The 70,871-nt window shown below is 38.1% G+C and overlaps 4 protein-coding genes and 3 pseudogenes across 7 annotated transcripts; 4 read left to right on the forward strand and 3 right to left on the reverse strand.

The window, feature by feature from the left end:
• Positions 1-5,804: 5,804 nt before the first annotated feature.
• Positions 5,805-6,863, reverse strand: LOC144664160 (uncharacterized; annotated as a pseudogene).
• Positions 6,864-7,451: 588 nt separating this feature from the next.
• LOC144663888 (acid-sensing ion channel 1-like) lies at positions 7,452-14,114 on the forward strand (annotated as a pseudogene). The gene is made up of 6 exons (XR_013572685.1): positions 7,452-7,916; positions 8,567-8,790; positions 9,699-9,857; positions 11,072-11,143; positions 11,912-12,101; positions 12,699-14,114. The product of XR_013572685.1 is annotated as an acid-sensing ion channel 1-like (transcript).
• Positions 14,115-16,094: 1,980 nt separating this feature from the next.
• On the forward strand, positions 16,095-25,842 carry LOC144663871 (acid-sensing ion channel 2-like; annotated as a pseudogene). The gene is made up of 7 exons (XR_013572682.1): positions 16,095-16,669; positions 18,604-18,824; positions 20,727-20,883; positions 21,860-21,931; positions 22,782-22,977; positions 23,326-23,417; positions 24,959-25,842. The product of XR_013572682.1 is annotated as an acid-sensing ion channel 2-like (transcript).
• A 1,536-nt stretch (positions 25,843-27,378) lies between these two features.
• LOC144663884 (acid-sensing ion channel 1-like) lies at positions 27,379-38,293 on the reverse strand. Of its 2 annotated transcripts, none has more exons than XM_078524971.1 (7): positions 37,626-38,293; positions 33,457-33,677; positions 32,679-32,835; positions 32,209-32,271; positions 30,862-31,042; positions 30,253-30,341; positions 27,379-28,347 (listed from the first exon to the last, which is right to left on the reverse strand). In XM_078524971.1, the coding sequence occupies exons 1-7, from the start codon at positions 37,729-37,731 to the stop codon at positions 28,235-28,237; spliced, it is 930 nt and encodes a 309-aa protein (XP_078381097.1). In that variant the 5' UTR covers positions 37,732-38,293; the 3' UTR covers positions 27,379-28,234. The 2 variants fall into 2 exon arrangements, with proteins under 2 accessions (XP_078381097.1, XP_078381096.1); XM_078524970.1 differs by having other exon boundaries at positions 30,253-30,344.
• Positions 38,294-39,811: 1,518 nt separating this feature from the next.
• On the forward strand, positions 39,812-46,582 carry LOC144664161 (acid-sensing ion channel 2-like). Its single transcript, XM_078525273.1, has 7 exons — positions 39,812-40,466; positions 41,852-42,072; positions 43,150-43,306; positions 44,280-44,342; positions 45,062-45,287; positions 45,561-45,649; positions 46,470-46,582. Exons 1-7 carry the CDS (start codon positions 39,881-39,883, stop codon positions 46,580-46,582), a joined length of 1,455 nt encoding a protein of 484 aa, XP_078381399.1. The 5' UTR covers positions 39,812-39,880.
• Positions 46,583-52,208: 5,626 nt separating this feature from the next.
• Positions 52,209-55,427, forward strand: LOC144662467 (alpha-1,6-mannosyl-glycoprotein 4-beta-N-acetylglucosaminyltransferase-like). The gene is made up of 3 exons (XM_078523279.1): positions 52,209-52,886; positions 53,538-53,621; positions 54,192-55,427. Exons 1-3 carry the CDS (start codon positions 52,649-52,651, stop codon positions 55,367-55,369), a joined length of 1,500 nt encoding a protein of 499 aa, XP_078379405.1. The 5' UTR covers positions 52,209-52,648; the 3' UTR covers positions 55,370-55,427.
• A 4,342-nt stretch (positions 55,428-59,769) lies between these two features.
• Positions 59,770-69,012, reverse strand: LOC144664162 (acid-sensing ion channel 2-like). Its single transcript, XM_078525274.1, has 7 exons — positions 68,366-69,012; positions 67,445-67,661; positions 66,598-66,754; positions 64,457-64,516; positions 63,406-63,604; positions 61,110-61,201; positions 59,770-59,894 (listed from the first exon to the last, which is right to left on the reverse strand). Exons 1-7 carry the CDS (start codon positions 69,010-69,012, stop codon positions 59,785-59,787), a joined length of 1,482 nt encoding a protein of 493 aa, XP_078381400.1. The 3' UTR covers positions 59,770-59,784.
• Positions 69,013-70,871: the final 1,859 nt, after the last annotated feature.

The following is a 70,871-nucleotide window of genomic DNA, read 5'->3' on the forward strand; positions in this document are numbered from 1 at the left end:
TATGAAATTTTCATCAGTTGTTGTTCTTGTATTAAAGATTTATGTAATCGATATTTTAGGGCAATCGATATTTCCATTTCGGCGCTGTCAAAGTTTTGTTGATTTTCTTTTTGGCGATTCAGAGAATATTCATGTTTTTTCTTACGATTACTACCGAAACAATTTAACAGTAATTTTCCATTTTGAGCGTTTTATCGAAAATCTTAAAAACTGCTCGATAGATTTTGTTGAAACTTTTGCCACGCATGTTTAATAATGCACAGAATGTAACCCCAAAGTTTTATTAAAGTTGATTCACTGGAACAGGTCTCAATTTCACGATGAAGGAGGTTGAGCGACAGAAAAAATTTCGTTACAAAGGCGCTGTCAACAGGATATACAAATTATTGTATATGACGTTCCTCCTGTGAAAAATACATTTCTCGGACAAAAGAAGCAAATGGCGAAATTTGCATGAGAGTAGCTATAAAAATGCGTTTGAATGTTTTGGCATAATTTTGCAAAGCGTGAATAGCCCAATTTCGAGATATTCAAACCCAGCCTAATACAATAGATCTCAGGACGAGGCTCCGTGGACCAAACTATAGAGTTTGTGTGGTTTATTCCCCAGAGCCTCGTAGTGATGTCTATTGTTTTAGGCTGAATTTTATATCGAAATTAGGTTATTGTAACACAACTTTTTCTTCCGTTCGAACGCCTCTTTTATCGCTCATTTGAAAAGGTTCCAGTGAACCAATGGAAATACAACTTTGGAATTGAATCGTTTTCATTATCGAGCACATGTGGTTATCTTAAGATGTTTCAAAAAGATCTTAAAATAGAAAACTACCCAAAAATTATAACAAGAGTGGTCGTACGGCGCCGAAAGAAAAGTTAAATATACATTTTGGCGTTATTTGAAGTTACTTCATCATTGTTGTGTTTGTGTCTTGGTCCATTTATTATCATTATGCAAAAAGTACAGTTTTAATTTTTTTGCGATTTATTCGAAAGCAAACATACAGAATTTTTTTTATACACCATAGTTTAAGATGTTGGTATTGGTTTTCAAACGGGATTTCTGATTCGCGTAAAATTCAGGTTTTGCTGATTTGGCGGTTCTCTGCCAAATTTTTTGTACCTTAAAAATACATTGGATCAAATTTCGATCTAAAACCAATATGTGGTGTAATTGTCATACCGATCCAAGTGAGGGAAGGCTGCTAAAAGGCCAGCTGCAAATTGTAGGTATGGCCCAGAAAAAACTGTATCTGGACACCTAATAAAACGCTTAGCGTGTTGTCCGATATCTTATCATACGGTCTTCTTCGTTCCGCCCAGTGTGAATTTGCATAAAGTATCATGAAAACTTTGATACAACAACACACTACAGGAGTACGATAATTAAAAAGAAAATCAACGCACGTGGTGCAGCCATCGTGGCTTTGGCGCGAAATTTTCACTTGCTCTTCATCAACGCCTACCAAGTTTCAGTACGCGCGTAAAAATAAGTTTACGTCAGCAACACACCCGGAACTATCCAATGCGTAAGTTCGTACGTAACCAAAGTTTTTAGCCCAATATGTTGCTGCCCAGCACGGCAAAATATTGAGCAGGAGCAGCACGTGACATTAAATGCAAGCATTTGATTGGATGATTATTTGTAAAGGTATAATAATACAATAAAAATAAAAATCTCATAAAAATGAACTGTACCGTTAAATTTTCGAGTTTAGTTGCTTCCCTTCTTAGTGAACAAAGGAAGGATTGCTTACTTGTTAACACGTTCTGAAACTATGGAATATCCTAAAATGACGAGTTTTTGGCAATAATAAGCTACGTCAAGGTAAATTTTACCAATTCTTGTCAAAAAGGAAAGGAAACATTTCTCAAAAATGTGTAAAATTGTACCACTTCTCCACATAATTTGGAAACACATTTCTTTATTGTTGAAATATATTTTCTTAAATTTATTTCTTAGCAATTTGAGCGAATTTTGGTTGATATATCCTGCCGCAAATTATATCAGAGTAAGGAAGAAGACTGACCGAGTTCAAGAGTTTAACTTGCTTAAAAATTTTGTCCGATTAATTCGCACAAAAACATCTTCTGCTTACATTATACCTCGACGTCCTCACAGTAGGATGGCATAAAAATCTTCAATTCGAAATTGCATACAAACTCTTATTTTTTTGAAATGTCACTAATATGCCATTATTATGCTTCAAGTTCTTGTGAAATTATTATACATGTTAAATAAATTTCAGCTCCTCTAGAAACACTTCTTTAAATCTATCTTATTGCTAATTACCATCAAAGTGAACATTTTATTATACATCACGTAATGACGATGGAGGTCTTCACTGTCGTCATTTGGATATGACGTGCCCAAAGCACACTGTTCTTTTTATACAGCATAGTGTTTCACATGTTCCATTTTAACGTTTTTTAAATAAACAAAAAAAAGTAAAGAATTGTTAACTTCTGGTCTGAATGATATAAACGACATCTGTCAAATGTTTCCACCCTTAAGTGACAAATTTACTCTGTGCTTTTGCATATCTATACTTTCGGCAAACATTCACGTCAACCGAAAAGCAATAGACAGTTTTGTTTTATCCCCTTTAGGCATGTTGACGAAAATAGACAACATTAAACAAAATATGGCGCCGTTTTTATTCCCACTCCTTCTTATTTTTACATAAAAAAACTGATATAAAAGTAAAAGTTGGAAAAACGAATTCAGTACCAGCCGGTACATTTGGCTTTCCAATCCAGTGCTTATTAACATTTCCAGCATCTCATTTGTTTACACCATGAAAACTATTCAATTAGGGAAGCGACTTACAGTGTTACGTGCATAGCGGCACGTAATACTGAAAGCGGGTGCGAGCTTCCTCAAAAGGCCATTTCCGAGCTACTCCTTTGCCTCTGTTTTAAAGCGAGTCTATGTGCGAAACCATTCAAATGAAAGTGAGTCTGATTTGCATGAAAATAGACCTGTATGTAAAACTTATTTTCATATGAATTGTATCGCTCGTCAGTAGACTCGTTTTGAAACAGAGGCAGAGGGTAACTCGGAAATGGCCTATTAGATGTGTATAGATAACAAACGACCAAGACTTCCGCGCAACTTTTAAAAGGAGACTGAATAAACAAGTGTTACCGAAAATCGATATGGATAAGGAGGCTTCCGAGGAAAGCTATCTGCCGAAACAAGTGACCGTCAAGTCCGCGGCTATAAAAAAAATGGAGACACTTTATCGACAACTCAACTCTTCATGGCATGCAGTACGTGTTCAACGGCGAAACGAAGGTTCGAACTATCATATGGACAGTATTCCTCTTAGCGGGTACGGCGTACTTTACGTATCAATCCTCGGTGCTTCTGAAAAGATATATATGTTATTTGCCGGCCGGGAGGTCCGTATTGGGAAAAACTGTGCCCGAGGTCTTGAGTACGGCCCGAGGCCGCAGGCCGAGGGCCGTGCTCAAGACCGAGGGTACAGTTTTTCCCAATACGGACCGACCTAGGCCGGCAAATAACGTTTTTATTTTTTTCCTACTTTAATTTGTTTGTAAAAGAAACCGAGAAAAAAATGCGTCGCAAAATCTTTGTTTGTATACGCGCGGATATGACTTCAATGTTGAGTCCGACTCGATCGGCGAGCAAGAGTGAAGAATTCTGTTTGCTATTTATTTCGGAATAAAATAGCATCGTTTAAACTGAACCATATACTCAAGAACGGTTCAGCATATTTAATTTACACTGCAAAGAATCAAGAAAAGCAAAAAAATCATAAATATAGCACACATAAGCCACAAACCTTAACACATTTAAATCGATTACGGCTTCCCTAACAATTCTCGATAAATGGTTTGAAAAGTCTTGAAAGAAACTTTGCTCGTAGGGTGTTAATTCTATTTCTCTTGACTCAAAAATACTCTTTGACTGAAAAGCAGTTTTACAAGCTATTCACACTTGTATTGAACAAATTAATAACCTCTGCAATGATTCCTAGCAGAATTTTATTCTGATAAACAGTGCCAAACTGAATGAAATGCGTAGGGTCTACGTACGGCACAATATTGTGATAACTAATTTGTCCGTTTTTAATCAAAGAATCTCAGTTCCTTGAATGATGGCAAATAGTGCTCTGTTTTTAGCGAAAAATGACGGATAAACAAGGCAGTTTAACTCTTAGAGGAAGTCTAAAAACCGGTGAAGTTTACCGCAATGGCGTGAAAATCATTGCGAAATGCATGCACAAACAACGGCAAACTACGAACCGCAAACTACAACTAAATTTTGTTGAGAAATAAATAAATACTCGCCTTTTGAAGAACTTTGGGTCCGGACGCACTGGACTGACAAAATTTGTTTGGCTCTACCAAAAATCTCGACAAAATTTGTCTCCGCCAATTTTTCAATTTGTCAAGCGTAGGCGCACTGAGACACAGCAAAATATTTGTTAACCACAAGTGTCAATCACGCGGAAATTTAACACCATCGATGGCGCTCTTTTCCCGGGAAAGGTTACATGTGACCACAGGAGTCATGGGCTCATGTTGATCTTTAAACCCTTGAATCGAATATGTTGCCTCGGCATATTATTGCGTGTATTCTTGTTTTTCTCTTCCTTGAATTCGTTCAACTGCAACAGAGGCAGTTGCTATTTTTATTATGCCAGTGGAGGCTTCACCTTGTTCGACTTCAACTGGTTTTGGAGCACCACAACCGATTTGTCCGTAGAAAGCGGCGAAGGCCTCATCCTTGTTATTGGAACCTACCAAGGCCTTGCGATTCTTGGTTTGAAATTCATTTTCATAGGCGTAATATCCCCGAAGAATTCTTTTATCGCCAGATGAGAATGTCACGCGACACGTTTGACACTCTGTTGGCTACTCTTCGTCATAAGCTACAAAGGGAAGACACGCGGTTGAGGAACTGCATCCCACCAGAAAAGGTCTTGGCCATTGGTCTATATCGCTTAGCACATGGCGGGTCATTCGAAAATACAGGCATTGCAATGAATGTTGGTAAAGCAACAGCTCGTGAAGCATTCACCGATGTCGTCAATGCTCTCTACGATTTTAGAAACGACTTTATTAAATTTCCAACTAACGAGGCAGAGACAAGAGCTTCCATCGCAACGTTTGAAGAATTATCGGACCTACCAAACATTGCAGGTGCCATCGATGGGACACATATAAAAATAAAGGCTCCAAAAGAAAGCGCTGTCGACTACTTCAGCCGATATCAACAGCACGACGTGGCGGTGCAAGGCATCGTCGACGGAAGAAAAATATTTACGGATATCGCGGCGGGCTTTCCCGGCAGCTTACATGATGCGCGAGTTCTTCGCAACTCGTCGATTTACGACCGAGCAGAACAGGGAGACGTTCTCCAAGCACCAATTCATGTAATTGGCGGTCACGAAATTCGGCCCTATTTGGTGGGGGATAGTGCTTACCCGCTTTCAAGCTGGCTCCAAAAACCCTACCCTGAGGGAACAAGAGATCCCAGCGAGATTCAGTTTAACAAGCAGTTGTCTGCCGCGAGAGTAAAGGTGGAGTGCGCATTTGGAGTATTAAAAGGCCGATGGCGTATATTGAGTTTCATCGAAGAAGTAAGTGTAGCAAGAATTTCCAAGATTATTGTCGCATGGGCTGTGCTTCATAATTTTTGCATTTTACACCGAGACGAATGGGACTTGGATGCTGGAGATGATGGGGACGACGGGCAAAACCCTAATGGCGATGTGATTGGCGATGGGGACACAATCAGAGAAATTCTAAAGGATAATCTGTAGATGTCAGACACTGAACTCAAATTCTTGAACATGTTGTTTTATTCTATATGAAACTCTGCCACAAACGTTCTCAAACGCGTTGCGTTACACACTGATAATGACTCAAAATGTAAACATCAATATTTTTCCTCTGAATGGTAACCTCGCGAACTCTAACAAACTATAAACTGTTATTACAAAACTCCGGATGATTCAGAACGCGAATAATTGTTGTTTAAATCCATTTAAATATCAAAAAAAAAATCACAAATTGAAGAGTTCACTGATTCAAAACAAATAATCATTGGCTAAAAATTCAAACGTTGCGTTACACATGTGCAATCATTTGTTTTCGGTTCTGTTCAAAGTCAGAAAGTGCTCCTGTATTCATATCAATTGTTTTTGTTTAAAATTTCAAGCATGGCCCCCATAAATTTGGTCATCATGTCCATTTGTTTTGTCTGAGCCTCTTGCATTTGTTCCATTACGTTGGCAATTCTCTCTCCCTGGTCTGTCACAGTCTTCATAACTTTTCCGGTTTCGTTTTCCTCTTCTGGGGCCTGTGGGTTCTTCCTCTTCTTTCTGACGCGCCTCTTCTCCTTTTCACTGTCTGCTGAGCTGCTTGAAGCGTCGGCAGGAACAGGAGAAGGAGTGCCTGATGAAGGAGTGCCTGATGAGGATTCTTCTTGCCGTTCTTGGCTTGTTGTGTTTGGCGGGCTAGAGCTCTCTGAACCGGCTGCCGCTACATTAGTAAACGTGACGACGTCACGCACTCCGAGAATTTCATCTATTTCGTCGTAGTGCGGAGACTTCCAAAGTGAACCACCGCTCTGTTTTCGATTCCAATCTTTGCGCTCCTTGTATTTGTCCACTAAATACTTCATTCTCCTTTTGCATTTTTCCACGTTTCGGTTGTGGTTATACTTGGCGTTCAACTCGTCGACGATCTTTGACCAGTAAAAATAAATTCACCAAATACCGCTCTTCTTCTGGATCAAACGATTCGTACCTTGCTGCTTGTTTTTTGGGACCTTTTCCCCGTTTGCTGCCTTCGCCTGCTCTTGAATCTTCAACTTGGCTGCTTTCAGTCATGTAACTTGTAGATGGACTCGGCTGACTCGAGTGGGTTGCATACAAATATTGATTTGGCTGGTTTGTATAGGGATGTACAAATTGTACAGTACTTGGCCCTGGTGATGCAGCTGGATTGTTAACTTGTGAACCGTAGTATTGTATTCCGAGTAAGGATCTTCATTTAACATCCCGAGGTACGAATCTTCCATGTTCAACGTTGGATTGCCGCGCGATTATGAAATTATTTTGGCGGGCTTCGGACTGAAATACTCCGACTAAAAGAGATCAAATTTGTTTGATTGACATTTTCCTTCAAATCATGGCGTGTAAATTGACAAAACTGACAGTTTTCACGCCTGACAAAAATTTGTCCTGCTCGGAGGCAGGCCGACGGCGTCTTTGAAGTTTGGTAAGGCTTGACAAAATTTTGTAGATCTCAACAACGCCGGGCGCACTTGTCGACCGGAACTGGTGACAGATTTTTTCGCAAAATAAACAAAAATTTGCCCAGTGCGTCCGGGCCCTTTGAGGCCTTTAATTCCACTGCTTTTTAGTCATTTCAAATTTACAACGGTTGGTGAACAGCTATTTCGATTTTGGAGAGCAAAACTTGCATGTGTTTGTTCGACTCGCGCTGCAAACTGATTTCGCGCGGGGATGCATCCCGTTCCGTTGACCGCGGTCAAGATCGGAAAATTCCGCCCGTTCCCGGAACCAATCAGATTGCAGGATTCGGTTCATCTTGCCCGCTCGCGCGCTGAGAAAAAAATAAACTATAGTTATCCAATTACTAAGAAAATAACACTGAAATACGAAAAGACCTTTGTGGACGAACATAATGCTGAAGAGGTATTAAACTACGCTTTGAGGGATGTCCTGGGAACCAAAGTAAACAGTAGCACAATAGATTGGACTGGCTTACGGAACTTCAGTATGGAGGACATTCTCAAAATCGGAGGCCATCAAATCAAGGAAATGATGAAAGCATGTTTATGGAGAGTGAAAAATGCGACGATAGAAATTTTACAGAAATTTTAACACCCATGGGTCTTTGCCACACTTTTAACTCGGGTAAGTTCGTTAAAAATGCTTCTTTACATTAAATATTAAATATGTTTTAAAAATATTTTTCAGGAGGTTGCCCCATACGGAGATACCAATCATTTATTTAATATGACGTTGTAGATCACGTAAACATCTGGAATCAATATTGTTTGGCTTCGAAATTTAAGGTAGCTTAGTACTGTTTTGAGGGGGTAAATGTAACCAATTTTTAATTATTTTGTAAAATTCATGGTTAGAGATGTTTTATCTTACTCATATTTCCCTTTGTTACAGCGTAAAACCATCACATGCGACATTTGAACCGTAAAAATGCTAAAAACAGCCTTCCTGAACGACCAAGTGCTAGCAAAATGTAATCATAGACTTCCTTCATTATGGTATTTTTAAGCTAGTAGCGAGCGGCTATCTTCCCATGGCGGATTTGTTTTGCATTGTTTGAAAGAAAATTTTGACATGCGGGTGGCAACGATGTATTTCACCACCTGTGTCTGCTTGTTTAATTTATAGTTTTTGATGTTCTCAGCAAATTTTAAAAGTCGCCCCCTTCACTGCCAATAGCGCAACATGGCAGTAGTAATAAAGGCAGTGCACAATGTCAAATGCAAATCGTTAATTTTTTCGTTTTTCATTGGTCATCGTTTAATTAAAATCACCAGACGAGGAAGGTCGAGAGACCTTAAGAGTAAAGAATGCAGGCTCCAAGTTTGGACTTAACCTTGTTTTAGACGTGCAGCAGGATAAGTATACTACTAGTTTGCTGGCGGACCAAGCGGGCTTTATGGTCCTTATACATGACCAAGATACGCCGCCTATGGTTGAAGAACTCGGTTTGTCGATTGGTCCTGGTACGACTACTTTTGCCGCGTTTACTAAACAAAAGGTAATATGTATAAGATATTTTCATTGATAAATAAGAAAATAGCTAATTTTAATTTTGGTGATACGATAGTATGTTTAGTTTGTCACGGGCTTGAGGCAAAATAAACCTCTCATTACCCGCAGGAGTCCACCCATCAAAGGTGCGTGGTTGTTGCTCTCTGTAGCTCCCATGTCGAACTCTCCGTTCCGCGCAACGGACAAACGTGAGGACATAGGTTAGGCCCACGTTGGGGACGAACTGACTCACCGGCGGGAGATCCGTATAGAAAAATAAAAAAAAAACACTGCCAGATCCGTCTGGAGAGCCGTCTCAAAATCGCAGTGATAGATATTTATCTCGGAATGGATGATGATGTTGTCGCCTGAGAAGTAAAGGAGTCAGACGATTTGTTGGCATTTGAAATCAATACACCTAATATGTCTTTATATCGACAGTTTTTCCCAGTGATTTGGAATACTTTCCATGTCGGCATGTGTTTTTTAAAAAAGCCACGGATCACCATCCTAGGAGACTCAGGGGCTTGTCGTCATCCCGACTTCTATCCACTGGGTCTCCGAGGAGGACGGATCACACGTGTTTAAAGTAAAGTGATTGTCTAATTCCTACTGGAAAAAAGTTCTACCTGAACAGTGGGTGACTCTGGCAGGCTCAAGATAGCGCAAAAAATATATTGTTTACTGAAATGTTCAGCAGAGAAAAACCAACACATTTCGACCTCTACTTGAATACGAAACGTCTTCTGTTCCACAATTTTTATGTGGCCTGCAAGGATATCAGCTTACAGAAAAAGGCGAGGCGGACGGCAAAGCTCATTTTATTCCTTTCGGTTTGTCACTCCCTTTTTTCAGTAACGTTTTATGCGAAATATATAATCCCTTACTTACTTAAACTCCTGACGTCATTTTCAGGTTGTCAACCTCGAGGCGCCGTATGAAACAAATTGCTCTGCATCTGCCATCAGCAATATTCCTGGCTACTCTAAGTACACGACTTCCTCTTGTATGCTGACGTGTCAGTCAAAATATATATAGTGGAACGGTGTGGCTGCAGGGAAGTCACATTGCCTGGTAAGGAACGGACGTTATAGTTAACTACGTCCTAAACAAAGTTAGTCTTGCAATGTAGAGTCGAAGCTTTCCTTGCCATCACTCTCGTTAGCCACCAGCTCTATTTGCGACGACCTTGAAACTCCTTTTTAATTGTCACTCAAACGTTCTAAGAGAAAGCTCTCGTAAACGATCGCAACCTTTTTTTGGGAAATACCAACTGGTCTTTTCTTTCTTAAGCCATCTCTTAAACACTATGAAAGTATACAGCACTTAATCACATTTACAGGCTTACTGTTTTGCACTAATGATTAACCCTAAAAAGTACCAGAATGCATGCGGGAAGGGTTGGAAGACCCTCTCTCAACTTCATTTTGCCCCAACAAGGTACCAAAGTAGACTCAGTTATTGCACAATGATTTAGAAATGATACTGCCCAGCCAAAGCCGCATCCTAAGAAGAAAGAGATTTTCTAACATCAATTATATTAGACAGTTGTTCACACAAGCAGGATATTATCTGGCTCGATAATCGGTATTGCGTAAGAGGAAGTAGGAAAGGTAAATGTGAAGTCTGCATACGAGCCTAGTAGCCATTCAGGCCGGAGCTTGTCCCGGTGTCAGCGACATGAAGCGACTAGGGCTATTTCTACTCCCCCATGGATGGTTTTTCTAGCCCATCGCAGGGTTACCTCCAGCATTCGCCGGAACCCATTTATACACCCTGGTGGAGAGAGGCACTGTGAAAGCAAAGTATCTTGCCAAAGAACACAACAGAAATACCCGGGCCAGGGCTCGAACCGGGACCGCTCGATCCGAGTCCAGCGCACCAACCTTTATGCCACTGCGCCTTCCAAATTGCGTAAGAGGAGAGTAGAGTAGTGACGCAAGAGACCCAAATCTAATCAGAAGAAAGGGAAAATCGACACTTCTTGTTCCATTCACCTTCTTTTGATTTTGAAATTAATTTTGAGAAGGATGTAAATTCAGATCAATGAATCCCAGACGGAAATTGCATTCATAACCTTCCGCCCTCTGAACCGATGCTCTAACCACCTGAGCAGTAGAGAGACCAGTGGCGAGCTAGGCCATTTTCACTACATTTTTATGTGACAATTGTCCTGCGGACTGTTAGTATCAGCAATTTAAAAGCTTCCTATGTGGAGATAGGGAAAAAAATGGCATATGTGTAAGCTTACTAAACGACAGGCTTGTTAACTTGTTATTTTCTTCAAGCTCTGACAGATGATGCCGAGATTCAAGTATGTGATTTGAATGATACAGCGACGTGCGTTTTTCGTGAAATGGGTAAGTGACTGCATTGAAATGGGCATAATATGCATTCACATCAGTTTCAAACGTCTGACCGTTTATTCCATTTTCCTAAAAGGTCTATAGAGGCAAAACATATTACAAAATAAATTAAAACATTTGATAAAAACATCGTAATGTGTGGATGGCAGAAAATAAAAAAATGAGATGAAAGTGAATTAAAAAGTCTTATCAGTAATGATTATTTAATCAAATGATCGATTAACAAAATTAAGCTTTTCAGTTTATCATTGTGGTTACAAAACTACATAGTGATTTTCCTTCTCCCCCCCCCCCCCCCCCCAACACCACCTACATCTATACTAGTTATATGCATCGCTTTCGAGTGGCATACTATGAAATATCCCACGAGTCACTTGTATTTTTTCGGTATACAAACGAGCCTTTAGGCGAGTGTATATACCAAGAAAATACAAGTGACAAGTGGGATATTCCATAGTATACCACGAGAAAGTGTTGTGTAACTATTTAATACCATGCCATAGAAAATACACTTACTAAATTTCGTCGAGAATACGATAGCAGCGCACGATGGGAAGGTTGGATTGAATGCCGTCAAATATACAACGGCTTTCCTGTATTCTGATTGGCTGCATTTTCTATGGCATGGTATAAAGTAAAGTATCGATGTGAGTAGTACTGTCTACAGTATTACATTGCATTGTACTTTGTCTGGGTTTCCGTCGCTAATCTGGGATATCTCAATTTTTTTTTTCAAAAAATCAGCCGCCTTTTTTTTTCCAGAAAACTTTTACAAGCTCGAAGACGATGACTGCGATTGTGAAGTGCCCTGTGAAACAATTTCTTATAAACCCAGCCTGTCCTACGGTGCTTTTCCCAGTTATAGCTTCGCGTTTGACGAGGCAAAACGTCGAGCTTCACCAAATAGTTCAGGACTCAATAAAACAGCTGATGATCTACACGAAAAGTTCAGGTCTGTATCCCGAGCAACTGTACACGTGTCTTTCGTCATGCGCTTATATCAAATCCCCACGAGATTCGAGGAGCGAAATTCCATCATGATTGAAATTTAGACAAGAGAAAATATATTTTGGTTTTGCAATGTAGCATCTCGAACAGTGGCTTTATGATCTTTATTCCCCACTTTCCAACAAGCGCCTGCTAGCCCAATTGCATTATTCTTTTCCGATTATTTATTCTAAGCCAATTATCATCGAGGCATTGCCAAACAAAACCCAGTCAAATCAATCGTAATAAAAAACTCTTCTAATATTTGTTTGTCTTTCGTATGATCTACGTTCCAATATTTTATAGGCAAATTTTGATTCAACACCAAAATTGAGAAAAATAAGCCTTTATTTTATCAATTTTCAAATCAATGATGTAATTTACGTCTTTTTAACTAATTTTTGGGTCTGAAAGAATTGTTAATTTACATGGTTTAATTGTTAACAGTCAATTAATCAACTACTGACAAATGGCCTAAAATTTAACTGACAGCTAACATTTGCCCCCCCCCCCCCCCCCCCAAATCCATACCCTCTCACGACAGTCTCTTCACTGATTACAGACACGGCTGTCTTGCCAGCACCCGTATAACTCTGACTATCCACGCTATAGCAACAGGCAGTCAAGAGAATGTTGCCCAGCTGATGAAAAAGTACAAAGCAACATATCCCGTTGGATTAACTCCCGGACGTACAAGGGCGGTGGATGTCCCCCTACCACCACGAGGATTCTGGTATTTTTGAATAGGGAACTTACTCTATGATGCTGAAACTTTTAGTAGTTGTTCATTATTCCCTTGCAAAAATTTTGCTGTGTAAAAAATGTGTCCGTGATTTTTGTTTGACGTTGGAATTACAACGTCATAATTACAAGCAGCTTTGGCATATACTTTATTTTTCCAGTTTTTTAAACGGAATTGTGCAACTTGTTTAATTTTACATTCTGTTAGCATTCTGGTTTGTTATTGTATCAATTTCCGTTATTTTCTTACTTTTTAAGAAAATAGAAGCATCCTTGATGGCGGATCCAAGTTGGTGGCTCAAATGACGTCATTTCCCGCGATATGACGTCACAGCCACCAAAGATTATATATCTTGTAGAATAAGCTAAGGGCTTTCCACCTAGTGCAAATAATTTCGCTGCGCATTAGTAGAACGGAAACCTTAGTGGGGGGAGGAGGAGGTGTTCGATCAACCACAACCCCCCCCCCCCCCCCCTTACCACTGTGGGGGTATGAATTTGCATGTACATCTGAGGGTTAAACAAAAATAGATCGACACTTAGAAGAAAGAAAGAAGGTGAAAAAAGGAAGAAGCCCTATAAAAATGTTATAATATTGTTATTTCACTAAGAGAAATGGCAATAGATGGTGAATGTGACCCTGAGATGTACCGTGTTCACCAAATTAAGAAAAAGCTAATTTAGAAACACTTTTCATTTTTACTTTGCTAACCGATAAAGCCTGGTTGGGAGACTTTTTAAAGTGCAGCGGCTTCCGCGGAGCAGCTGAGATAGCGGTGCAGGAGCTTTTATACAAACCGGCCTGTCAAGAAGGCAGAAAATGGACAGGAACGATGAAAGAAGATAATTTAAGAATCATCTGCAATGCCCTCAGTTTTATTCTCCATACATTTTATACAAAAGGAAAATAAACGTGATATTAGTTGAAAATTAGATATCACCACCTCCTTCTTTCAGTTGAATAATATAGACATCGCCCTCCCTATCGATGTATTACTTTACATTCTGCCCCGGCCCCTCTTGTTTTAACACCACCATCCTGACCAAAGCAAACACTTTATTCTAATAATAGTAATCAAAACAATCGTAACAAAATATTTGTAACGCTTTCTTTATTTACAGAATGGTTTCCACAACAAAACGAATTCAAAACAGAATTCAAAAGCATGGAACTAAGAACAAATGTTTATCAAAGTTTTACGTCTCCGTCAGAAGAAAAGACGGAAGTTTCTGCAAGAAAACAACTTTGTTGTCATTGCGAGCGGCTCTGGACCGTCATTTAAAGTCACCGCCACACAACAAAAAAAAAAAATCCATTTGCGATAACTACTTTGAGTTCTTACCTTAAGCAACTCGTCTCCGAGGGAAAAATAGCTGGCACAGTTCACAAAAATCTACTAACTGGAGAAACCATCGAGAAATTGTACGAAGAAGGAGAGTTAACTGATGCCGACACTTGCGATCCTCGCGCTTTACTTCAATCTGCCTGGTTCTTCGTCTCCATCTACTTTGGTAAAAGAGGAAGAGAGAACCAGCATTTACTGAAGAAGTCGATGTTTCGCGTCGAAAAACGGCTGATGGAGAAGAGTTCTTTGAATTAATCAAGAGCGAGCCAGGAGCTGTGTTGACCAGCAAAAACCATACAGGAGGCCTCGACGGGTCGGAAGATCACTCTGACGGCAAAATCTTTCCTCTGGCCACTTCAAGGAGATGTCCAGTTGAAGTCCTGAAGCTGTATGCGAGCTATCTAAATCCAAAATCAGAAGAGCTGTTCCAAAGGCCAAAAGATCTCAACTCCGCGAAGTTCAATCCCATAACCGACAACATCTGGTACGAACAGCGACCACTCGGGCAAAATACCTTGGAAAATATGCTGCGAAAGATGACAGAAAGAGCTGGAATCGTCCCTTATCTGACAAACCACTCCTTGAGAGCGACAACAGTCACAGTCTTGTCCGCAAACAACATCGAAACGCGAAAAATCAAGGCCATCACTGGGCATAAAATTGACACAAGTATTGACTCAGTTACTGTGAGCGACCAACCCTCAAGCAGTTCAAAGAAATGTCGTCAGCCCTTGGCCTTAGCTCCTTCATCAACGGCGAAGAAAGTTCCAAAACATCCCTCGCAGTTCCATCCACATCCACGGCTTCAGTTCCTGTACAACACTCATGATCATCAAGCGATCAAAGATTGCCTTTGGGACGACACGAGGAGAATTTTCTGTTGTCGTCGACAGGTTTGAATCCTTGCGCAATTGTCCCTTCTGGCAATTTCCATAATTGCTCATTTACATTTAATATCAATGTCAACAAAGGCGTTTAGTTTACGGATTGAACTGGCCGGAATTGGCTTCTTTGTTAAAAATTTTAAGCCTTTCTTTTTTTTTTGATATTTTAAGACACTTTGCAAACGAACGCTGAACTTCATTCAGTTTTTGCATGTCATGTGCAGTTGACAAATTGACCATGTGATCTACGCGCCCGACCCCTTGTCTCTGTGAAATGAAATAAAATTTTTCGTTTTTGAAGTTTTTGCTCTGATAATCACCTGAACAATTATACTAAAACAGTTATTCGCCTCAGGCGAACTGATTATTGTTGAATAATCACTTCGGATCAAGCGAATAATTGTTAAATAAATGATACTTGTGCGCAATTTAATTTTTGCAGAAATCTTCCTTACAGTTTTCCATATTTGAAATCCGAACGTTTTAATTCACTCTCAGAACCACTTACTTGGCAAAAATTTGCTCCAATCCCTTTTTATGTACAGTTGACACTGCATCTCTAGAACCTCTATTTTCGTTCGCCCGTTGTTAACACAACCTCCATTGTTATTCAGAGCCTAGGGGTATTGTTATGATCTGTTATCTATATTTTTAAGAACCAGTGAAATTACTGGTTCCGAGAGGAAGTGGGCGCCCTTTTTACGCATAAACAAAGCGTCATTTAAATTTACCCGGGATGAAATGACACAAACACGGTAACTTTTTCCCTATTAACCTCACTAAATGTTCTCTTCCGAGCTTCCTTACTCAGAAATAGTGGGTTTTAATTATTTACAAGTTGACAGTTGATGTGGACCTCCTCTGGTAAACAATTGCGTCATTTTTTTCCTAATATAATTTCCACCTGTCGTAGGAGCCGATATATCGGCTTCTGGTAAGATATAAGTTAAAAGGAGACTGAATAAACAAGTGTCTTCGAAAATCGACATGGATAAGGAGGCTCCTGGGGAGAGCTATCTGCCGAAGCAAGTGTCCACCAAGTCCGCTGCTATGAAGAAAAAATGGAGACACTTTATCGACAACTCAACTCTTCACGGCATGCAGTACGTGTTCAACGGCGAAACGAAGATTCGAACTATTATATGGACAGTATTTCTCCTAATGGGAACGGGATACTTTATTTATCAATCATCAGTGCTTTTGAAAAGATATTACAGTTATCCAATTTCTACGAAGATGACGTTGAAATACGAAGAAACGGCTGAATTTCCTGCGGTCACTATCTGTCATTTTAACAAGCTTAGAAAGACCTTTGTGGATAAACATAACGCTGAAAACGTATTAAAGTACGCTTTGAGGGATGCCCTAGGAACCGAAATAAACAATAGCACAATAGATTGGACTGGCTTACGGAACTTCAGCATGGAGGGCATTCTCAAAATCGGAGGCCATCAAATCAAGGAAATGATGAAAACATGTTTATGGAGAGGAAAAAAAATGCGACGATAGAAATTTCACAAAAATTTTAACACCTATGGGTCTTTGCCACACTTTTAACTCGGGTAAGTTCGTTAAAAATGCTTCTTTATATTAAATTTTAAATATGTTTTAAAAATATTTTTCTCAAGACTGCTCCATACAGAGATACCAATCATCTATTTAATATGACGTTGCAGATCACGTAAATTTCTGGAATCAATATTGTTTGGCTTCGAAATTTAAGGTAACTTAATACTGCTTTGACGGGGAAAATGAAACCAATTTTTAATTATTTTGTAAAATTCATGATTAGAGAAGTTTTATCTTACTCTTATTACCGTTTGTTACAGCGTAAAACCATCACATGCGACATTTGAACAGTAAAAATGCTAAAAACAGCCATCCTGAACGACCGAGTGCTAGCAAAATGTGATCGTAGACTTCCTTCATTATGGTATTTTTAAGCTAGTAGCGAGCGGCTATCTTCAGAACGCGGATTTGTTTTGCATTTGCTTTGAAAGAAATATTTGGTAAGCGGGTGGCAACGATCTATTATATCACCTGTGTCTGCTTGTTTAATTTATAGTTTTTGATGTTCTCAGCAAATTTTAAAAGTCGCCCTGTTCACTGCCAATAATACCAATTTAGATTCATGTTACCAAAAAGCTAGTTTCTCCACATTCCAAAACTGTTTGTGCAGTTAACTGACCCTTTAAAAACAATTATCTCTACGCGTTCTTGGCCGAGACATAATTATCAGTCACAAAAACGCAACTAAGCCATCAATCAATTTAGTCACTTAAACACCGATGAGCCCCTACCAATCCGTTGAGACGTGTACGTGCATATAAAAGCGATTTTTTTTTTTAAATTAATTTTTTGGAAATATCTTTGGATGCTGACATATTGTACATACTGTAAGACTTAATAGCAGAGCTCTGGCGCGCCAGCGGAGCACCATTAGTAAGGCATTTTGGTAACCTGCTGTCAATGCGAGCAATTTTAGTTCTGACGTCAGTGTACTCCTGTCCTGTACGTACGAACGTACGTACAGACTCTGTGGAAGGGAATGGGTGTCTCAATGCAACCCGACTTTGGGGAATCGTTATTCCTGGAACGTTGTCCACTTCGTAAGCTGAATGAAAGACGTAGAGATTAAGCAAGCAGACGAAAAGATAATAATGGGAAGTTGTCGCAATGATTTTAATTAACAGGACCATTCAAAATAATTGTGGAGCTGAACAAAAGATATTAAAAAAGTCAAAAGGAGCGAGAGTTATTCATTTTCTACCGTTCCTAAGGCTGACAAACTAGAAAGAAAATTTATTGCGCTGACATGAAGTTTCCTGAAGTGAAGGACAAAAAAGAAGCTATTAGAACACCTGCAACTTGTAGAGCGATCAATTCACTTCTTTTACAGTGGTTTGTCGATGGTGCGGCAGCAGGCCATCTTTTCCAACGAAATAAGAGTGAGCGAGACAGTGAGCTTTAAAAGTGTTTCACGACAGCGATATGCCGAGAACAACGTCGATTAAAATGTAAATTATATGAGAAAGATATTATTCACTCAGTGACACAAAATACTCAAAAAAAATCCGAGCTCTACCATCAAACTACAGGAGACTCGTGTATAACTAGGCTCAACATATAACTAGGTTCGAATGTGACAAATTTCCAGCGTAATGCGCCATTTTAAAAACACAAATGAGGAAACGTCTTCAACTGCTATTCGAAAACGTAACAGTATCAGATTGTCCCGCTGGCCACTATTTTTTTGTTGTCGAGCTTTTTCTGGCAAGCTCCGCGGCGGAAAGAGAGGATCTGCTCATGCGCCTTTATCGTATCTGCTGACTACCGCTCCAGTGTTTTGCAAGTCATGAGAGTGATAGTTTGGCAGTGCCATAACCCAAGATGGCAGTAGAAATAAGGGCAGTGCACAATGTAAAATGTAATGAAAATACAAAACCAGTTTGCAACAATCGTTTTTAATTGGTCATCGTTTACTTAAAATCACTAGACGTGGAAGGTCGAGAGATCTTAAGAGTGAGGAATGCAGGCTCCAAGTTTGGACTAAACCTTGTTTTAGACGTGCAGCAGAATGAGTATACTAGTTTGTTGGCAGACCAAGCGGGCTTTATGGTCCTTATACATGACCAAGAGACACCGCCCATGGTTGAAGAACTCGGTTTTTCGATTGGTCCTGGCACGACTACTTTTGCCGCGTTCACCAAACACAAGGTAATATCTTAAAGATAATTACATCAGGGACTGATATTTTTTCTTGGTCACCTTCGTTTGTGACAAACTGTGTCTCCGGCGGGAGTTCCTTTTACAGGTAAAAAATATGCCAGGGTATTTCTTAAATTGCAGGGAAACATGATTATCCCGAACCAGAGAATGAATTAATGAATATATGAATTCATATATTTGAACTGCGGATGAAGAATAACTGAAGAGAAGATCGTCGCAGTTAAGAACACAACTTAAGCAGTTGCGAAAAGAAAGCCTGAAAAAAACACTGCGAGGATCTTCTCTTCATTTATTCTTTATACGCAGTTCAAATATATGAGTTAATATATTCAATATTTCACCTTCATCTTCCCCGGTTATATTACGAACCGATTTAAGAGGGTCTGAATCGGGTTTAGTGTTTAGTTATTTGCCCATAATTTTTACTGTTTGCTGTTAAATTGGGCAATTTTTTAATGTTTACTGTTTCCGGAAAAAATACTGTTTAGTGTTTGAAGGTTTTTTTTTTGTAAAGAAACTATAGTCTTTCAGCATTGTAAGACCTTGTAAATTCTTGTCTGCTCTTCAAAAATTGGTAATTAAATCACTTATGATTTTTGAGCCTGCGCTGTGCCAGTCTTCGGACATCTTCGGTAGTCTCCAGAAATCTTCGGTAGTTGTCGGAAAACTTCGGCAGTCTTTGGGAATCTTCGTTTGTCTTCAGAAATTTTTCGAAATGATCGGGAATCGTCGGAAAATGGCTGAAAACTTCTTGATATACTTTACAAAATAATATTGGCGTTTTTGGAGCCGTTTATGTTTCATTTTGGATAAAAATTTACTGTTATGCGGTATTTTTTTTACTGTTAGTGTTAAAATGTCTAAAATTTAACTGTTTCGCGTTACAGAGGCCAAACATTGCGTGTTTACTGTTATCGAGGTAACCCCATTCAGACTCTCATTTAATGACCAGCTCCCAGTTGGCTTGTTAGGTCAATTGGTTAGAGCGCTGCACCGGTATCACAGAGGTCAGGGTTCGAGTCCCGGCAAGCCTGATTTTTTCTGGCTTTCTTTTCGAAGCTGCTTTAGTTGTGTTCATAACTGCAAGGATCTTCTCTTCATTTATTTTGAACCAGGGAATGTTGGAATGCATTTTAACAAATAAGCACGGAGCACACGTCTTTAAAGTAAATTGATTGTCTTAGTCTAACTCCTACTGGAAAAAAGTTGTACATGAACAGTTGGGTGACTCTTTGGCTGGAGAATGAGAACGTAAAAAAATATTGTCCTGATATTTTCAGAAGATCAATGACTAAGGGAAGTGGTCATAACAAGTATGCTCGACGAATCTCTTTCTTAGGTTCTACTCCTGATAGAGTGGGAGTTACACAAACAGGACACCATCTTTTAAGGTGGGGAAGGGAGGTACATGAAGAGACCACCTGTCTTTTTGCAGAGTTGTGGGTCCTGTGGGGGGGGGGGGGGGGGGGCTCCTGGGCATGCAAGATACCGCCTGTCTGATAAGACGTTAGAATCTCTTTCTTAGGTTCTACTCCTGATAGAGTGGGGGTTATACGAACAGGACACCATCTTCTAAGGTGGGGAAGGGAGGTACATGAGGAGACCACCTGTCTTTTTGCAGAGTTGTGGGTCCTGTCTGAGTACAATAGTTTTGACCATTTCCCTTAAAGATTTCGGGCCTCTACTAGACTAGCCGTGTTCTGCCACGTTTTTCTGTGGCCCGCGAAGAAAGCAGCTTACAGAGAAAAGGAGAGAGGCGAGAGGCGAGCAGCGAAGCTTATCTTATTCTTTACGGGTTATCACTTACTTTTAATCAGCAAAGTCTTAAGTGAAGTATTTCATCCCAAGAGAAAGTAATGCTTGACTTACTTAAATCCCTGACGTTCTCAGGTTGTTAATCTCGAGGCGCCGTATGAAACAAATTGCTCTGCATCTGCCATCAGCAATATTCCTGGTTACTCTAAGTACACGACTTCCTCTTGCATGCTTGCGTGTCAATCAAAATATATAATGGAAAGCTGTGGGTGCAGGGACGTCACATTGCCTGGTAAGGAATGGACTTTACTTAAGTTAGTACAGGAAAATTAAAGTATGTTCCAGAAAGGGATTAATTGTACTTGTGAACAGATCGGACTTTTTAGTACACAGCATAAAAATTGGGATTTACATGAAATTAAAGGTGGTTAAATCTGGTGTAAAGTTGGATAACCAACTTTTCACCATCAATTAAATGTTGTTAAAGGTGGTTAAAACGAGCTTTACACTACCGTGTGTAAACGTGATTTAAAGTTGGTGTAAAGAAGTTTCTTTAGCTGCCTTTATACTTGAGTGTAAAGCTGGGATAAAGGTCAGCTTTAAAAATGTAAAGTCAGCGTATAGCTAAATAAATTCCAAATTACGCCAGCTTTATTTGAGCTTTACACCATGTTAAAGTTATATTTTCATGCTGTGGTAATTTCCACTAGAGGCGCTGCCACGAGTGGAAATAAAAAAGACCGATCTGTTCACAAGTACAATTAATCCCTAATTGTTTCGATAAAAAAAGACCGAAATGGGGTTTGGGCAAATTTCAACTTGAAAAATGGGACGTGGGTCACTGGGTCTGGGAGCCGCAAAACAAAAAACAATGGAACTGGGACTGAGATTTGGGAAAATTGGAAAACAATAAGCTGGGAGATGGGATTGAGCTGTGGGAAGGCAAAAATTGGGCCTGGAAATTGGATTTATACCCCCTCTCCCTCCTCCTTGCTGCAACCCCTCCCCTTCGCCTCCCCCTCCCCCCGCTTCCGGACTCTCCATGACCTTTCGCCCTCCGATCGAATGCTCAAGCTATTGAGCATCCGATCAGTGGCAAGCTATGCCATTTTTACTGCATTTGTTGTGACACGCGCCCTGCATAATGTTGGTATCGGCCATTCAGAAATTCAACAGCGTCCTGTGTGGAGTCAAGGGAAAGAGGAGTGGTGACTGTACTGATTGTATGCTTAGTAAACCACAGCTTTGTTTTATTTTTTTCCTTGAAGCCCTAACAGATGAAGCAGAAATACAAGTATGTGATCTGAATGATACAGCGACGTGCGTTTCTCGTGAAATGGGTAGGTGACTGAATAGCCCTTATGCATGTTTACGTCAGACTGGCAAATTTCACCACCAAGCCGCGCATTCGAAGAGCAAACTTGCAAATGTTATCATGAACGAATTCCCAAAGCAGCAAAGATGAAAAGAATACCCACGTGAAAACTACACAAAGGTGGCAGAGGGTTGAGAATAATTCCCGTAAACGAGGCTTGGTGGTGAATTTTGAGCATATGACGTTATTATGCATAAGGCCTATTGAAAAAATAATGAATTAAGTACTGAATTAAAATACGCATAGTATGCATTCACATCGGATACAACATTTCCAGTCGGCAGCGTTTGATCGTTTATTGCATTTTCATTTTGGAGGATACAAGATTTTAAAGTTTCTCGGGGCCAATGAATTAAAAAGAAAGAACTTAAAGCATTTGATGAAAAACAAATCAAAATGCGGCAGGCATAATAATAATAAAGACAACAACAACAATGATGATGATGATGATGATGATGATGATGATGATGATGATGATGATGATCAGCAGCAAGTAAATAAAAAAGTCTTAACAACAATGATTATTGAATGAAATGCTTGATTAACAGAATTAAATTTATTATTTTATCATGGTGGATTTACCATCGATAGTAATCGTGAGACAGTCGCTCTATCAAAAAGCAAATCACTGCAAGAGTAATGGGAATACAAACGAACATATTGACTCTCCTTCGAACCCCCCCCCCCCCCTCCCTCTCACAGTACAGTAAAGGATTGACGTGAGTAGTACCGAACACGCCATAACTTTGTTCGGGTTTCCGTTGTCTTATTCGGGGAGTTGTTGATCTGAGCTTCGCTCATTTTCCCTTTTACAGAAACTTTTTACAAGTTTAAAGCCGATGACTGCGATTGTAAAGTGCCCTGTGAAACAACTACTTATAAACCCAGCCTCTCCTATGGTGCTTTCCCCAGTTACAGCGTGGCGTTTGACCAGGCAAGACGAAATGCTTTAACAAATAGTTCTGAAGAAAATTGGAGGAAAATAGGTGATGCTCTACATGAAAAGTACAGGTGTGTAACTATAACTACCGTACACGTGTTTCTAGCGTACTATACATGCGCTTTGTTCCCAACGGGCGAGTTTCAACAAGCAAAATGTCATCAGGATGACATATCACTTAACTCCTTTTTTTTTCTTGTTTTCTAAAAAAGCGTGCGTGACGGTTAATGGAACAAAACTTACACCTATCACGCGCGAACTGTAATGCAAGAATAGAACCTCATGACTATCGGACTCCCGCTGTCTGCTCTATAAGTTTTCAACTGCAATCTACTTTAAAATACCTTGACCTGTTGGCTGAATATTGTAAAAGAAAAGATCCAGTGTTTGACGTACACTATTTTTTTCCTTTATGACAGTGAGAACCGGGTAGAACTGAATGTGTATTTCCAACAAATGTACTACGAACTGATCGAACAGCAACCAGCCTACGATAAAGAGAGCGTCATGGGTACGTTGGAAAATGCTGTGCAAAAGGCTTTTCACAATGTATTTCTAAACCCACGAGTATAAATGCCAGTATGCCAGTTCTTATTTTACTTTATCTTTAAGTTTGTTTTTGTTGTTGGATTGTTACCGACCGGTTAGCTCAGTTGGTAGAGCGCCGGACTGCCATGCGGGAGGTCTCGGGTTCGACTCCCAGACCCGACCAACACTCAGGGTCTTAAAATAACTGAGGAGAACGTGCTGTCTTTGTAATTACATCTGCAAATGGTTAGGCGTTCTAGTCTTCTCGGATAAGGACGATAAATGAGCCATTCATTCACGGACCAATACCTCCCTTTGGAGAGTAAGGCGCAATAAAGATATACTATTACTATTACTATTCATTCATTCATTCATTCATTCATTCATTCATTCATTCATTCATTCATTCATTCATTCATTCATTCATTCATTCATTCATTCATTCATTCATTCATTCATCAACGCGTAGCAGGGTATAGTGTAGCAAGACTGACAGCCACGCTTCATACTACCACTACCACTATCACTACCACTACCACTACCACTACCACTACCACTACCAATACCACCACCACCACCACCACCACCACCACCACCACTACCACTACTACTACCACTACCACTGCCACTACCACTAACACTGCCACTACCACTACCACTACCACTACCACTACCACTACCACTACCACTACCACTACCACTACCACTACCACTACCACTACCACTACCACTACCACTACCACTGCCACTGCCACTGCCACTGCCACTGCCACTACCACTACCACTACCACTACCACTACCACTACCACTACCACTACCAATACCACCACCACCACCACCACCACCACCACCACTACCACTACTACTACCACTACCACTGCCACTACCACTAACACTGCCACTACCACTACCACTACCACTACCACTACCACTACCACTACCACTACCACAACCACTACCACTACCACTACCACAACCACTACCACTACCACTACCACTACCACTACCACTACCACTACCACTACCACTACCACTACCACTACCACTACCACTACCACTACCGCTAACGCTACCACTACCACTACCACTGCCACTGCCACTGCCACTGCCACTGCCACTGCCACTGCCACTGCCACTGCCACTGCCACTGCCACTGCCACTGCCACTACCAATACCACTACCAATACCACTACCACTACCACTACCACTACCACTGCCACTGCCACTGCCACTACCACTACCACTACCACTACCACTACCACTACCACTACCACTACCACTACCACTGCCACTACCACTACCAATACCACTAGCCTAAATTTATATATTAGAACCTAACGTGGTTATATAAAGTTAAGGAGAGCCAAGACCCGGCTCGTTATCTACATTGGTTTAAATTTCGCTTTGCAGTACAATTCATGTTTCACCTTCTTTGTTAACAAAATATTGTGTAAAAAATTAATACCCATTGCTAGCACCGTTAAAAAAAAGTTACATACATTTCTATTTACATTTTCTTTGCAGGTGAAATAGGTGGGCAGCTTGGCCTTCGCATTGGTGCCAGTCTTTTGACCGTGGTGGAATTTTGTGACCTCATAGTCAGCATATTAAAGATACGGTTTGGACACGCAGAACTCTCAGGCCGCCAAATAAAGCGAAGAAAAGCACTAAAAAAGAAAAGAAAAGATGTTTTGCAGCGCGTGTAAATCGTTCTCAGTTTATTGTTTAAGCTTTGTGAATCATTCTGAGTTTAGGTAAACGAATTAAAGTTAGGCATAGAAATTTTCTTCAATAGATGGGTGTGGTAATTTAATACATCTTATTCGATGATTTTACAGATATTGCACGCGGATATTTTCCGAGTTTCGTAGTATTTTTCCGATCTCCGCAGGGGCGTTAGATAAGACTCAGTAAAATGTCCAAGAATATTATCTGCGAACAAATTGAATAACTGATATATTATTTAACTACGTTTTCCACTGATTTAGTTCAAAATGGAGCATAACAGTGTAATAGGGAATACCACAGTATTACACCACTGTGTAATCGGACATAATTTAACCACAGATTGTCAAATGATGTAATAGTGGAATAATAAACGGTGGTAATTTAAATATGAAGGGTAATATTATTATACAATACTGATGCTATCTTATTTTTGATTGGCTAAATGAGTTGTACTATATTCCAGTAGGTACCATGTCATCGCGTCAAAACTACAGGCAATGACATTTATGCGTGTTTGTTGTATATTTTGTTTTTGTCTTTTTTTGGCTAGAGTGCTGGATTGGGCAGGCACATATTTCATATATCCATAGGTTCGACGTAGAGAGCTAAACGTTCCTAATTGCATTTGAAAGATATTTTTAAAAGAACATGTTTAATATTATCAGCATAAGCAAAAAAAGGGCGGCTGAAACGGGTAAATATGTGCCAAGTAAGGAAATAAAGTTGCAGCCTTATCACGGTTTTCGACGCCATCTTGACAAGTAGGCAAAGTGGGTAGAAATTACAGTGTTTGTATGGGAATCCGATGGCGAATATCTTTTACAAAAATTGAATTCTGGACAACTTATGAATTGTAAAAGTTTTTAACTTCCCATGCATTTGTCTATATTTTTTTCCGCGAACAGCGTCAATCATGCAGAAAAAATACAGACAAATGTATGGGGAAATTAAAAACGTTACTGCACGCTTTCTAGCCCAGCTACATTCTTCACACTCGGCAAATAAAAACTTTTGCCTAGTATCTTAACTTTACAATCCACAATTTGTTCAGTATTCAATTTTTGTAGAAGATAATTGCCGTCGGATTCCCATACAAACACTGTAATTTCCACCAGCTTTGCCTACTCGTCAAGATGGCGTCGAAAATCCTGATTAGGTCTATTCATCTTGAGTTGATTTGTCTCTTCCTGACTGACAAGCTCACAAAGAACATTTTACCACCAGCTAGCTATCACTTCATTTGTATTCTTTATACATTAAACCCTAAAAAAATATTCATAGGAATTTAATCTCAGTATAAAAATTATCAGAAAACTTTCTTGTTACTGCGTACGTTATTTTTTTGCGTGGAAATCAAACGTATTTGAAATCCTAAGGTTTTAATGCACTGTGATAATCAATGTCCATCTCTTTTCTAATCCCACCCATCACCAGTAGTCGTTTGGATATAAATAACCTTTGTCCATCACTCAAGTAATAACATTCCTTGGTCCTGCTTCGATCGTGGGCATGTTATAGGTTAAATTGGTTTTCGGGTTAAATCTGTTTCAACCTAAAGATGACACTTTTTAATCAATGTGGTACAAAAGAAAAATACAACATTACAATAAGGTAAGGCATTTTGGTAAAAAGCAGTCTCTTTTTTCCATACATTTCTTTTTTCCAACTTTATTTTTAACTGAAATTGCAGATAAGACAGAGTGTTGTTTTCTGTGGGGCTTGGAGGTTGTCACCATGTCTAGTTTTATAACATGCCTACTAGATATAAAATACTGATGAATTAAAGAACTATTTATACATTTCTTTATCTGCAAAGGCTTGTTAATACACAAGCATATGGATAAAAAAGATTAAAAAGAACGAAGTTTCGTTGCCGCAAGTTCAAAATGATAAGAATCCAATGTTCGACTGCATAATTAACCCTCGGACGTACAAGCAAACTCATACCCCCATCATCGTACAAGGGGGGGGGGGGGGGAGTGGGGGGGTGGATGGATTTTTGGCAAGACCTGCTTGTATTTATGACGTTGCTATGGCAACTTCATATACCATGGACACATGATTGACATATCAAAATTTCCGCAAAGGATGAATGAACAGCTACCGAAAGTTTCAGCATTGTAGGGTAAATGCTTTTATCAAAATTGGGAAAAAACCTTACGGGGGGGTTGGCATCCACCCCCCCCCCCCCCCTCTTGTACGTCCGAGGGTTAACATAATTATGCAGTGCATTTGCTTGCAGTGTCACATAGCTTTAATTGAGTCCTATTGGACATAATAGATGATTTCAATTCTCGCATTAGCAACATTTCATATCACGCACTAACGAGCGAACACTTGCAGCAAATATATTACAAGATATGTTATATTTAAATTGTCGACATTAATAAAAGTAATCTACTACTTACAATATATTTTTACAAATTCTTTTTCCGCTAACCAAAGTAAACGAGTTACACACACTGAAAAGTAACGGTTATAAGATAATTTCAGTTATAATACACAGAGTTACACTTGCTTCAACTACAGAAAAAAGAAAATAACTTAAAGTGAAGTAAAGTGGCATACATTTCAGGCTTTAACGAATTTCATCTGGAAACGTTTCCCATTGAGCTAAGTGAAAGTGTAACTTAATTACAGAAAAATTAAGCAATAAATGCCAATTTAAATATATTTTTAGATATTATATTTTTAAGTAAAAATAATCAAAGATGATCAAACTACATTCCTGAACAAAACTAGCTGAGACAGACGTAATCGACTGAATAAAGTAATCTTCCGACCAATGTTACAACTAAAACCATTACAAAGTTTGTCCATTACCTTTCCCCCAAACCTGGAGGCATGTATTTCCTATTTTTTATAAGATATCGTGAGATCAAACAAAGTGTGATTGGAGTTTATTCATCAGAAAATATTAACCAATGCCCTTCCAGTTGTAGCCTGCGTTGCAGACGAACAAAACCCCGGTGTTTTTGTTTGTCTGCAATGCAGGTTATTCCAGTTGAAGCCTGTAGAAAATGTAGCGACTGAGTGTCTATCATGATGGAAGACCTTACTGGTATAAGTAAGTTATCCTGCTCGTCCAAACCGTATCTTAAGTATTCTGAATATGATGTCACAAAATTCCAGCAAGGTTATAAGACTGGCACCAATGCAGAGGCCCAGCTGTCCTCCTATTTCACCTGAAGAAATAATAAAATAACCATTGTCAATTTATTACGCCATTTCTGACAGGTCGGATTATAATCCATTTCCTTGATTATAATCCATTTCTTTGATTCAAGCAAGTTAATCAGAGAAGTGAAGTAATGAGTTTTAGTTTAAGTTTTTAAGGAGGCACAAAAAAGTTTTCAGTAATTTCGAGCTCTTATATAATCTGATGGCTCAGTGCTACAAATGGAATCAAACAAATGTCCAGTCATTGGCAAACAGATTGTGATTACTTTCTTGACGTCACTTGTACCATAGCAACGGTGTAACCTGTAAAAAACCCTTAATTTTAGCTTTAAGTACTTATGACTCAAAAACGAGTTTTTTTTCGAAATTTTCGAACACTTAAGGTGACTCTGAAACCGCTGCCGAGAATTTATTTTATCTTTGCAAAAAGTTGTATATTTAGATACTGATCATTATCTAATAATAAAAAATGGGAGCCACCGGACTCGTTTTTTAGTTATAAACACTTAAAGTTAAAACGAAGGGTGATTTTAACTGGTTATATCGTTGCTATGGTTACAAGGGACGTCAAGAAAATAATCACAATTTGTTTGTCAATAACTGGGCATTACTTTGATACAATTTTGTAGCAGTAACTGATAAATGCTTGTACCACTGACCCATCAAAGTATATAAGAGCTGGAATGTACTGAAAACTGTTTTGAGCCTCCTAAAGTGTTTTCAAAATCTCTTCATTGCCTCCTTTTGTTATTAATTCTTTTCGTTTCAAGATATAGCCCGCCTGCTACATACTTATTAGATGAAGTCACCTAGCAACCATGCAGTCGTGTGTGCTCGTTTTATCTGAACTGCTTTAATAACACAAACGTAATAATACTTGCATATTAGACATTATATACAATACTTTCGACACGGTACTTATACTAATTACAAATATGTTTACAATATTCATGACACTTCTGATTTAACAAACTAAAGCTACGATTACACAATAAGGCAATGACTGCATTTAAGGTGATTCCACTGAAATAGAAGGAGTATTAAAAAATTTCTGAAACTTGGTCCAGGTTACAATTATGTTATGAGCATTAAAAAAATGAAATAAAAAATGGGGGTCACCGCGCTAGTTTTTGTGTAAAATGGATGGGCGTTTTAGTAAATATACGACCCACGAGATATATATTAGGAACCCTAGTAACCCAAATAGGGATCGCTATTGTTTCCAGAAAAAAATCATTTTGCATTAAAAAACTAGTCTAGTTCAACAAAAAGGACTTTTATCTTATATTAAAAACTATTCTTATTGTACAGGAATTAAGATAATGAAAAAAAATTAAGATTTTGCTCCGTGCGCACGTTAACGGCACTACCTAAAAAAGTGTTTTTTACGGCATTAAAATTAAAATATCTCAATGTAGAATTTTAAACTTTTTTTTAAATCGCGATATATTGTAGACAACAGTTTGACATTTAAATTAATGCATTAAAAAATGGGGGTCACCGTGCTTGTTCAAGAGAAAACGACCATTTATTTCCCTACCGAGCTTAGCCTGAAGGGAATCTCGTAGTGTTCTGTGTGCGCGCGCTAAATGGCTAAATGACGCGAAAACTTATGCGCAGAAAGGATGCGCAATGCAATACCGCGGAATCACCTTAACTTGTACAGTCCTACATAACACGAAAAGACGGGCAGAAAATAAAAAAAAAATAAAACCAACCAAAGATAAGTGAATAAAAAGAAATAAAAAGAATAAAATAACAGCGAAACTGAAAAGAGAGAGAGGCCCAAATACTTATTTTGTAATTTGGATTTATGTTTTTCAATTTCAAGATGACTCTTAAGTATAGCAAAAAAAAGATTCCCAGGTATACTCTTTTCTTCGTGACGCAGTACAACTATGATAACTCACCAAGGAGACTCTCTTTAGTGTATGCAGGTTGCTGCTCTAGGTAGTACGCATTCAGATCTTGAAAATATACGTTAAGCTCTAAGAAGTTGCTGCTGTAGTGAAACAAAAGACAAAGTAATCAGAAATAAAACAGTGATCAGTTGTGCAATCGGTGATTGCAATTTATCACTTTTTATGACGACTCGTTAAGATTTATTATCTCTACATCCAAGTATCCTAATAACCGTTTTTCGCGGTATTAAAAATTCTGGAAGGCAAGTTTCACGGTTGATCCTTATGCAAAGTCAGATATCATACGAAGCATTGCAGTTGAAATTTTAAGAAAAAACGCTAAGCTTGGGACGAGTGGTTTTTCTCGCGGCCCCGTTCTGCGCTGGCGTCCAGTTCTCTCCCAAGTCTTTTCTGGGTTCAACAGTGAATAAAAAAATTACGAAATAATAGACGGTATTATATTGAACAGTCTAGAAGTATCATATCCACGAACAACGATCCCGCCTACTACACAATCCTGTGTCAAACACGCAGCCATAAAGCCACCGCGTCTCCTGCTTGTCATCTTCAATTTAACCATTGTTTAACAAATGCACAACGTTTCTTCTTGATATTTACCTGGCCAGCGTAATGTAGTTCTCTATCTCTTTGTCTGTAGCATTTTTTAGATTTCTTTTTATCATTGCCTTTAAAAAAGTATCGCTTGGGAAGCTAGCGTAAGACAAGAGGGGTTTAAAGGAGATGATCTCACACGGTATTGCACACTTGCAGCGATCACCCACAACCGTATAGAAATTTTCTGCAAAGAAAAAAAAAAGTACTTTTTTAAAGTTGAACTGGGCTAGTTCTTGACAACGCCATGTGTTTCTTAGTTCATGTAAGTGGCATTGTTTTCGCCCCACGATTGTTAATTAAGTTTATCTGTTTACTGTTATTGCTGTGTTGTTGCTATAGTTTGATGCAATATTAACCCTATTCAGACCGGGGGGGGGCTTTTGAGGCCCGCGCTGACTTTGAACTTTTATAACTTTTTTGAGATTTAACCAAACGCTGCCAAACTTGCTGAGTTTTCCTGAAATTTATCTGGCAACAATTTGATAGGGTTGGATGATGTGTCAGTAACTTGACATCACCATGGCAATGGCATTTTGACAGGCAAATTTGTAATTTTGCGTGTTTCTGTTAATAAAAATCAGCTTAAATGGAATTATTTTACATTTTTACGGATTTAAAGCACGTTTTTATTCATTTTGAGTATTTTGCAGTGATTTTGGGTGGTTTTCTGGCATTTTGGAAAAATTTTGAAATCCAAGATGGCGGATCCAAGATGGCGGCTGTTTTGACACATAATGATGTAATTGTCACGTGATGTGACGTCACCATCCCACGTGACGTACACCAAAAGAAAGATTTTCGAACGTACAATACATCCTATAAGTTTCACGGTGATTGCTTAAATATTCTGGAAGTTACATAGGGGGGCCTCCGAAGCCCCCCCCCGGTCTGAGAAGGTCCAAAAAAAGCCCGCTCTGAATAGGGTTAAACCTGCCATATCCGAGGCCAGATTTATCCAACACAGTTGTCTGTATTTAATCTCGCGCCCCTCGATTGTTCGGGATATCATGACATGTTATTTAACATAGAGCTTACGTTTATTGCACTTGGTTGGTCCAATTTGGCAAATGTCGTGACATGTAAGTGGCATTGTTTTTGCATTTGCATTCCTAAACAGGCTAGGTCACTAAATATACTGGACTGTGATTACACAAAAATTAACTCACCACTCAAGAGTACGATAAAAATTTGGCATAATTAAAACGGATTATACAGTTTAGAACAGATTGAAATATATTATAAATATAAATATAAATATAATTAAATAATCATAATCATTCTTAATAATATTAATCATCATTTTATATGCAACTAGATGATTTTTATCCACGATTTATTTCCGTAACCTACCGTTTTCACGAGAAAGGCAGGTTGCCATTTTACGTATACCACATACTTCGATGTTGTCTTCTGCTAAAAAATAAAACGTTCAAGATGAATTGAGAATTGAACTGCAGTGCAATAAGAAAGTATCTACTAAATAAGTGTTTGCTAACTAATTTATTAATTAGCAATGGTCCTGCGCAACCTTAACCCTCCAACATACAAGCAAATTCATAGCCCCACCGTGGTACAATGGTCGTTGATGAAACCCCCTCCTAAGGTTTTTCGTTCTATTAAGGAACATGATGTCATATGACGACATTAGATCCGCCATATTGGGTTTCCTTATTTCCTTAGAAAGAAAGAAAATGCCGGAAATTTAAACAAAATGCTAATGAAAATAAATAAAATGTTACATCCTTAATCTAGTTTTAGAAGCGTTTTCGTTGTCGTTTTATGTTCGCACTGTCGTTGTTTTCACCCAAACCAGCACTTACACAGAATCCTTGGGTCCTTGCAGCCACAATTTTCCACAAGGTATCCAGAGTGACACGAAAGCATACAAGCAGAAGTTGTATATTTGGTGGTGCCAGAACTGTGTTCCATTTCAGTGTCTGTACAATTCGTCTCATAGGGATCCTTGAGGTTTTGAACCTAGAGAATTATATCAATTCAGGCAATCAAAACACTTTTCGTACATCTTTATTTTGCAGCAGGCCTAGGTTAACGGAAATCTGACAAAAATGTTAGGTATTGCCTACAATCCAAGGTCCTCACATGGGTAGTTCCGTCCCCAGAAAGAAACGAAGAATGGAAAGAAGGAAGGTGGGAAGGAAGGAAGGAACGAACGAACAAACGAATGAACGAACGAACAAACGAACGAATGAACAAACGAACGAACAAACGAAGTAAGGGACGAAGAAACGACGGAACTAAGGAATGGAGCAAAGAAGTTATGGTAAAGGAAGGAAGGAAGGAATGAAGCAAAGAAGTTATGGATAAAGGAAGGAAGGAATGAAGCAAAGAAGTTATGGATAAATGAAGGAAAGAAACAAGGAAGCAAGGAAGGAAGGAAGGAAGGATGGAAGAAGGGTAGAAGGGAAGGAAGGAATGATGGATGAATGGATGTATGGAAGGGAGGGAGAAAGGAAAGAAAAAGAGAGAAAAAGGATAACGATGTAAGAATAAGTATAAGAACTGGTCAGAATCAGCAAAAGACAAAGAATCCGGTTCTCAAAACCGCATTTTTAAAATATGGTTGCTAGAAATTTGTACCTTTTCTTTTCTAATTGCTGCAAGGGTGCTCGTCCCAGGAGACAGCGAGAAACCGAGTTCTTCAACCATTGGCGGTGTCTGCTGGTGATGAATATGGACCTTAAGGCCCGCTTGTGACGTCATCTCTCCATAATAATCATATTGTTGAATGTTCAACTTCAAGTTCAAGCCGAATTTAGCACCAGCATGATTTACTTTCAAGATTTGTTGACCATTTTCACCTGAGAAATGGAAAAGTAAACTGATATTAGAACTGACCAATAAAAGTGTACTTTGACGGAAGCTGAAGTGAAAAAACTATTTGTTATTGTTGATTGTTATTATTCATTCATTATTCATTCGTTGAAGTGTAGTTTGCAGTGCTGACAGTAGCTGTTTGAGTGCGTTTGTAAAACCGTCTTTTTGATTATTACACGTCGCAGTACTCAGTCTTGGGAAACAACTTATTTGAGCATTATATTAAGTGAATTTTTACTAATCTTTTTTAATTAAAACATTAATGTGAACTAAACTGAGATTTTTTTTTGCTCTTTATTACTGTTCCTCACTCTTGCACACTACATTACAATACAGTTACTGACACCAGATAAGCTATCTTACAAAGACGATTCTACTATTGCTTACACTACGTACAGTACATTACAAAAACAACACTATTGTTGCTTACATAAACGCTACTAATACTTAAAATTAATTTTTGATTAATTGCTAAGCTACTTATATTTGAAATTTATTGTTGATTAATTATACAATGTTATATATTACGCACTATTTGCAACAAATAAGATTAAAAACAAAGTACCTATTCTAAGATACAATAATAACTGCTCAAGAAAACTTAAGAATTTCCCATTTCTGTTGATGAAATTTAAGCCTGTCTCTTTTCTTAGCGATAAAATATTCCCCAATGTGTTCAATATATTTAAGCTTGGCTATTAACTGAGGTAAGAGTGGTTTTGTTTTCCTAAGCCGATTAGTATGGATTACTTGCTTACCAACAATGAGAATGTGGTTGAGAAGAGTCCAATGAGGACGTTCTTTTGTAATACCTAGCAGAATTTCGCTATCATTTAGCTTAGAAATGGTAATATTAGATTTATTTAACCAGTTAATAGTTTGCGTCCAGAAATCTTTGGTAAATTTGCTGTGCAAAAACAAATGCTCGAGAGATTCTTCGTACTCTCCACAAAACGTACATAACGAGGTATCTGTTAGTCTCATTTTATTCAACAACTTGTTAGTATATATTATACGATTGAGTATTTTAAATAGAAACATTCTTGTTTTAACCCTCGGACGTGCAAGGAAGGTTAAGGTTTTTTCCAAATTTCGAAAAAAGTTTTTACTCTACAATGCTAAAACTTTCAGTAGCTTTTCACTAATCCTTTGCGGACATTTTGATGTGTTAACTAGATGTCCATGAATGGCAACGTCATAAATACAAGCAGGTCTTGCCAAAATTGCAATTTTTAACAATTTTCTTTATTTTTTCCAGTTTTTTTGAAACAGAAGTGCAAGATTTGTTTATTTTTACATTCCATAACCATTCTGGCTTGATTTTGCATCAATTTTCGTTATTTTGCGACTTTCTTAGAAAATGTTAACATCCAAGATGGCGGATCCAAGATGGCGGCTCTTATGACGTCACATGACGCCATATGACGTCACAGTCAATTAAAATTATGTCATCTTGTAGAGTAAGCTAAGGGCTTTCTCCTCAGTGCAAAATTATTGCGTTACACCCTCAATATAACGAAAACTCCGGGGAGGGGTTCCATCCACCCCCCCTCCCCCTTTGTACGATGGTGGGGGGGTGCGAGTTTGCTTGTACGTCCGAGGGTTAATGCCTAAGGTCACTTTATGTGGTTTCAAATAAATCTGATTCCAGTCAAGATTTTGATCATCAAATGAAGTGTTATATTTTAATTTTGCAGTAGGTTGGACGTGTATGCCCCCTATAAGAATCCAGTACAATCTTTTGCTCGTGAGTTCATTTAGCTTAATTTCTTCACTATTACAAATGAGCACAAATTGAGTTAAATCCGAATTTGTGGTGGTATTCTGTTCTAGTGCATCAGGGGGTTGTGGATTTTCCGAGTTTATCAAGACTCTCCAAGAGTCTGGAAGTGCTTTTGACAGACCAAGAATTAAGAAATAATTGTTCAAATTCAGCCCTTTTTCTCTAAAGAAATTCCAAGTTTTTAATTTGCCGTTCGGAAGAAGAATGTCTTTTATCTTTACAATTCCAGCCATATGTATTTTTTTTTTGCAAAATTGAGGTTTGCCATCAATACGCAGATGTTAATTGTTCTATAGTATTTGATCCATGATGGCGTCTCGCGATGTCATTTCTTTAGTATTGAGTGTTGTCCAGGTCTCAAAACACTCGCGATAAAATCTAGGAAGGTGTTTAGGTAGATCAGCAACATTATAATTGCAATGAAGAAGAAGTTTACCGCCGTGATCTTTAAGAATCCGTGAGAGAATAAGTTTCCAAGGGCTATAATAGTTCTCAGTATACTTCTTTAGGCAAATGATTCTCTGGGTTTTGATTGCAGACTCCACGTGGGGCATTTTCAGACCGCCGTCTTTATACTCGCTGATCAGAGCTAAGCGTTTGATTTTATCTTTTGCCGTTCCATAAAAAAATAAACATCACAGAATTAATCTTTTTCAAAAAATCTTTGTCTGGATTTAATACGGAAGCACGGAACATGAGTTTTGGCATTGCAAATGTTTTGATAATTTGAATCTTGCTGAACACAGTTCAATTTCTCCATTGCCAGCCATTCAATGCAAGGTAGGTTTTCTTTAAAGATTTAAGTATTGCGACAAAATTAAGTTCATGTTTTAGGCGAGAATTATAAGTAAAATAAATTCCCAGAATCTTCATGGGTTCATTAACAGTTTCTATACCTAAGTTTTGTTGACAATTATGGCTACATCCGAGCCAGTAGGCCTCCGTTTTGTCTTTGTTTAATTTTAAGCCTGAACATTTTTCGAATACTCCTAGTGTACTGAACAAGTGTTCTATGGAGGCTTTGTCATGTACAAATGTTGTCAAGTCATCAGCAAAGGCTGCAAGTTTTACCTCTACGTTACCAAATTTTTTTCCTTTAATATGAGGATCACTTCGTATTTTAATTAATAGTAGTTCCAACACTATGATGAACAGATACGGTGACAACGGATCTCCTTGTCTAACACCTCTTTCAACATTGAACAAAGGCGTCGAAAAGCCATTGTTTGTTGCACAACTGGATATATTAGAATAAAATACAGAGATCCATTTAACAAACGATTCGCCAAGATTAAACGATTTTAATGCTTTTAGCAAAAACTTCCAGCTTATAGCTTTTTCGAATTCAATTGCTACCATTAACCCAGGTATCTGGTTAATACTCGTGTATTCCATGTACACAATTTTCGAACAGTTTTCCTGAAAATCGCCTTTTAGTTTCCTTTCAATTTAACCTAAAACTTAAATGGTAAGCATTTCTGTTCTCTTAAAGATTCCGTGACAAAAATATGAGTACATAACCTCAACAAGACCCTGTAGGAACTTTACAAGTCGGAAATGTGCTACAATTTTTGATAAACATCTACCAGCGTGTTTTCCTGCTGTTTTTGGCCAATTTTGTTATCACAAATATTGCTCCCGCAAAGAGATCATAACAGACATTGCCAACTAAAACATGATCCGACGTCTAAAAAAAATACATACCCGGAAAAAAGAAACCTATAATGAGATGCTCCAATCGTGTTTCGTTATTTGCTTTAAATTCAGCTATATTGAAACATGTCCTTGTACAAAATGTCTGTATCATAAGTGCTGCAGTAATTTGTGAGTTAATAATTAAATCCGTTTGCTTTTTGTTTTATTTTGCTTTTTTAGTTTACTAGTGCCTTGCATTTACATATTTATTTTTGTAAAATAATACCGTTATTATAAAGTTTTCGGTTATTTTAAATGCCGTTTTCACCATTTTTCAGTCTGGTTAAATAAGTACTTTGAACAGTTTGCTACAATGATACATTTCGATGACAAAAAGGATAATTATAAAGGTAATAAAAGGAGAAAGTTTATAATATATTTAAATTGGAAAAACATGAAAAAAGCCAGACACCTAAAACGCCTCTAAAACATGTGAAAAGAAATTTTATATTACCTGAGTTAAAAGTGTGGCAAAGCCCCATAGATGTCAAAACAGGTGTGAAATTTTGATGGCTACATTCGTCGCCCTTCCAAAAACAGTCTAATATCATGTCGCTCATCTGATGGCCTGCAATATGGTAAACATCAGAGATATTAACGTCTTCATAAAGGCTCCAATCGATTTCAGTGTCGTTTCATTTCTGCTCCAGATTTGCTCATCAGTGCGTGATCTATAACTTCTCCGAAGTTATATTCACTCACAACGGAATTTCTCATCATGTTAAAATTGCAAATAGTAACTGCAGGAAAATCAGGCTCTTTTTCGTAAACCAGAGTCGATTTTGTAGTAACAGGAAAATTAAAGTATTTCTTCAAAAGCTCTGAGGATTGATACGAAAAGTACCCCACTCCACTCAAAAGTAACAAAGTCCAAATAATTCGACGAAAGGTTGTCTGGCTTGAAAATATATTGTGCATGCCGTGAAGAGTCGAATTTTCGACGAAGTTGCTCCATTTTTCTTTTATTACTGCAGACTTGGAGGGTTTTTGAGTCCAGCCGGCGCTTTCCTTGGGAATAACTTTGCTCATGACGGTTTCAAGCCATGATAATGACATACGATTGTCGCTTTTTATTTCGACCTTCAGCCACTCGTTTTCGATAGCAACAAGGTAGTTTGTCAGCACTTTTAGAGCCCCTTCGTTTGATTTACATTAACATTTCGATAGAATTTTACCATGAAATCAACATAAGAATGGTACATGTCAAACATTTCTTTAAATTTTAATAACCTATTTTGAAGCTGCAGACGTATAGGCAGTATATGACAGTGTCTTTACGCAATGTGAATCTAGATTTGCATTCATCTTGGTGGGGATTCCATAATCGTTGGCACGCGGCCTTGCCTTATTTCCACTTTTGCTGAAGAAATTTAGATCTGTTGAATATTTACTGTGTTACAATTCAAAGGTGGTGGAGATACTTGCACTCATATATAAATAAAAAAGGTTGAATGAACCGGTGGCTTATGGTTTATTCGACAATTGCAACAGTTCCGACATGCGAGTAAAAATCTCGAAAGAACGTTTAAGTTACCGAAAATGTCAATAACGTCAGCGTCTGTCCAAATCTGAAAATAATAACTAACTATATTGAAAAATAAATTGTAAAGATTAATTTCAGAATACAACCGTTTAATTTTAATTTAAAAAAAAGCTTGAGTGTAAAGATGAACCCCGTTTTTCCAAACATAACGGCTGAAAACGATCGCGAGCCAAAGCGTGCCGGGTGGTCCTGCAGATTAGTTAGCAATTGAATTGTTTACATTTGCTGTTAAGATAGCGTAATTTTCTACACCTTTTACAGGTGTTCTCTATACACAGTTAAATCGTTATATTTATTCTCTCCCAGTGCTGTTATTCATTTTACGTTCTGTGTGAGGATTGAATGCTATTATACATAGCCTTAATGGATAGTGTTTGGCCATTGAATTGTTGATATGTGTTGTTCTCAATTAAAATTAAGGCCGCGGGGTATATGAATAAATTTATACGCAAAATGTTGTGAGATGTGTTATTTTTTTAAGCTTTAATCGTTAATCGGTTTCTTTAAGGTTTAATTTAAAAGTACAGTCCTGTGGAACTTGCGTACTGGTAGTAATCAGAGTAAAAATCTCCCAAATTTGATAACAACACGCTATTTGCCCTTGAACTTGAATTACCGAACCTGAACATTTCATGTTGAAGTTGGACGAAAACTTTTATTGGCAGTGTTGTCGATAAAACCGATCAGGATTATCAAGGACGATATTACAAAATCAAGCTTCAGGGCTTCAGGGTTCAAATAATGGATTACGCTTTCTCTTGATAAACCGCCAGCCAGTGAATGAGTATTGAAAAATATATTGTACATCTTTTGAGCAACTATAATTACCCAGGCGTTTTGGATGATTAACAAAGTACAAATAATCATTGTCGGGAGCCCGCTTTTTATTGTCAGTAAAAATAAAACAATCTTTTAGTGGAGAACTTTAATGTTTTGAATCAGGAGTCCATGGTTACGGACTTCTGATTGTTAATAATACTATCAGCTATGTTCTATTGGGCTTCATACGGATTTCTTACATAACAACATTATGAATACTTGACATAAATTATCAGACCGTGACAACAAAAGGCCTTTATTACTAGCGTAACGAGCGTGGTACGTTAAGGTGTTTCGAGTTAATCTTATTCGAATCCAATATCAGCTTAATATTTGGAAGAATCGTCATGGACAAAGTTAATCCTGAAATAGGTGTTGCTTGGGATCAACAACCAGCTAGGTCTGAAGCAGTTAAGAAAAAATGGAACACCTTTGTGGAAAGTTCAACTCTTCATGGCATGCACTACATATTTACAAGTCCAACAAAACTTCGTAGAATTCTTTGGGCTTTCTTTCTCCTGTCAGGAATAGTGTACTTTTCGTTTGAATCCTCGAAGCTTTTGAAGAAATATTTCAGTTTTCCAGTTGCAACAAAAGTGACTCTGGTGTACGAAAAGGAACCCGATTTCCCATCCGTCACCATCTGCAATTTCAACATGCTTAGAAAGACCCTTATAAAGGCCTATAACTATGAAAATGTCCTAAGGTATACTACCAGGGACGAATTTGGCAAATTCGCTGGAGTCGAAGTAAATGATTCTGGCATTGACTGGAGTGTTTATGAAGGAGTTGACATGTCATATGCCTACCATCTTGGCGGCCATCAAATCAAGGACATGCTGAAAGGTTGTTCTTGGAGTGGCGAGAGTTGCACCCATCATAATTTCACGCCTGTTTTAACATCTATGGGACTTTGCCACACATTTAATTCAGGTTGGTATTCAAAGGAAATGGGTTGTGTTATTTAAAGCGCCTTATGGTACATCTTTCTGTTGTGCGAAACTGCAAACTTCAAATCCACTTACACCAATTGTAGAAATTTCACATGATCTTTGAAGGAAAAAGTCCAATTTGTTATGTTTTCAATGTTGTTGATCGAACTTTCCACACAGTATTAGGAAATTAATTATTAACAATCTCATCATTCGAGTTTTAGTTATCGGTATTTCACTGTAATGCAGTAAAACATATGAATGACTATGTAGCCACTTAAAAATGTCACATTTTAAGAATGCAATCACACCAATATTGTAAGATTTCAAGATTGCAGAAAAGATTTCTTCTTTTATTTCTTTTTTGAGCAAAACATGTTTAACCACAACATGTTATCTACAAATTGTATGAATAAATTATTAAAATGTGTTACTAAATTCATGCTCTAACAATATCGCGTTCGTTCCCCGTCACTTTCCCGTGTTCAGGTATCTTATTTTGATCTTTTGTGTAAAAAGTATATGTTGGGTGATCTGCATTGTTGAACGTATGTTACTTAATTTCAAAGGAAATGAATGTTTACAATGTTGACCAGTTAGAAGACTGAAAATATCTGAGTCACACGATAATTTACAGACGTTACTGGAGGTATCCATTAATTAAATTAAACTGGTTATCTGAGCTAAGTTTCCTAAACCATTGTTCTGAAGCCAAGCAAAACTATTTGTTATATGTTTTTGTTCGCTTAGCCTTGGCATTGTACAAAACATTATAGGTTCTGATATATGTCCGAGAAACTAACCAATAGAAATTTTACGCTTACGTTAAGTGTGTGAATGCAAAACAAAACACTGTGCACGCGGTAGGAGACCTTCCAATATTTTATAAACCTTTGCATCTTTGTTTGTGCCTTTGAAGTTTGCAGGATTTTATTACCATTCCACTCTTTTATCTATGCTTTCGCTTAAGTAAAATATACTATTATGCTAACTCTGCTTTAGCCTCTTTCGATGCGCATAACGTGTACAGAGTAGTGCTTGAAAATGGACTATTGCCGTATTTGTTTTTCATTTCAAAATACCATTGCAGTGTAAAATATGGAATTATTTTTTTACCCCACCATATAGACATACAGGCAACCTAAAATGCAATCCCCAATTATTATTTTTTTTTTCAACTAAAGGTTACTGTACGTTAAAACCTTAGCCTCAGCGGTTATGTACCTTCAAGTTGATTAAAAAATATAACAAGTGTTTGACCAGCTTACTGATACAATCTAACAGTTTTCAAATGATACAGAGGTACATGTTGATACATGATGAAAGAGAGTGTTTTTTCCCCAGCATACGATGACAAAAAATAAATGACGTCTTCCTTTTTATTAGGTGAAGGTGGTCAAAAAATCTTACGAGTCAAGAATCCTGGAGCTAAGTTTGGCTTGAGCCTAATGCTGAGCATTGAACAGTCTGAATATTTTGGTTTGATGACGTTATTAGCAGGACTTAAGGTCCTCATTCATCATCATCAGACACCACCTTTGGTCGCTCAACTTGGTTTCTCAGTAAGTCCTGGAACCAGCACCTTTGCTGCGATCCGAAAGGAGGAGGTACGTAAAACATCTTGCAGTCTCAATTTCGAAGAGTGGTCAATACCGGTATTCAGTTTCCTTAACACAGTATCAGTACAATGTAAAGTGAATGGGTGAGGATATTTATCAACTTCGATTTTACCTTATCGATACATTTGTTAGGATATCTTTAATATATAATATTATCGTGGTATCACTCGTATTGACTAGATAACCATTTACCTTTTTTATTAATCTACAGTGGAACGCCGACGTACGGCCACCTCGTTAATACGGCCACTTCGTTATTAGGGTCACAAGTTTTGTCCAGGCGGAACGCCTATACATTTTCTTTTTATCAAACCCCGTTAATGCGACCACCCCATTAATAAGGCCAACGGCCACATTCTGAAATACCAACCTGTATAACCGTTATAGTACATACTAGTTATGCAACGCTTTCGAGTGGTATACTATGGAATATCCCACGAGTCACTTGTATACGCCACAAATTCATCGAGAATAAGATCGCAGCGCACGATGGGAAGGGGGGAAACCGTCGAAACACAACGGCTTTCCTGTATTCTGATTGGCTGTATTTTCTATGGCATGGTATAAATCCTGGGAGTAGACGAGGCCTGAAATTAAATTTGACGCTACTTCGTTAATCCGGTCCAATTTTCATGGCCCGTTGGCGGACGTATTAACGGTGTTCCACTGTAATGGCATTTATAATGCCAGTATGGTCGATTACAAACGTTTACAAAAAACGTCCAAAGAAAACGATGTAGTTTTTAGATTTGTAAACTGAGCCGATATCCGCGATAGCTAGTAAATTAAAATTATCCATCCATCCCTAAAAAGCAAAAAACGCAGCAAAATAGCTGCATTAACTTTTTGTAATAAAATAAACGAAAAGCTAGATATTTGAATAACTAATAAGAAATTCTTGACTGGTTAACAAAGAAAAATCTAGACGATTATGTAACTAACGTTACACAAAGCACACACATAACCAGATAACACGGCCTCATTTAGTTATTTGAACATGCTAAGGTTTTTCGTGTCCAAATTATGAGGCAACTCTTAGCTTCGTTATTTTCACTTTACTGCCAGGTTCTTAACCTCAAATATCCCTATGAGAGCAACTGGACTGACGCAAAAATCAGTAATTTTCGTAATTACACCAAGTACACAACCTCTGCTTGCATGCTGATGTGTAACACGAGGCATGTAATAGAACATTGCGGCTGCAGAGACATTAAAATGCCTGGTAAGTGAATAATTATGCTCAATTAGGTTACCATGCATATCAATAGGCATGACAGTGTCGTATGCTCAAAATTCGCCATCAAACCTCATTTACGTGAATTATTCTAAACCCTCGAGCACTGCCACCTTCATGTAGTTCATGTGGATATTCCTTTCATCTTTGCTGCTTTTGGGAATTGATTCATGATGAAATTTACAAGTTGGTCTCCCAGTATCGTTCCAGTAGTGTTTAATTGTGGCCTTGAGTTAATAAACAAAGAAACGTATACCAGTAATTTTTTTTACAACTACAGTAGAACCCGGCCGGTAACTCGAACTCGGATAACTCGAACAACTCCGCTTACTCGAACAAACTTTCATTTCCCTTGGATTTGATGACCCCATTTTTCAGTCATTTTTACCCGGTTAACTCGAACTCGGATAACTCGAAAACCCCGCAAACTCGAACTAAATGTTGTTTTCCTTGATCATTTAGAAACTCAAATTCCGGTTTTTGCAGCTCGGCACGGATGTCCATTGAAATATCCCATTAGCTCTTATTGTCGTGTAATCGGATTTTTAAAAACACTTAATAAAACGAACACTACAGCAATTTGATTTTAATTCAGGAGCAACGAATAGATTACGTATCTGACAGTCATTTTTCACTCTTATCATAGAAATGTATGATCGGGTTTAAGTTTCTGATGAGATAAGTTTAATTTGCATTGTACTGTGTACTGAAGGGCTGAAAAAATCGATAAACTAACAATTATTAACTTGGCAAATTAAATATTCAATCGACCCCAATACATGTAACTCGAAACCCCGCTAACTAGAACTGTTTTTCGTTTCCCTTCAGAGTTCGTATTACCGGGGTTCTACTGTAAACCAAAGAAAGAGTCGCCAAGCTTCCCTGGGTACGGGCAGGGCGTATACAATTGCTTGTTTCTATGACAAATAAATACTTATTGCTACTCCTTTATGTCTTTAAGCTATCGATGATGTTAAAGTTTGTGATGTACGTGAAACAGCTACGTGCGTTTACCGTGAGATGGGTAGGTAATATTTATTTCAAATAGTGTTAGCTCTTGCTCCAGATAAGAAAGTAAATTATCTTTTGTACAATCTCATAACACTTATTACACAAACAGGTACAAACTTTACCATGTACAACAAACAACAATGCATTGACCATGTACACATGGAATTTTCTTCATTTTTTCCCTGAACAAAGTTTCAGTTAAGGTTACAAGTCCGATCCTGCCGACGCGTCGGCAAACGCGTTGACCAACTGGTTGTAAAACGCGTCGGTCGACAGTTCGGCCAACTGTCGACCAACACGTCTACTATTAACCCTATCAGACCGGGCTTTGGTCTTCAGACCGCCCCCCCCCCCCCCCCCGAACTCAGAAAAAGCAACAGAAACACAGGAATATGTTGTCCAATCATCGGAAGTACGTGGGATGATGACGTCAATCACGTGACAAACAATGTCAAAGGCCATCTGGACCGCATGGACGCACGGAAAGAACGAACCAAGTGCGAGGGAATGCAGAAAAGAAACACGAAACAAGGGAAAACATGCCGTAAATGCGTGCAGGGACGTAAGTGACAAAAACCACAAAATAAGAGAAAAAGTTGGAGCGGGGAAAAAAAGTAAGCGAAAGTCGGCGCGGGATTCGCCCCCCCCCCCCCCGGTCTGGATAGGGTTAAGATGCGTCGGTGGTGCGTCAAGTACAGATGACATTATACGTCATTCTTTCTTTTTCATTAGCAAAGTTTCATAGCACAAGTGGTAATGATTGCGACTGCCCAGTGCCATGCGAGACGATCTCTTATAAACCAGTTCTGTCATACGCCTCTTTTCCAAGTAGACACTTCTCTACTGTAATGACAGAAGAAATGATCAAAAAGAATCCAACAGCTTTTCCTGGAGTTAATGCTTCAAATATACAACAGGTCATCGACAATTACAGTGATGAGTACAGTAAATCATACAGGTATGTAGACGTACCAGCATAAATTTAGGGTACATCGTTTTTTTTTCTACGTTTTCCACTGCAAAATACACCAAGTATGGTTTGTCTGTATAGGTCGTTAGAAGTTTAGGTTGTCACAGGCTAACCAAACTCTGATTGGATAACCACAGGCATTCTACTGTACGTGTTTGTGGTCAGAGAATCCCAAGATATGACTTTCATTGAAAAAAAAAAAAAAAAAACTCATGCTCATACTCTCATAGATTAACTATGGGTACTCTTTTTTTTTCATAGGGAAAACTTGTTAGAACTGAACATTTATTTTCAAGAACTGAACGTCTATTTCATTGAACAACAACCTGCTTACGATTTCGGCCTTCTTGGTGTACATTGCCTTGTTTCAGAAGCGATAAGATTTCGAAATTTTTTCTCCTTAGCTTGCTTGCCTTGTAAATGTTCAGTGTCATCAAATTTAACCGAAAACATTATTTTTGTAATAATGGCTTTAACCTTCTTCTCAATAGTCAAAGAGATTTTGTCAAGGAGTCTAGGACCATGCAAACATTTCCGGAAATTGTGTTATGAACTTCAAGGATCAAGGAATGCGACTTCTTCCTAACTGTTTCATTGTTTTGGAGTACAGTCAACTCTCTGTTAACGGACACCTCTATAAGACGAACACCTGGTGTTGGTCTGTTTTTAGTCATTTTACAGTAATTAAGATGGTTTCCGCTGAGCGGATGAGCTTAGACCATCACCATGCACGCAACAGTTGTATACTATTAAAGATCCACGAAATTCATTTGTCTTGTGACCCCGCAAATCGACCGATAGTCAACCCAAATGCACGGCCTCGCGTCAGACCTCTCCTCTCTCGGCTGAGTCTGAGGTGAGCGACAACTGTGCTAGAGGTCTTGTCTTTGTTTTGCCTGTATTGCTAGAAAATTGTGCGGAAACCATCTTAAGCACCCTATAAGACGGACACTTGGAGCTGGTCCTGACGGTGTCCATCTTATAGAGAGTTGACTTCGATCTTAATTTAATATTGACTTGTACGGTAAAGAATTTGTTACTAGAAATTTTGATAAAACAAGAGGTATTTCCATTGAAAAGAGATGCGTGAGAATCCATTTCTCGCCATCTGCGTCGGAAATTACTAATGTAAAATACGTTTTCAGCCATTTACTTTTCCTTCCTTTATAGGTGAGATAGGAGGGCAGCTCGGTCTCTGTATTGGTGCCAGTCTTTTGACCGTGTTAGAGTTTTGTGACGTCATATGTAGCATAGCGAGGATACGACTAGGAGGACAAGGATGACATGCTGACAATTTCCTTTTTTCGCTGAGTAATACCATAAGCGAGGCGTGTACAATGCATTCAGTGTGAACATTGCATTAAATTGTTTAATGTGAATAATAATTATTCTGTATATTTAATTATGTTAATTAATGGAAAATTACTTAGCCTCGCGGCATTATGAGACATGCAACAGTCACCAGGGGGCGTCATAAAGTTTGTTGTTATTCTCCATTTAAATATATTTTCAAAAGATCTGTTTTAAACAAATCCTTTATTAACAATATATTGACATTACTTACTTACACTGTACAAAAGATACATGCACTGTACTGCAATAAAAGTTATAATATATAGAGGATATTACACGGCGGCGCGAAGATATGAATTTTATCTTCGAGTGGTAATGCAATATTTTACTTATTCGCTGCGCTAATTAGTAAAATATTGCTTTACCACGAGAAAATAAAATTCATATCTTCAAGCCACCATGTAATTTTCTTTTTGTTATATAGACAAAAATCATGCATGAAGTAAAAGTTAAAACATTTTTATTAAACAAAAGCTTAAACACGAGCGACGGCTAAATATAACAATTGAGCAAATTGCAAAACTGAAAGGCAAAATTTCGTGAACTGAAGCTTTAAGAAAATGTATGACGAAAATGTAAAAACAGTCTGTTTATTAGCTTTTATCAATGTCACTGACAGTAAATAATTCGCCGATTTGAAATCTGTTTCTGCTCAAAAACTCACCGCTTTTCTACTGATTTCTTATCGCGAAGTCTTGCAGTTCGGCGGCTGGAATTTCTTGATTTTCCCTCTCTTCGTCTGACGTTCCATAAGCAAGAAGCTCTTTTATATAATTTCAAGTCATAAGAAGCTTTCTACTTCGTGTTAGCATTTTCCTGCTCCTCAGTAAGGCATTTATTTTGGCTTCAGTGAACTTCACGAATCGATCTCGATAGCTCGCCATTTCCAACCGGCGTTTGGGAGCTTTGAACAAACAACCGTGGAAAGGCGGGAAATGACGTCATCGATATCGTCACTAGTGAGGATATGGAAAATACGCCACTACAGTCTCGGATGCAGTTTCGTATGAATTTTACTAGTGGTCTATTTTCCAGTAAAACACTCGCGGCTATATAATAAACTAGTAGTAATCAGAGATTATGCGAGTGCGTTCGACCTATAAGTTGAAAAAAAGACCCAAAGAAAGCAAGTAGTGGCAAGAAACCGACATGGCTGACCTACTAGTAGTATGCCTTATGTCAAAGTTACTTTCCATGCTTATACCTCACTAAAAGCGAGGAGGATAAGTGTGAGAAAGATTGTGTGACGAGTCAAAAGAACATGGAATGAATGAAATATCATTTACACAAAAATAATTATTTATTTCACTTGACCTGTTATCGTTTGGCACTAACTAGATTTAAACTTCCACAAACTTCTGGAAATAGTTTTACTTCGATTTAAAATTCCACAAAGCACTTAAAATACAGACAATTTCACACGTGCACAGTAATCCACTACACGCATATTACATTCACATAACGATTTCCTCGTCAAAACGTCTAGTGTTTCTAGGAATAACGGTATATCACAAATTCAAAGAAGTAATAAAACAATTTCGATCCGTATTATACACACTCTCGATGCATTTAATTCTAACAATTTGTAGTTTTGTGCAACATATAATTGCAGGAAAATACGCTGGTTTACCTACGAACGAACTCCGTACGAAACTACCCATCGACTTACTCGATTTCCACTCTTTTTTATGACGTTTGGTGGCCGAAAACAACTCTGCTACCTTGGATGATAACCTTCTAATGTTCTCTATGACATTTTTGGCAAAATTACAATTTTAGAAACACGTTTTAAACCCTTTTTTTAAGCAAAGTAATGTTTCTAAGCTCCGTTTGGGACGCCATCTTGTTTTGCATAAAATCGAGGCCATCTGTTGCTACCAGTTTCCCGGCCGAGATTTGCCCCTGCAAAAATCAATCGGGCGGCCAATCTGGAGTCCATACATCTGCGTGCGCATTACGGCTCGATTTATTCCGCATAACAGTACACAGGCATACCAACTCAAAAAACACAGGACGCAAAAACAAAATTAGGCTTGCGCTCTCCTTTGTCGAACGCAATAATAATATAATACAAACCTAACGCGTTCCTAATTACTTAATTATTTTTTTTAACTAACTTACTTACTTACACTGTGCATCGATTTTTAATTCATTTATACTTTTAAGTTATAACAGTTTTATATAATAACCATACGATACATATCCCTAATGACTCACTTTGCACCATTTCGCTATTACTTGCACGACACAAATTATTTACATACTTCTAATTGCTAAAATACTCGCCCTTACTGGTGATAAGGTATTTCCACTTTTTTTTAAATTTCTTCTCATCATTTGAAATGAAAGCGTTGTATTTTTCAATCTCGATTATCTCGTTACATAATGAGATGAAGCCATTAAAAACGAGTTTAATATTGTTAAGTACCTTGACGTAAAGAAAATATTTGCCCAGCAGTATGAGATGATTGGGGGCTAAACGGTGCGTACAAGAACGTGTAATTCCAAATAACACATCTAGCTCAGAAAGAAGTAAATTCGCTTTGCTTTCGAACATAAACAAATTTTGGAATTTATCCCATGCGCGCAGCTATTAAACAAATGTGACCCTCCACGGGAAAACGTACAGGGAAAAAGGTGAACGCACGGGCACGTTAAAATGACACGCTAAACAATAGGCAGTGTGCAAAATGACACGCCGGCTTCCGAGCAGCGTGTCAGAAGGCATGCCTAATAAAAAAAATTCTTTTGTTGGTATCGCACGATAAAACAAACGCGCGTGTTTTATAGAACAGTGAAGTTTGCCGAGCTCGGTACCGTGTAAAATGGCACGCTAGCGTGTCAAATAGCACATGATTAAGTGTGCAAAATGACGCGCCAGCCGTGCCAAGAGAAGCAATCAACTTACCGTTCCTACATCTAGTAAAACAGTCACAAGCTAAGCTTGGTTGGCACAAAAGTTATACAGCTACAACCGCGTATATATAAGCGGACTTTTGAAAAAAAAAATAACATTCAATCCCAGATTTTCGCCGCTTTCGCCCCTTTTAATCGAGTATCGAACTTCAAGGGACAGAACGGGCAGAAAGGGGAAGCAACCTTTTTCATTTTGTATTAGAAACTGTTGGTGGCTAAAATGTTGTGTATAATTTTATATTGGAATATTGCTAACTTCTTTTGACGCCTTAAATGCTAGAAGATAAATTTTACTCCGATTCTCCTTTGTGATTACGTTTGTGATACCTTCAACCGAATATCTATGACGTCATTTAAGATTCCAGCAGACCGCAGAGAGACAATGGGAACACTGTGCTAAAATGAGCGAGTAGACATGTGCTGTAAAACAGGGGGTTTTAGGGGCGATTTAGGGACTTTCCATTTAGTATGTCGCGGATGATGGGTGATTTAAGGAGGATAAGGATTTCTTTGCTCCGACGAAGGGCTTTAAACTTTAGCTTTTCAAATTCGCTACAGCAATTTATTTAACTTTATCAACTTCCAGTTGATAATAAACTAAGTGTTTCACTTGCTCGTCGGCGCAGCACAATAGTTTTCTTTTAAACTGACTACATTTTTACTTGACATAAAGTTGAATCTCTGAAACTATAGTTTAAGAAATATTGGCTGCGGTCACATCTACGACGTAACTAAAGTTTAACTAAAGTTAGTCTCAAGTTACGTGACGTCATACTTAACTATAGTTAGTGCTTTAGGTCGTCTAAGCGGTCACACCAATGCGAGTTAACTATAGTTAGTTCTGATTAGCTTTTGAATAATTTCGAATTTAAATTATTTCATGACAGCCCTTGTTGTTGATCTGTGTCTAGTTGTTCCTCTATTTTTTTCTATTTTTGCACGGCATCTCGGCGTTGAAGGAAATAAAATGAAGTAAGGATGCTAGATGCCGAAGAATTCAAGCTTTATTTTTGCTAACATTGGTGATATGTAATTTTTTGGCTTGTTGTTTTTCATTTTTTCCTTCCCTTCAAGCTTTGTTTTGCATATTTATGTTCATTTTGCACGTGCGAAAAGAACTGTCGAATTCTGATTGGTTTTTCGTTTGTAAACTTAAGACTAACCCATGAACCTTGCTTGGGTATAACTACAGTTAGTGCGTATTGTTTTGGATCAGCGAGGCGTAAATTTTCTAACTATAATTAGGGTGAACAGAGAAGCGGTCACATTACCGAAATAGCTAACTATAGTTAACGCCGTCTTAAATAGTCTAGATGTGACCGCAGCCATTATCCTCTCTTTCCAATTGCACTTAAAAATACTCCCTTCGTGCGGAGCCATTGACAGAAATTGCATGACCATTAAACGTCAACGTTTTCGAAAAGCTCCGCTTTCAACGTTTACACTACACCACAAAGCCGGCGTTTTCGAATTTCTCCACTGTGGAGACTGTTTTCGAAAAGCTCCGTTTTCGATGACCGAAAACACCGTTTCAGTCTGAGCTGGACGGTTGGCCAAACCGGAGAAAAAAAGATGCGTTTTCAAATGTATCCGGATAAGTGTGGACGGGGCACATCAATCTAACATGTTGTCAATTAGCTTTATTCACCCTAAACATATCATTCAAAATGTACCTTTTTGTACTTAAATGGTAATGATAGAGTCTTTCACTGAAAGATCGAGGATGAATACAGCATTAAGTACATTTAAGCTCGAAAATATGGTTTCTTATCAACACTTTTCTCGATCATCGCTCAGATAAGCAATGACGCATTAGCTTACTACCCCCCCCCCCCCCCGTAAGGCTTATTGTCCGAAGAATAAGATACAAAAACAAAGCCCATGAATGTTCGAATAATTAATTTTAATAAGCTTTCAATCAAATTAAAATAACACTGCACGGTTAAACAAGCGGTATGATGTTACAATGTAGGACTGTATATGACAACTTTAGGACGCTTTATAAGAATCATTGTTTTGACCTCCACAAACTTCTTATGTGGCGCCCAAATAGCGAAGCGTGCGAGGTTTAAAAATATAATGCAAATTATTATACCCCCACTGGCCCCACAGGGCTCAAACAACATCAGCGTGTTCTGAGCGAAATAAAGAGACTCTAGGCGAAGTTTTCATTTCATTAAAGTGTTTCAGAAACACCGGCTGTTTTAGAGTCAGAGTGTTTAAGGAAAATCGTCCACCATTCCGGTCTGTTTGTCTGAGTCTTATGAGGCACCTTGAGGCAACCAGTCTTGTGCCACATGCAAATGATAACCCTTTTTAAATCTTTCAATAGATGCTGTCTCTTGAATCAAGTTTTCAATTGAGCACGTGCTTGATGTCTTTCAGTTTCATGCATCACCTACCTTAACGTGTTAAACAAAACCATCAAAAAATAGGTTTTGTCAATATTCTATATACTTTGAATAGTAAAAAACATAGAAAGTTTCTAAAATCAGTTATAAAAATGCTTGCAGACTCGTCACGAAGCTGAAGTGTTAGTTATTTTGTTCTTTAGAATTTTCAAACTTGACACTGTTAGAAATTTGCAAACTTTTTCTACTTGTGTTGTATATAATCACCGAAGACGTGCAGCATGCATTTGGACGTAACGGCGTAAATAAAATATTTTTTTGTCTTTTACAGTTATGTTAATTTCATCAATGCTCGTGCTTTGTTGTTATGTTTTGTTTATGCGGCTCACACAGGTGGCATATTTATGACATCAACGTGAGGTGTTTTTGGCGTTTGCCAGACCTTGTCGTTGTTCCTAACGTCCTTTCTGTTATTTCATTATGTCGTCTTTATTAGCACATGTCGCGTAATGCCAATCTTGAGTGGACTTGTAGTTTGAATATTGAATTACTTATTTTAATAATCAAATAGTGAAACGAAGAATTCAATACGTGTACTTCGTCAAAGTGTTGATCGGTTTCGATCAACTGTGAAATCGTTTTGAGCTTGGATGACTTTGGATCGACTATGGCTTCACGAGGTGCTCCAGAGTTCGTTGGAGATACTTGGTCATCAAGCTAAGAGTTGGCATGAAAATGTTTGTAATGGCTACCATAATGAAAACATTTCACAAACTGCATCGCCGACAATTGGACTGGAAGTGTTTGACTCGCGTGGCGTTCGCCATGACGGCAGTTTGTTTGTTATCAGCCCTTCTTCTTCATGTAAATTTAAACAGAGAAACCTTCAATCGAAGCAGTGTAGACGAAACACGATTTCAAGAATACGACCTTGTAGGTCGACTGTTAGGAAGGGACTTATCTTTGGGTAAGTTTTATGCATGTATTCATTGTTTTATCTCTTCAAAACAAAAATATAATATTCAAAGGTATACTACAAAAACTGCCTGTGGTTCGAGAGTTTTCGTTCGATCCTTCTTGTACTTTCAAAATCACCTGTGATTGCGTAAGGTTTTTCTTTGAATTTCCTCACAAATCTGAAAACATTCAATGTAAAGGCTGGTTCTCATATGATCGTCCCGATCGTCTCTGTCGCTTCTGTCGCTTCAAAAAGTGTGCTTGCTCCAATCACCTCAGACTTTGCAAACGACAGAAGCGACAGAGACGATCGGGGCGATCATATGAGAACCATTAGCAGCCGCTTTAAGTAAACATCATTTGAAAACCGAGAAAAGAGCGATGTCATTACGACAAAAAATCATTTAATATTCCATGCGTGATTTAACTAGCAGGTAGAATTTAATAAAGCGTACTTCAGACAATGGCATTTCTCACAATATTTATTTTATTAAAATTAAATCGTGCTATATGGATAAAAAAAAACTAGGCAATTTCTTGAGAAAGCTGGCCGGTTTATCACGATTTGTATCCTTTTTAAAAAATTCTTAATCCGGTGACTACATATGTAACTTAACAAGTTTATCACTAGTATTTCTTTATTCGTTTTCCTTCTTTACAGAAAACAGCAACTATTTATGCCCAAGAAATAATGTTCTAAGAAGCTCAAGGGTGAACATACTTGGAAGATACCCAACAAGAAGTCGTACGTATCATTTAAAAACTATATTTTTTACCTTTACATTGAACTGAATATTATTAGCCCAGTAAAACGTAAGCTAAAATACCTAAGATTGTTTTTCACGCGAAACGTTGCTAGCTTCAGCTCGCTTTAGCTCCATAAATCACATTTATTTTAAATGAAAAGAAGCACGTTTTGAAATAAGTTGAACTTTTCTCTTAACTCAAATGCCTACGATCGTTTATCATGCAAATGTTTGCTCGCTTTTGATTGCTTCAGCCCCATAAATCAGATTAACACGAAAAGAAGCACGTTTTAAAATAACTTGGCCTTATTTTCTTAAGCTGGACAGTCAGCTTACAACTTTGCAAGAAAGAAAATAATTTAAAAACATCCAAGACAAATAATTAAAAAATCCAAGACAATGCCATCGTTTTTTTTAAAAAACTGCATATTGTAAAACAAAAACAGACTGTCTTGAAACTAAATATGCCTTAGAAATGGACGGTGCGGCATTGAAGAGATCATTGGACACAGGGTACGATATTGTACTGATACGAAACCTAAAATTTGATATTTTGTGTTTACATTTAGGTCATTTGACAATCGGTATAACCTCGATTACAAGGCCGACTGGGACAAGCTATCTCTTGAAAACTATTCAAAGTTTACTCGTGAATATGAATGATGTAGACAAAACACAAACATTTATTGTTGTGTTCCTCGCCGACTTAAACGAGGCACTGAAATATGCGGCAGCCAAAGATCTCGCAAGGAACTTCCGTAAAGAAATCGAAGAAAACCTCTTACACGTCATTGAAGCATTTCCGCAGTATTATCCTCAGTTGTCGAAGTTAAAATTGAAATTTGGCGATTCAGAGGACAGAACAAAGTGGCGTTCGAAACAGAATATAGATTTTGCCTTTTTAATGTGTTACTGCCAAGATCTATCAGATTATTATCTTCACCTTGAGGATGACATCATTGCGTCTCCAAGTGTTTTTCCAAAGCTACATGACTTTATTTCATCTCAAGAAAAGCCATGGCCAATTCTCGACGTCTCTGCTTTAGGTCATGTTGCCAAGGTTTATCATTCCAAGGACCTTGGAAATATTGCGTCGTATTTTTACCTTATGTACGACGAAATGCCCGTGGATTTGCTAATAGGCCATTGGCGAGAGATTAAAAATCCTGCAAATGTACAATTTATTGGGCCTGCAGCTTCTCTTTTTCAACATGAAGGTATCAGATCTTCATTGAAAGAAAAGGAGTGGCTTTTAAATCAATCTTACGACAGGTACTTTGACCTGTATGACCATAAATACAAAGGGTTAAACCCTCCTGCAAGCGTATTATCCTCAATACCATCAAGTAAAGGTAACCCTCAGGATGCTTACAGAAGTGGCATTGAATATTTCTGGGGAAAACAAATTAAAGTGAATGACTCTGTTACTGTAAAGTTCCACTCTGTGGTTAATATCAAACAAGTGTTTGTGGATACTGGCTCTAATCTGGCAGTGAAGGACTGGCTTAACTCCGGCGTTTTACAAGCTAGCTTTCTATCTAGAAATAACAAAATGAATGCCCAAATGCATGGGACTGACACTTCATCTTGTGGGCATTTTGAGACTATCGCTCCATTTGAACAAGGCAGAGCGAACATAACTTTTGACAAATTTAAAAAGACGGTGTGTTTAAGAATTTTGGTAACACAGAATCAAACTGAGTGGCTTTTTCTAAGGGAAATAGATGTTTGGCAAGCTGACGATTAGTTTGTATTTTAATGCATGTTTTGGTCTGTTTGTTACTGGTTGTAAATTGCGTTTTATGTGCCATTGAATCAAATTAAATACAAAATACATGTACATTTTTTTTAGTTATAACCGGGGTGCATGTATGTTATAATCATACAACAACGGCCTGTGCTCTTTAGTGTGTGTGTGTTTTACAAGTGTATGTGTTGTGGGTTCGATTTTATTTTGGTACAATTTGGTATTTCCCTTTGTTTTATATTCATTATCATGGATTACACCAGAACAAAGGAAAATACCAAATTGTAGCAAGGGTAAAATTGAACCCCATGTGTACCGTTAGAATAATTACATGCAGTCGATCAGAATCTTATTTCATAGTAGTTTGTTACTAAAATAATTTTGTACCCTATAGTCCTTTCTCAAGCAGTCTTTCTTAAACAAACTGATAGCCTGCGAACAGACTTATTTCCGGCCGTCGCTTCTCTCCGACGGCTGGAAAAAAGTCTGCGTTCGTTGGCTAACAAAATGAGGACCTCGACTTTCCTGCTTTATTTAAGGCAAAAAGCGCCAAGACATGACCTTGACAGGGGGAAGAGAATCGTCCCTGGTAGGAGGGTTACCCTTTCCCCCGAGCCATCTTATGCCGAGCGTTTATATGAGAAAGTTGTCCCTATTGACCGAGCCAAATCGTGGCCCTCTCGATTCAAAATACTGGCGAGAGGTGTTTTAAAACATCTATTATGACTCCTTTTTCTAAAATCAGGAACGCTGAATCATCGACCAAGACCATTATTTGGACTAATTTACCGTCTGCGATTATGTTTTTGCCGATTTGCGCATGCTCTGTATGTGTCAACCTGCCCCTGGTAGGCGAGGAAAAAATAACCAAACTGTTTATATGGAGAAAAAGTTTGCTCGCTCCCCAAAGTCACCCAACCTTCAAAGCGAGTGACCCTCCACCCAGGGCCACCCTACCCCCGAGACAACTTTGCAATTTCTCATCAAACGGTTCGCAGCTATTTATAAAGAAACATATGAAAAGCTCTCTCGTCCGGGGTGGCTCGGTATGGAGGGTAACCCTCCAGGGACTACTCTCCTCCATATCAACAGGCCCTTAGAGTGCATGCGCATAGAAAAGTAGAACAATAGATGTTGGCATAAAGAAAAAATTAGCCATCTATGATGGCTGCCTTTATTCAGTTTAATACGGCAGCTACAAATTCCACAAAATGGACAAAAGAAGCTAATTATTCTAGTAGTAGTAGTAGAAGTCTTTATTAAGACTTACACACAAACGTGTGGCTTTACAATAAAAAAAAAAAACAATCTAAAATAAGCTAAACTAGTAAAATGAACCTATTATATGTATCAGTTACAAGGATTTTAAGAAATAAATTTAAAAAGACATCTATTTACAAAAGTGCGTTTGAAACGTTCTGTTTTTACTTTAGGGAGTATAAAGTCATGGCCCCTTTCTCTAAGAGCTCTGTTCCGTTTGGGTGGGAGCAAGTCATATAATACATGGCCAGTGTCACTTGTGATTTTGTTGAAAAGATCACTGTCCCTATTCTTAATAACATCAGATATCAAAATGATCTTATTTGTATAGCCAAAACGATAGGCTCGCCGAAAGAAAGTGTCAATCCGATCTAAATATTTGCCTTGATAGGCGGAGCCCCACACTTCTAATCCATACAGAAATAATGACATTATTAATGAGTCGAAGAGTTTACTAAGCTGATCTTTAGTGTACCCATAATATTTGCATACCCTAAGAATATATAGTCGGCTAGCAGCTCTAGAAAGTAAACTGTCAACATGAAGGTCCCAGTTACAAGGATCTTCATGGAAGGTAATTCCCAAAAGTTTCAGCCACTCTTTTCTCTAACAAAGGTGAAGACAATGAAAAGGCCACAAAACGCTGCCCTAGAGGCCAGCTTTACCCGACGGGTATTGGCACAAGGGCGAAATAAGTACTACATAAGTCAAACACAGCGCCTGCTGGTTTCTAGTATTACATATATCTGTATTTGTGCGATAACTGTGTGCCTAGATCAGTTTTCTAATCTACCCAAGGAATGCTTTTGATTTTTCGGCAACCAATAAACGAATTTGCGAGTCTAAAAAACCCTTTGTGATACTCCTCTAGCCGCCCCAAAAAACTGTTCTTGTAGTTGGCTTCCCATCGAAATAGCAAATAAAAAATAACTCATATTCAAAACACAAAATGATTTGAAAAGGCATTTTTATTTGCTGGAAAATAAGTTTATCATTGTATATCGGCTTTGACCACGTTTTTGTAATGTTGACTAAACGCTTTAAAAAATCAACTAGAACGCTCTGTGAAGCGAAGACTTTAAGCACAATTACGATTACTAAAACCCCAAGTAATGTCCTTGAAAAGAGACAAGTGCCTGCTATTTACTTTTCTTCTGCCTCTAACCAATGAAAACCACCGGAAATTTTATTCAATCAATGGACAGAAGTTAAAAGTGTTATGCTCAAAGAAATGGAGCACTGATCGAGACTTGTTAACCCAGTTGCCCTAAAATTGTCGAATGCTATTGTTATATCCCCCAACCACCCAACTGAAATGCAGTTGTCTTTTGTACAAGAACATATCACGTGACGCGCTTCACAATCGTATTTCTCCCTAGGGCAAAACAAAAAAAAAAACTCACTTCCTTCCTAATAAAAATGGCAACAGGACTGAATAGAGTCCAATTTGATTTGTTATCATATGAGTGATTATCAAAATCGGACGACCACGTAAAGGGAGTCCGATTTGTTTAACCACGAGTATGATTGCAGACCGAATTGGACAACACGAAGTCGCGCGAACATCCTTAACGCCTTGCAACATATTTCTCCTCCCCGGGGGGGGGGGGGGGGTAATCTCTATAATGGCCTACACGGGGATGCTCTACTTGAAAATGACAAAAAAACGTCATGTTTTAAGTCTATATCATGACTTTCAGGTATATCAAAGGGGCACCTTTTTCATTAAAAGGTAGTATACGAAAGGGGTACAATTCCTGGCAAAATGGTATATAAAAGTGTAAGGGGTAAGAGCTCGGGGCGGAGCCTCCCCGTACCAACCTCGTTCCCAGGGCTTTTCCCTAGGTGATTTGGAACGGGCGGGAAAAGACCCTGGCATCGGCCGGTCACGTGATTATCTTAAATATTCCGCGGAACTCTAATTTATGCAACGGCTGGTAAATCCCGCAAAAACAAAAGTGAATAGAATACGTTTTCTCTACGTTTTCTGTGGAAATTTTGGAGCAGTCAACTCCCAAAAATATACGCTCGGAATTCACTTTGCCGGCTCTGTGATGGTGAGTACGAAAGCCATCATTTTGCTTCGGGTTTTTGCCATCGATGTCATCGATGACATCGAAGCGCGCGGCAACCCTGAAGTTACGGGTCCGAGATACATGGAAAAACCTCCGCTAAGCGGCTAATGTTTGGAGAAAATCCGGCATGTAACGATGAAAGCGATCTTAAAAAAACATGGAAAAGGATTCTTCGTCCTATTGAACTGAGCTCCTAACGATATAAACCAAATCACTGGAGCAAATCTGGACAGTCTAGAGGTCACAAGTCTGCCGGCGTATACACAGTTTCCTGTTTGACACCTCTAGCTCATGTTTCGCTACACGGATTGTTTTGGCTCTTTTCTATTTGCAAGATATTCTATAAGCTCTCAAAATAATCGCTCTGGAAGGACAGGATCTGAAATATTCCGTGATAATGTTGATTACTTACATTGTGATGCCGGGATCGGCTGTTTAATTTCATGTAATACTGTTGCAAGATGTATTTTATCATATCACGGATGACATTTATCGTTGTCCGGATTTTTCAGAGCTTTACTTCGAGAAAGCTAAATGTTTATTTTATAGAGAGACATTGTGTGTAGTAAAGGTTATGCTTCTTGTATTAATTTGATCGAGCGTTTTGTCTCTTGAGCTCGATGCTTCCTTGTTCGCTAGGTTACGTTGTGGCACCGCATGATTTCAATGCAGATTTGAAATCTCACACGCGCAAGTGGAATATGTTGACTGTTTTTCGCGTTGTATATGCCAATATATATAAAAACATTCTCTTGAAGTGGCTTTAAGCGAAACAGAGGATATTTGCAGTGGTTTAGAGCTATTCCAAGCTGACTGAACAAACCGAAAACAGATAATTCATGCATTGCCTTGGTTCAATTGATGCTATCTAAAATTTATGACACCCAAGATTTTCGGGTGTCTGAAGCTTACGTGACCGGCCGATGCCAGGGTCTTTTCCCGCCCGTTCCAAATCACCAAGGGAAAAGCCCTGGGAACGAGGTTGTCCCCGTACAAAACTTTTTTCGGTACCCCCCCCCCCCCCCCGGGGGTTTCCCCTTCATATCATCCATGAATTTACATGCCACCACGCTTGCGCCTTTATGTGAAACCCAGACGTATTCTAATAATAGAAACTATTACATCAAAGAACTCCAGCACGGTCAGCAGACTGGCGCCAACACAGAGGCCAACTTGACCACCGATTTCACCTGGATTAAATAAGAGAAAAGAAAGGTCACTATATTTATGTTCAAAGGGTGGGTAACGGATTGCATTTAATAATAAAAAATCGCCTTTATCCAAAATAAGAAAGAAAATAAACTTTATTATGTTCCTCGTAGGAATCTTCATATGTATTTTACAGCACTGATTTAATAAATAAGGTAGAAAATATGAAAATCACAATATAAGAAAAAAAATAGAATTACAATAAGACTATATATAACTACTCTCAGCACAATTTGGAGGTAAGCGAAGTATTTTTCGAAAAAAGGGCCATACTCAATCCGTCTTTTAAAGAACATAAAGTTTTGTGCGTGGATCTGGCAGACAATTGTCGTTTATGCCTAGTTTTACGTGTCTAGACACGTGACGCGAGGATATTTGATATTTGTGTAACATTGATTTGTGTCTGGGCTATTTAACGAACTTTAGTGATGACATTTTAGCCATTTTGACAAGATTCTATTCTGTGTGAAATGTTATTTTAAATTTAAAAAATCTTACAAAAAAATCTTGCATACAGGAGAAATCAAGTGTAACTAAACAAAAAAATCGCCGCATAGAAGAGATATGTTCAGGATTGAACGCATTTACGAAAATTTCGTAGTTTCGCTCACTCCTGTACATAAGTGCCATAGAACGCAAACAAAAATTCACCTGGGCAGTTGGAAAGAAGATAAATTGAAAATTGAAAAAAAAAATATATATATTGTGGGTTCTCTTTGACTTAGAAAACAGAAATCTCTATCGTTCTTTACAATTACCTACTGGAAGTTGGTTTTCCGCCATGTTCTATAAGAAAATATTGTACGTTTTAGGTCTAGAAAAGAATGTTTCTGAAGGAAACTTGCGGCATCAAAAATCATTTGAGCAACAAAACATAAGAATAGAGTCGAGGTCATGCATGCAAAGTCGTCCAGCGAAATTCGACAACAAATTCGCATATCCGGAGTACCGCTCTTCTATTGTTTCTGCTATGTTCTTTAAAAAAAATGCCCGTTAGAATTCCATCGCTTGTATACAGCAGCCATAAAAAGACACTTATTGACCTCGCTCACGAGTATCGTTATATTGTGTTGTGAATGTTACGAGTGTTCTTTATCAGAAAAGGATTATAACGATAGAGAAACTCGGCTGTTTTTATTTGTTAACTATCTTGCGTATTTTTTCTTATCACGTTGTCCAATATCCAGTGCACTTACCTAACAGACTTTCAGAATCGTAGGCTGGTGTCTCTTGAATAACTTGATAATTTAGTTCTTGGAAGTATACATGGAGTTGTAACGTATTTTGACTGTTGAAATAAATAAACGAATGTTAAAACTCATGGGGATTGTTTTTGACTGTTGAAATAAATAAACGAATGTTAAAACTCATGGGGATTGTTTTGTTTTTAACCCGCTTCAGTATGGTCTAAGCCTTTGACTTCTTTAACCATGTCCTCACCATCCAGAATATGAAAAAAATATACCTGCCATTTTAGAGCTTTTGCAGAAATTGTTTAACTGCAGGAATCACCTCGTAAAAATATACGAACGCAACCAAAGACAAACTTACACTGTTTCAAAATTTTACAAATTAAAAGTTTCCTGTCTTTTGAATTAACATGATTTTCTGTAGATTTTATTCTCAAAAAACTAGGGGGTAGCAAGCAAAACATTTGTGTTGTGTATAGTCTAGGTTCAAAATAGAGAGCGAGTGAAAAAAAAAACAAGACACTTTAGACTGCAGACTGCATCATTAATTTAACCAGTGGGAGACGCGGTGACCGTACGGTTAGCAAGCTGGACTTTTGGTCGAGCGGTCCGGGTCCGAGCCCTGGCTGGAGTCATTGTGTCGTGTTTTTGGAGAAGATTCTTCACTTTCATTGTGCCCCACTCCAACCAGATGTATAAATGGGTACCGGCGTATTTAATGCTGGGGAGTTACCCTGCGATGGACTAACATCCCATACTCCTAGTCGCTTATTGCTGCAGAAACCGGGATAAGCTAATGGGCCACTTGGCACAACACAGACTTAATCTTGTTATTCTTTATTTGACCATTAGGGCTTCCTGTTTCAAATGCACTCACTGTGTTGGCTGATTTGACAAGCCACACTATTACAAGCAGGTATTGCCAAAAATCGTCATTTTTAACATTTTCCTTCATTTTTACTAAAATTGTAATTTTGGTTATTTTGCATTCCATAAGCATTCTGGCTTGATTTTGTATCAATTTCCGCTTTTTTCTGACTTCCTAAGAATATGGTGAAATGCAAGATGGCGAATCCAAGATGGCGGCTATAATGGCGTCACGTAACGTCAAATGACGTCATAGCCGACAAAAATTATGAAATCTTGTAGAGTTCGCTACGGGCTTTCTATTCATCGCAAAAATATTTCGCTGCGGCTCAATAGGACGAAAACGCAGGGGAGTAGTCCCATGCACCCCTCTCTCTTTGTACAATGGTGGGGGTATGAGTTTGCTTGTACGTCCGAGGGTTAAGTCGTCGTTTTTGTAAAAAAAAACTTTAATTGCGCCTACACCTAATAAATTCTGAAATACTTATTTCTGTTTTTGTTTCTTATTCCGACGTGGAAAATAATTGAGTGAAGCGCGCGAAGACAATAAACTACCAACAAAGTCCAAGAGAATGACAACGCACAACCGTGTTGAGAATTCCATATCACATTACTATCTGTTTACCCTATCCATTGCCAACCGCTGGGTTGAGGGGGGGGGGGGGGGGGTTTGTTTAAAGCAGAAAGGCTAAAACAGTTGTCAATAAAGGTGAAAAGAGCATTAAACGTTTGCGATCTCATTTCCGTGAAGGAAATCGAAAAGCCGACGAGCCGACGATGAGATCTGTAATTCCTGTTTTCGATGACATGTTTCTCCATCTCTCATTCTGTGTTGTTGTTCATGGCCTCTTCGCAGGTCTTTGCGGCTAACAAACTGCATGGTACCAAAATCGTGCTGGGGCATCCAAACCAAAGCGACATCAACCAGTCATGCTTGACTTTCCTTTATATTATACTATCCACAGCGGACCTTTGTCGTTCAATATCTAATGGCGGATTTTGTACCAAGTGGCCGTTAGCTGCATAGAGCTTGTTTGTTATGAAACACACCGTATTTATTCGTTTAAATGCCCAAAGTGGAATAAGCGCCCTCAAGGTAGGAAAAGTTAATCAGCGCTTAGCCGCGAATAAGCCACCCCCCCCCCCCCCTCCCTCACCCAGGAGGAGTATTAATCATTATTTCAATGAGAATGAAATTGACTTCGTACTAATAAGACACTTCCCCAAAAACCAAGTTCTTAGTATTCTAAAGAAACTTTCAGAGAAGCATTTGTACATCTGTTAATATTTATTGTTTTGTTGCAAAATATGCTTACTTCTTGCTACAAATGTAAAAGATTTAGTGAGCGCGCATGCTCAAATAAGCGTCCAATCACAAGGTTCAAAAAATTAATAAGCGCTCAGGGCGCTATTTCTAAATATATACGGTAGTTACCTCAATTGTTCGTGCGCTAGTTTGACGACTTCTGGTGTTAGGGTTATTCCGTCCGGGAAAAATAATTTTGCCACACTGGTTACGATTGTGTTACTAGGGAATGCAGCATACGAAAGGACGGGTTTGAAGGAGACTGTATCGCAAGGAACCGGGCAATCACATTGGTTAGACTGGTTATCCTTCAGCTCCAAGAAGTTATCTGGAAGATATCACGACAATCAGAAATCAATCATAATTTCCTATGTTTTTGCAGACATCAAATCTCAGACGATCTTATTCAGTATAACGGTCTCGAGAAAACAGTTAAATGACGAGCTGACTATACACAGTTAGTATAATTACCAAAGGTGAATTCAATTCTGATTGGTCGATAAGCTCGGACTATGTCGCAATATTCACCGCGCTAGGCGCTAGGCATCTGAAGGTTTGGCTACTAAGCCAAGCCACGTTTGCCATCCAGGCCAGTGAACATGGCGGCATTTGCTGAATGAAAATTTCTCTCATTTACAAGAAATCACTCTAAATCCTTGATGTTTGAAACATTGGGAATTTTGCAAATTTACTACCAAGGCTTTTGGACCGAAAATATTTTCAAGAGATGGTTTTCAAGGCATTAGAATTGATCATTAATATGGTGGTTTCGGAGATCACACACGGCTATGTCAGTACTCAGTCTGATCGACTGTCAAAACATTATTTGGTTCTCTGTCTCTTTTCACTGGAGATAGTATTTTCGAGAGGAAACACACGATTGCTCAGAAGTCACCATGCAACAATTAAACAAAGGTACCGGATATCTATTTTTTTTTTCGAATTTTTTGTTTTGTTCCGTTTTATTGCTAAAACGTGAGTATAAATTATAATTTCAATCGATAAATTAAACTGGTTCACACGTATGCCCTTCTGTTTGTTGTTTTCGTGTTTTCTATTGTTATTTTGCAGTTTTTGATATTTACCTCTGATATTCACCTCGTCTCGGGGATTATTCAACAATTATTACTGAGCCTGAGGCGAATGATTGTTAAATATAAAGAAAAAATACTTTACGTACTTTTTTCTTTTATCAGGCAAACTAGCTTCTCAAAACCGCAGACTTTGGCATTGTTTATGTCTGTTCAGGTTATTGATGAGAAAGAAATTCCAACGTTAATTCTAAGATATAAATATAATAATTTCAATAAGGAATAACCATACATCCTTTTTTCAATGGTGGGTGTGAAGACGAGGGAAGGATATGATGGGGCAGAAAAAAGAGGCTCAAGTGTGGACTCCAACAATTGATATGAAGATAAGGTAAGGTTTCCAAAACTTAAGCAAAACGTTTGAGACGGAATATGCTAAGCATTTGTTCACGTCATAGCACGTTTACTGATAAAACGTTATATAATGATTAAAATACAGCTTGTAAATCCCAGATCCCTGAGAGAGGGGAGTGTGTGTATGTGTGAGTGTGTGTGGCAGGGAGGGGTACTCCTTACAGTTCACTGCACGGGAAGGCTTTGCCCGAAAGGGCTAGCCTTTTTAAAAGAAGCTTTCAAAATATATTGAACAAACACACTAAACAGTTGATTCATTTTATGGGAGTAAAAGTAAGTACTTTATGGGATTAATGCTGTTCATTGTATGATTACAGTAGGTAAAGTTTTGTCAAAATAAACATTTGGCCTCGCCTTGTGTAAATAAATAAACTTGTTTTGGCCAAGTTAAAAATATCTTCTTAAGCAATGAGGCCATAAAAGTAACGAGTTATTTTGAAAAGAAAACAAGAACGATTGGAAAAGTTTGGCTGCTTGGTGCTCCTGTTCATTATGTTATAACAAAGCACAAAATGTTTTCTAGATTGCTTTTTGATTACACAAAATAATACAGTGGAACCCCGATATAACGATATGCCAAGGGAGCAATAAAAAAAATATCGTTATATCGAAGAACCGTTATATCGAAACTCCCGATATAACGATATGGCCGTAAAATAACCGAAAATATCGTTATATCGGGGTAAACCTAACAAGACCTTTATACTGCGCATTAGATGAGGATAAATAGAATAATTTTGATAAGAAGGCTTAGAACACAGTATCATTTTCCTATCATCGTACAAAGCTGTTTTTAGAAACGTTAGAGTTGGCTCGATTACCGTAATGTAATTGCATTAATTTCGATGTTTTGCAAAAAAAATGTGACTGTGTAATGATAATATCGTTATATCGGGAGGATTTTACGTTCGGTGCGCTACATTCTCATCGTTATATTGGGAATATGGTTATATCGAAGATCGTTATATCGGGATTCCGTCCCATACATTTTACTGTAACTTCCGCTGGGACACAGAGTATTCATTCTTATATCGGGAATATTGTTATATCGAGGATCGTTATATTGGGGTTTCACTGTAAGAACACGGCAGCACCTACTGGATGAACATCTTATTATCCTTTTATTACGTTTTACCGATTCATTTAATTTGATCTCCGTCACGTTTGTTCACACGATGTTGCGACCTTATGCATTGGTCAGCGGAATTAAATCTATGACCCACGGACATAACCAACCAGCCAACCGACCGTGTGAGTGAAATTGCGCTCACCTTCGATACTGCTACTTTCGCAAATTAGTTGTAAAAAATAGGCATGAATAGATTGTGCTAGTAAATTCAGGAAAAGTTGCTTCACAATATACCCTGACCTAAAAGTTGCTCTAAAGTTGTTCAAATATCACAAAGTTGCCTCCAAAATTTAGAAAAGTTGCTTGCTCTCTAGAGTCGTTTTGTTTTAGATAAATACTCAAAACATGTTTGTTTGTTTGTTTTTTTGTTTGTTGCCATTTAAACGTTTTCATTAAATATTCTTACAATCGATGAAAGAGGCCAAAAAGCCATTGTTATGCTGTGTGCTGCTCACTAGTATTTTTTTTTTAAATAAAATAAAAAAAAATAAAAAATTAAAAAAAAATAAAAATAAATAAAAAAAATCAGTCTTGATAAAACCAGTTTTAATAACATCCTTCGAAATGAAACGATCTTTTATGGTTTGGATAGGTTTTATATCAATTTGTTGCTCAAAAGTTGCCTAGAAAGGCAAAAGTTGCCCCAGGTTGCTGGTACTACGAAAAGTTGCTCAAAACGCTAAAAGTTGCTCAAAAGTTGCCGAGCACAATCTATTTATGCCTAGTAAAAAAGAATAAGCAACTTACCCGGCATTCCGTTTTCTCTGCATCCGCATTTTTCAATAGCATATTTGGCCTGACAATTCAGCGTACAGGAGGGAATTGTGTATTTGGGATAATCAGGTATGTCCCTGATAGTTTGGTTACGGCAATTGCTCTCGTAAGGGCTCGGAAGGTTGAGAACCTTAACAAAACAAAACAAAAAGTACAATTCTTTAATTATCTATTTGCTATCAAAATATTTATACTGCCAGTATAAACCTATTGTACTGCAGTTGTAGAAAAAACTCACTTCACCACCGTGCACTGGAAGACCGTTCAAAGTTCAGTCTCCTTTATGATAGCAAAGCTCAACCTTGTTTCCAGGGCTTTTATTTTTAAATTACATAGGCAAAGCCCTGGGAACGAAGTTAAATAATGCTTAGACTTCTAGAAGAGGTGATCTGAAAATAACTTTACTTTCCCTCCCATTCATTGTACGCCGAATATGGTGTTGGTGTGCTTTTACAGTGCGAAGCGCCTTACCGTGGCCACACAACAAACTTTTTCATAAGTGTAATCTTGTAACATTTTACGTTTTCACTGCGACTTGTTGATAAGTACGATGTAACAAGTTTCTATTTGATCGTATTCAACTTTGCAAGGAGGCGTGTTCGTCAAACACATAATAATATTACGAGAGCACACTTGAAAAAAAGTTTGTTAGGTGGCCACGGTAAGGCGCGTTGCACTGTAACAGTTTTTGAGCATATTATAATAAGATAGATTGTCTCTCTTGCACGAGTATGTAACATAACGGCATAAGCTAGGAACTGGACGGAGCTCTCAAAGCGAAGGGTTCAAGGCACTCCGCCTCTGTTGAGAAATTCCTTACTCTCTGTTTTCGTATCGCTGCAAATGTGCTTGTACCAGGACTGACTGCAAAGCCAAGCTGAGAAACCATAGGTGGTGTCCCCTGTTGATGAATAAGAATCTTGAGTCCTGCACTATGCGACATAATGCCATAATATTCATTTTGTTGCACGTTCAAAGTAAGGGTAAGTCCAAAGGTCGAGCCAGCTTGCTTCACCTTTAGTATTCTTTCACCATTTCTCCATAAAAGAATAAAATAACAATCTATTTTTTCAAATTTAAGACTTCTGTAACAATCCGTAGCTTTAACAGGATGCTATTCTAAAATGAACTAGTTGGTAGGACTCGGAGATTGCATGGGAGGGAAGGAATTGGACAGAAAGCACTCTACCCCACCTCTTTCTCAAACGCAGTATTTTCCAGCTTAAATCATGCTTTTGTGGCTCCGTACCACCTCTCTTTTTCAATGGATGCTAGCTAGAATAGTGATATCAAACGAATGCCCAATAAGTTCGTGAACAGATGGTGGACATTTTCTCGACATTTAAGGTTTCCATAACAAAAGAAAACACTCATTGCAATTCTTGTTATCTTCATGCTTAAACATATTCTGTAATTGATTTATACTAAAATAACAACGAACCTTCTTCTAGTTTGTTTAGCTGGAGTGAGCTCATTAATAACAAAGAAAAAATAAAATCAGAAACAAACTCATCATCAAAGCAAAAAAGTTATCTTAATTGTACACTGTAAAGTACGAGGAGCTGTTTACTTTGACATGATTGCTTTTTTAACAACGAAATCCTGAATTAATGTTTTGCTGCTTTTTAAACACTTAATATGATGTAAGTTAAGTGCAATACCAATTTATATTTCTTTTTCTGACAGGAAAATGACATTTGCATGATGGTTGGTATTCTAAGGAAGTTACAAAAGTCGAAGCTTACCTGAATTAAATGTGTGGCATAGTCCCATGTCAGTCAACACTGGCGTGAAATTTCTATAATCGCACATCTGTCCGCTCCAAACGCAAGCGGTTAACGTGTCGTTAATTTCATGTCCAGCAATAAACTCAAATTCCGTAAAGTTAAACTCAGTGTAATTGCTGAGGTCAATGGTGTCATTTTCAGCTTCCAATCTAAATAATAACTTATCAACTTGGCTCATAAGCTCATCGAATCCTTTCGCCATCACGACAGACCTTTTTAACTTGTTAAAATTGCAAATTGTGACAGCAGGGAAGTCGGGCGTACTTTCGTATTCCAAAGTTACTTTCGTCGTGACAGGATAGCTGAAGTACTTTCTGAGAAGCTTTGATGACTGATAGGAAAACCACGCCATTGAACTCACAAGGAACAAAGCCCAGAGAATGCGGCGTACCAGTGTTCGGCTGGTGAAAACGTAACCCAAACCATGGAGGGTCGAAGATCCGACAAAGACGTCCCATCTTTTTGTTATTGCAGCAGACTTACTTGGGATCTGCGATGCCACCTCGCTACATTCGGGAACAATTTTGTTTGATTTGCATGGTTCGTTGGTTTGCTTTTGAGTTATTTGGTCCAACTCAATTTCAGAATTTTCGGGTTTCATTACAACGCCTTCTTCACCCGCCTTATTGTTCATTCTCACTTGATTCCGTGATACATTTTATACTGTTATTATATACTTGATACTGCTTATAGGAATAACAAAAGAAAATAATTTGCATATTAAGTGCCCAAGTTTTTTTGAGCAACCTTTAAATATTGACATTTGATAATAATAATCTGCTGAAACATATTAATGTAATGTAAAAAGGCCTAAAATCTCACTATTTTAGTGCACAAGTTTTATACCTTCTAATATTGACAAAATTAAAACTATTTGTCAGTCTAAAGACAAGTTATAACTACTGAAGTGTAAAAAAGTGATCGTTTATTGAGAAAGAGGGGCTACGTTGTTCTGCCCTGTTCTCTATAGGAGGTTTTGACTATTTAACAATTAGACTACGAGCCCGAGTTTTCTATGAGCAAATAGTCAACGAGGCGCAGCCGAGTTGACTATCGCTCATAGAAAACGAGGGCGAGTAGTCTAATTGTTTTAGTAGAAACTGTAAAGGATTGCAGTCCAAAACCTACAATATTGTGCACTTTGAAGACAAAAATCAAGAAAATTTACCACTTAAAAGCTACTCGCGCGCGCGACTGTTTTCTATCGGCGAATAGAAAACAGTGGGAGAACCAATCAGATTCGCGGATTTCCAATAGAACATAGCTGAGTTTCTACTAAATTGGTATAAAATACATTATTATTATTATGAGAATACAAACCCACGTTTCTAATTTTGAAATACATGTTAAAGATCAAAATTAAGACTTCTAGTCGGTCTTAGTGGGGTCGAAGCTAAAGATTTATTCAGGCCATCGAAAACATACAATTTTTGATTTGTTCCCGCGAGATTGTATTTCAAGATTACTTCTTGCCTGCTGCTACTTTGTAAATTAGTAACAATCAAGTAAGGTATTTGCATTTCTAGGTTTTTGATTGGCTCACTCACTCTGTTTAATTAACGTCGAATGAACATGTAAGCTTTACCTAACAGAGCAAAATATGCCCAGAACTGCCCGAGAGACCTTTTGTCTTCACCGTGATTTTCAGTCTGGGATTTATTAGCCAATAGAATAGCCTCAAGAACCACTTTTTTGCTAAAATATTTATCAGTGCATACATTGGGGGCGAACTTTGCTGTTTATATAACCCGTTTCATGTTTTATCTTTCCTTTCGGTTCATATATTTATCAATGGTTGTAAAAATCACCAAATAGTTCTAACATTATCGAATTTAAAGAATTCATATTTATAGACTACAGAAATCATTATCAACCCCAGCTAAACAAAACTGGGTCTGCGGTGTGTGCACTTTAAATAATGATATTGTTATAGCCCCAACTAAAACTTGCTACTGACGAAAGGGTATCGTCTGATGCACCTAACTCCCAAGGATAACAAAACTCGCTAACTTGCTTGGGAAACAACACTTTAAAACTTGGGCTTTTAATGTGATCAGAGCGTGGGTCTGGAAACCTCCAGCTTGCGCGGCAACTTAACGTGAAGAGGTAGATTTTGTTTGTTGTTTTGTATATATTTGTACATAATACAGAAAAAATTCAATTCGACTCACAGAAAGCTCATGATCATTGAATGCAAATTTTAAATCTTCGCACAGCGTTGAAAATTTCAACAAATCTATTCGTGTTATTTTTAGTTGCTTGACAGCCGTAAAAGAATTTAATTGACTAGATTTAAACAAAAGGAGTTTAAACCTAAACCTAAATCAACCGTTATGAGGCAGTTTGAAACGGTTAATTCGATGGCAGAATTTAAATTTTCTTTATTAGAATCTAGCCAATCGAATCATGCGTCCTAAGAGCCACTGTTTCTCGTGCTATGGTCCCGCCAGCTAAGAGAAC

The sequence above is a fragment of the Oculina patagonica genome, chromosome 8 (assembly GCF_052425735.1).
Source record: "Oculina patagonica isolate OP01 chromosome 8, crgOcupat, whole genome shotgun sequence".
In the NCBI taxonomy this organism is placed as follows: domain Eukaryota; kingdom Metazoa; phylum Cnidaria; class Anthozoa; order Scleractinia; family Oculinidae; genus Oculina; species Oculina patagonica.

Coding starts and splice junctions, on each gene's coding strand:
- LOC144664162 (XM_078525274.1), bottom strand. CDS start 69,012: ATGAAACCCGAAAATTCTGAAATTGAGTTGGACCAAATAACTCAAAAG. Junction 67,662..68,365: donor CACACATTTAATTCAGGTAA/GCTTCGACTTTT, acceptor TCTTTTATGGAG/AAATGGTGAAAGAATACTAA. Junction 66,755..67,444: donor CAGCGATACGAAAACAGAGA/GTAAGGAATTTC, acceptor TGTTTTGTTAAG/GTTCTCAACCTTCCGAGCCC.
- LOC144664161 (XM_078525273.1), top strand. CDS start 39,881: ATGGACAAAGTTAATCCTGAAATAGGTGTTGCTTGGGATCAACAACCA. Junction 43,307..44,279: donor CAGAGACATTAAAATGCCTG/GTAAGTGAATAA, acceptor TATGTCTTTAAG/CTATCGATGATGTTAAAGTT. Junction 45,650..46,469: donor TTACGATTTCGGCCTTCTTG/GTGTACATTGCC, acceptor CTTCCTTTATAG/GTGAGATAGGAGGGCAGCTC.
- LOC144662467 (XM_078523279.1), top strand. CDS start 52,649: ATGAAAATGTTTGTAATGGCTACCATAATGAAAACATTTCACAAACTG. Junction 52,887..53,537: donor AGGAAGGGACTTATCTTTGG/GTAAGTTTTATG, acceptor CCTTCTTTACAG/AAAACAGCAACTATTTATGC. Junction 53,622..54,191: donor AAGATACCCAACAAGAAGTC/GTACGTATCATT, acceptor GTTTACATTTAG/GTCATTTGACAATCGGTATA.
- LOC144663884 (XM_078524970.1), bottom strand. CDS start 37,731: ATGAGCGACATGATATTAGACTGTTTTTGGAAGGGCGACGAATGTAGC. Junction 32,836..33,456: donor CAGCAATTAGAAAAGAAAAG/GTACAAATTTCT, acceptor ATAATTCTCTAG/GTTCAAAACCTCAAGGATCC. Junction 31,043..32,208: donor CTGCCTTTCTCGTGAAAACG/GTAGGTTACGGA, acceptor TTTTCTTTGCAG/AAAATTTCTATACGGTTGTG.